Source organism: Panicum hallii, chromosome 9 (genome assembly GCF_002211085.1).
Source record: "Panicum hallii strain FIL2 chromosome 9, PHallii_v3.1, whole genome shotgun sequence".
NCBI lineage: Eukaryota > Viridiplantae > Streptophyta > Magnoliopsida > Poales > Poaceae > Panicum > Panicum hallii.
In genome coordinates this window covers 25170619-25242707 of record NC_038050.1, presented here as the reverse complement: position 1 = coordinate 25242707, position 72089 = coordinate 25170619, and the positions used below count along the sequence as shown (strand labels likewise).

The following is a 72089-nucleotide window of genomic DNA, read 5'->3' as shown; positions in this document are numbered from 1 at the left end:
ATAAACAATGCAATACGGCATGAAATGCACAAAACCTACATTTCCTTATATTTCTTTTTAAGGTTAAGTAAATTGCTATTAGTTCACAGTAGATGCTCTAAAATCAAAATGATGGAATAAAACCTTATGGATCCTAAAAGAAAACTAGCAAAATTTATTTAGTTTTCTAATTTGAAAAATTAGGGTGTTACACGGACCGTTTCGTTACTACACGAACTTCAGTGCAAAACGGGCCGAACTGGCGCAATTAACGCCCAAATTCGTGCAACAAAGTCATGTCGGAATTTTTCACAACAAACGCACCCAATCCACTACACTGGACCCCAATCTCAAGTTTTGGAGCGTTTCCGACCGTTTCGCTATTGCACGAAAGTAAGTGCAAAATGGGCTAAACTGGTGCAATTAATCCACATGTTTGTGAACGAAGTAACGACGGATATTTTTGCAAAGAACGCACCGGTTCATACCATTGGACCCCAAACTCATATTTTGGGGTGTTTTGGACCATTTTGTTACGGTACGAACTTCAATGCAAAAGGGTTGAACTGGTGCCATTAGTGCACAAATTCGTGCAACGAAGTCACGTCTGAATTTTTCGCAACAAACGGACCCGATCCACCACATTGAACCCCAAACTCATCTTTTGAGGCCTTTCGGACCGTTTCGTTATTACACAAAAGTTGGTGCAAAATGGGCTGAACTGGTGCACTTAATGCACAAGTTCGTGCAACGAAGTCGCGTCGGAATTTTTCGCAACATATGGAACCTGTCCACCTCATTGGACCCCAAACTCATGTTTGGGGTGTTTCGGACCGTTTCATTACTGCACGAATTTCAGTGCAAAATGAGCTGAACTTGTGCAATTAATGCACAAGTTCGTGCCATGAAGCCGCATCTGAATTTTTCGCAACGAACGCACCAGATCCACCCTATTGGACCCCAAACTAATATTTTTGGGCGTATCGGTCTGTTTCGTTACTGCACAAACTTTGGTGCACAATGGGGCGAACTGGTGCAATTAATGCACAAGTTCGTGCCACAAAGTCATGGTTCAATTTTTCACAACGAACGCACCCGATCCACCCCATTGGACCCCAAACTCATGTTTTGGAGCATTTAGGACCATTTCATTACTGCATGAAATTTAGTGCAAAAGGGCCGAACTACTGCAATTACTGCACAATTTCGTGCCATGAAGTCGCGTTGGAAATTTTCACAACGAACTCACCCGATCCACCCCACTGGACCCGAAACTCATGTTTTGTGGTGTTTCTGACCGTCAAGTTACAGCACGAGCGTTGGTGCAAAACAGGCCAAACTGGTGCAATTGATGCACAAGTTCGTGCCACGAAGTCGCGTTGGAATTTTTCGCAATGAACACACCTGATCCACCCATTTGGACCCCAAACTCATGTTTTGGGGGTTCCGGACCATTTTGTTACTGCATGAACTTCAATGCAAAACGGGCCGAATTGGTGCAATTAATGCACAAATTCGTGCAACGAAGTCTCGTCTGAATTTTTTGCAACGAACGAACCCAATCCACCACATTGGATCCTAAACTCCTTTTTTGGGCGTATCGGACTGTTTCCTTACTGCACAAAATTCATTGCAAAACGGGCCGAACTGGTGCAATTAATGCACAAGTTCGTGCCACAAATTCGCGGTTGAATTTTTTGCATTGAACGCCCCCGATCCACCCCATCGGACCCCAAAACTCATGTTTTGGGGCGTCTAAGACCATTCGTTACTGCACGAACTTCAGTGCACAATGGGTTGAACTGGTGCCATTAATGCACAAGTTCGTGCAACAAAATCACGTCGGAATTTTTCATAATGAACGCACCCGATCCACCCCATTGGACCCCAAACAAATGTATGGCGCGTTTCGGACCGTTTCATTACTGCACAAAAGTCATTGCAAAATGGGCTCAACTGGTGCAATTAATTCACAAGTTTGTGCAACGAAGTCGGGTCGGAATTTTTCCTGACGAACGCACCTGATCCACCCTATTGGACCCCAAACTCATGTTTCGGAGTGTTTCGGACCATTTCGTTACTACACGAACATTGTTGCAAAACGGGCCGAACTGCTTCCATTAATGCACATGTTCGGGCCATGAAGTCGTGTTATAATGTTTCAAAAGGAACGAACTCGATCCACCCCATTGGGCTCCAAACTGAAGTTTTGTGGTTTTTCTAACCGTTTCATTACTACACGAACTTCGATGCAAAACAGGCCGAACTGGTGCAATTAATTCACAAGTTCGTGCCATAAAGTTGTGGTTCAATTCTTCGCAACAAACGCTCCCGATCCACCCCATCGGACCCCTAACTCATGTTTTGGGGCATCTCGGACCGTTCGTTGTTTCATGAACTTCAGTGCAAAATTTGATGAACTGGTGCCATTAAGGCACAACTTTTGCAACAAAATCACATCGGAATTTTTGGCAACGAACGCACCCGATCCACCCCATTGGACCCCGAACTCATGTTTTGCGGCGTTTCGGACCATTTTGTTACTGCACGAAGTTCAGTGCAAAATGGGCCAAATTGGTGCAATTAATGCACAAATTCGTGCAATGAAGTCGCGTATAAATTTTTCGCAACGAACGCACCCAATCCACCCCATTGCACCCTAAACTCATGTTTTTGGGCGTATTGGACTGTTTCGTTACTGCACGAACTTCGTTGCAAAATGGGCCGAACTAGTGCAATTAATGCACAAGTTCGTGCCACAAATTCGCAGTTGAATTTTTCGCATTGAACGCGGCCGATCCACCCCATTGGACCCCAAACTCATATTTTGGGGTGGCTCGGACTGTTCATTACTGCACGAACTCAGTGCAAAATGGGTTGAACAGGTGCCATTAATGCAGAATTTCGTGCAACGAAATAACATCAGAATTTTTGGCAACAAATACACCCGATCCACCCCATTGGACCCCAAACTCATGTTTTGTGGCTTTTCTAACTGTTTCATTACTACACGAACTTCAGTGCAAAATGGGCTGAACTGGTGCACTAATTGCACAAGTTTGTGCAACGAAGTCACAACGGATATTTTCACAACGAACGCACCCGATTCACCCCATCGGACCCCAAACTCATGTTTTGGGGCATCTCGGACCGTTCGTTACTACACGAACTTCAGTGCAAAATAGGTTGCACTGGTGCCATTAATGCACAAGTTCGTCCAACGAAATCACGTTGGAATTTTCGCAACGAAAGCACCCGATCCACCCCATCGGACCCCAAACTCGTGTATGGGGCATTTCGGACCATTTTGCTACTGCGCGAAAGTCGGTGCAAAATGGGCTGAAGTGGTGCAATTAATGCACAAGTTTGTGCAACGAAGTCGCATTGGAATTTTTAATGACGAACACACCTGATCCACCCTATTGTACCCTAAACTCATGTTCTGGGCTTTTCGGACCGTTTCGGTATAGCACGAAAGTCGGTGAAAAAAGGTCGAACTACTGCAATTAATGCTCCTGTTTGTGCAACAAAGTCGCGTCAAAATTTTTCACAACGAACGCATTCGATCCACCCAATTGGACCCCAAACTCATGTTTTGGAGCGTTTTGGACCGTTTCATTCTGCATGAACTTTGGTGCAAAACGGGCCGAACTGCTGCAATTAATGCATATGTTCGTGCCACGAAGTCATGTTAGAATATTTCACAACGAACGAACCCGATCCATCCCATTGTTCTCCAAACTCATGTTTTGCGGCTTTTCTAACCGTTTCATTAGTACACGAACTTCGGTGCGAAACAGGCCAAACTTGTGCAATTAATGCACAAGTTCATGCCACGAAGTCACGTTGGAATTTTTTGCAATGAACACACCTGATCCACCCAATTGGACCCCAAACTCATGTTTTGGAGCGTCTCTGACTGTTTCGCTGCTGCACGAACTTCAGTGCAAAACGGGTTGAACTGGTGCCATTTATGCAGATCTTCGTGCAACAAAGTCACATTGGAATTTTTCGGGACAAACGCACCTTATCGTCCCCATTGGACCCCAAACTCAAGTTTTGGGGCGTTTCTAGAGGTTTCATACCTTCTCAAAAGTCAAGGCAAAATGGGCCTAAGTGGTGGAACTAATGCACAAGTTTGTGCAACGAAGTCATGACGGATATTTTGGAAATGAACGCTCCTGATCCATCCTATTGGACCCCAAAACTAATGTTTTGGAGCATTTCAGACCGTTTCGATATGGCACGAACTTCGATGCAAAATGGGTTGAACTAGTGCCACTAATGCACAAGTTCGTGCAACCAAGTCCCGTCTGAATTTTTCGCCACAAACGCACCCGATCCACCCCATTGGACCCCAAACTCATGTTCTGGGGCGTTTTGAACCGTTTTATTACTGCACAAAAGTTGGTGTAAAACAGGCTGAACTGGTGCAGTTAATGCACAAGCTCGTGCGACAAAGTCGCGTCGGAATTTTTCGCAACAAACGGATCCAATCCACCCCATTGGACCCCAAACTCATGTTTTGGGGCGTTTTGTGTGACACTCAGGTACTTAGCATTGTCACACCTTAAATTTTAGTACGAAATTGTGTGCAAAATGTGGTAAAAATGTGTTTAAAAATTTAAATGCTAAGGAAAAAGGGTTGTTTAAATAGTTATAAATTAATAAAGGTCCTTTAGTGTTAAAAGGGTGAGAATGGGAGGTAGAATTTAAATGTATAAGGGTTATTTTGTAAAAATCAAGAACTTGTGTTTAAATCAAAAATGTAGGTGAAACTACACATAGGATATATATATAGTGTAGTTTTAAAATAGGATTTATGTAAAGTTTGGACATCTTGCTAAGTTTTATATTAATCACAAATCCTTAGCTCTACAGCAAATGGACCTTATAGCAAAGTTATAGATTTTGGTAAAGCCTACATTTTTGCTTTTGGGCCCATCTCCAATTGAGCACTGGTTTGAAAGTTACCAGAGCATTACAGTGGGGTCCCTGCACTTTTGAGATTTTGCAAATCTGTCCTCATCTTCTTCCTCGGGTCCCTGACCTCCTCTGTCTCTGCCGCGCGCACGTGAACCACCGCCGCCGGCCGCTTCCCGAGCCGCTGCAGGCCTACGCCGCCCTCCCCTCGCCCACGTGTCGCCTTGCTGCCTCTCCCACCGCCCGCGCCGCCTCGGCTGGCCTCCCTCCATCCTGCCACGTCAGGCCGCCGGTCCCGAGCGGCCGCCACGCACACCCGAAGGGCATGCCGGCGCCGCCCGCCGACCTGAGCCCGGCCCTGTGTCTGCTCTCCCTCTCCCTCTCTTCTACGGAGCAGAGCTTTCCTATAAAGCTTGACCCGAACCCCATCTTCCTCGCTTGATTTCCTCTTCTGCCCCCTCGCGACCACCGAGCCAACCGTCGAGCTCCTCGCCGGATTCCTCCACGGCTGCTCCACCCCGCCCAAATTCCAGCCCTCCAGCACTCCCTCACCTCCTCCGCTAGCTCCCCGACATGCTCTGGTCTAGCTTCCGGCCTTCCCTAGCCGGAATTGCCCCGACCCCATGGCGCTCCTCGCCGGAGACGCCCAAGGACCGCCTCACCATCGACAACCCTCTTCCACCACATCCTCGGCCAATTTGAGTACGAGAATCGCACCCTTACCTCTCCCCGGTGCTTTTGCGCGCCTTGTTTGCCCGTGTTCGCCGGCCCCTCGCCGGTAACGCCAGCACGCTGTCACGGCCGCCGCCCCTCCTCGCCGCCAGCCGTGTTCCGCCCCTGCTCATCGAGCACATTCCCCATCAACCAGCACCCTATGTCCCGTAGATCGTGTTGAGCCCATCCATCCTCGCCGGTAACCTCGCCGCCGGTGGGAACGTGCCGGAGCAGATCGGCCGGTCGCCATCGGGAGCTGGCATGCGCATATATGCGAATATTTTTCCTGTTCTAAGGACCCATGTGCAAGAAACTAAGGACCCCCCTGTAAACGTTTTGTTATTTCATGTGAGCAAGGCTGCCGGCTTGTAAAATTGATAGAAAATTTTAGGAAAATCCAAAAATTACCAAACCAGTTTTGTTAGAAACAAGAATTCAAACTCTACAAGTTTTATTAATGAAGTTTGGTTTGAAACTAAATACTTTTGAATCTATTTTAAACTTAATGTAAAAGGGTATATTATGCATAACTTCTGCATACTAGCTTATTTTCTTGTGATTTTTGGTATGTAGCTTATTTAGGTCATGTGTGAGCTAGTGTAAAACTTTCATGCTCAGTGCTGTTTTGTAGTTTAAGTTCTTTTGAACTTGTGCAAATCAAATTTAAAAGGGTTTGAATTTAGTTAAGCATGTTCCTAAGGCTTATTTGTTTAGATCTTTTTATCATAATCTAAATGTTGATAATTAGTTCATAATTAAATTGTCAAGACTTTATAGTTCTATTTACCTAAGATTTGAATTTAAACTTGAAGTTTAAATTCAATTTCAAATGTTTTAGTTTCTGTTTTCAGTAATTTCGGTACTATAACCATAACTTAAGTGTAAATGGTAACTTGAGATTAAACCCTCTTGTTTTATGAGTTCATGTGTGTTAATTTATTGGATTGCAACTTTATCGTGAAATAAAATCTTTAAACCCAAGCACCATCTCACTTAAATCATTGCATATCATGTAGATTCAGCAACACTCGATGACAGAAACTACAAACTAGTTCTGAAGACTCAAAAAACGTCGCCGAGACTCTAACTGAAGCTCCGAACCAAAGTTCGGAAGTCTCTGACACTCTTGCCCCCAACCCCACTCAAGAAGGCAAGCCCCGATGCATACCCCAGTATTTCAATTTATTACAATTTTACCTATATATTATATATCTTGCATTACGTCTAGAAATTGAAATGAAACCCTAGTTGCATGAATCCTAGGAATCCAATGGATTGTACCCGAGTCCTTATTGCATAGACGCTCTGCTAATAGGACCGGTAAAAGTCAGGTGATTTCCTGTCACTCACGCGATATAAGAGTTGAATGTTTACTATTCTGCAATCACTATAAAGATGATGGACGGGGTCATGTGCAATATCATGACTCGGAAGGTTACCCCGTCTGTGTTGATAAAAGTTGATAAGGTCGCAATGTGTGGTAGTGGTGGCTAAGCGTTTGAAAGTACTAGCCACATGCCGCGAAATATGGTAAAGCGGTAAGCCTAGTACCTGAATGGCCCGGCAAATGGACATGTCTCCACCACTCGATTATATTAATTTCCGTTGAATACACGCACCGACGTGTGGGAGTACGTTCTGCATAGCAGACGGGAGTACGATCATGTAGTCACGCTACAGACGTATGTCCTGCACAATTGGTGTGCGTACGGTCCTGCAATCGCTTGTGGTGGCCCTGATCCATAACCCGGAATATGAGGGAAACGGTTGCTTCGGAACGATCTTTGGATGTTCCAAGCGTGTGAGTTAGGTTTACCTTGCAAGGGTGAAATTTGATTCAGAATCGTCCGTCTCTCGCGGAAATTGAGACTGCTTATTCCTTCTGCCACATAGAGTAAGAAGTGTAACTCTTGATGGAATAATCTTGTTGAATGTTAATCTCTACCTTGCTTGTCTAGTGTAGGTGCTTACCTAGAATGGTTAATCAAGTAGAGTTTGAAAGCTAAAATTTGAAAGTAGATCATACTCTTTGTTGCTTTTCAGCTGAAATTAAACCCAGAACCTTCTCAATGCCTTCATGAGTCTAGTTACCTGACTAAGTATACCACGAAGCGGGTAAGTCTTGCTGAGTATTAGTATACTCAGTCTTGCTAGTCTATCTTTCAGGTATGACCTTCGAGAACCCCACGGATAGTTCTGCACGGCCAACTTCTGTTCTGTATGGCTGGTCCGTGGAATGGGATCCGTCCCCGGCTGGCAGTGACCCTCCCGAGTGACACCAAGCTTTGGGCTGAGCATGGTGTCAACCTTCGCGACGTGTGTAGTCTCGTGTTTATTCTCCTTCCGCTGTAAACCTGGACAAGCTATTTAGCTTGTCATTTTAAATACTGTTTGTATAAATTTACATTAAGTTTGAAAAGGGTTTGTAATAATATTTACGTTTCTGTAAATTAAAAGTTGATAAGCTATGCTGTGATTGTAAACTCGCCTTCGTGCGAGGTAAACCTGCCTCGATCCTGTTGAACCGTGGTTGTATCGGGCGGAGACCTGACAGACCAATGAGTTATTCTGTTTGAAGTGCGTTGAGTTATTAACGGTTGTATAGCGATGACTAGCGCACTTGAGCCAGAATAATTCAGATGGTTCTGCCACATTTTGGACCGTTTCGTCACTGCACGAACTTTAGTGCAAAACGGGCTAAACTCGTGCAATTAATGCAGAAATTCGTGCAACGAAGTCGGGTCTGAATTTTTTTGCAACGAACGCACCAGATCCACCCCCATTGGACCCGAAACTTATGTTTTGGGGCGTATCAGATTGTTTCGTTACTTCACGAACTTCAGTGTAAAACGGGTCCTGGTGCAATTAATGCACAAGTTTGTGCCAAAAAGTTGTGGTTGAATTGTTTGCAACGAACGCACCCGATCCACCCCATCAGACCCCAAACTCATATTTTGGGGCATCTCGGACCGTTAGTTACTGCACAAACTTCAGTGCAAAATGGGTTGAACTGGTGCCATTAATGCACAAGTTCGTGCAACAAAATCACATCGGAATTTTTCACAATGAACACACCCAATCCACCCCATTGGACCCTAAAGTCATGTATGGCGCCTTTCGGACCGTTTCGTTACTACATGAAAGTCGGTGCAAGACGGGCTAAATTAGGCAATTAATGCACAAGTTTTTGCAATGAAGTCGCATCGGAATTTTTCATGATGAATGCACCCGATCCACCCTATTGGACCCCAAACTCATATTTTGGGGTGTTTTAGACCGTTTTGTTATTACACGAAAGTTGGTGCAAAATAGGCCGAACTTCTGCAATTAGTGCACCCATTTGTGCAACGATGTCGCATTGGAATTTTTCGCAACAAACGCACCCGATCCACCCCATTGGACTCCAAACTCTTATTCCGGGGCGTTTCAGACCATTTTTTTACTACACGAAAGTTGATGCAAAATAGGCTGAACTGACGGCTAACAATCGTGCACAAGTTTGAGCAATGAAGTCGTGTCGGCATTGTTCGCAACGAACCCACCCGTTGCACCCCATTGGACCCTAAACTCATGTTTTGGAGCAATTCATACCGTTTCATTGCTGCATGAACTTTAGTGCAAAACGGACCGAACTAGTACAATTAATGCACAAGTTCATGCCACGAACTCGTGTTAGAATTTTTCACAACGAACAAACTAGATCCACCACATTGGACCGCAAAATCATGTTTTGTGGTGTTTGTGACCGTTTCGTTACTACACGAACTTCGGAACAAAACAGGCCGAACTGGTGCAATTAATGCACAAGTTCGTGCCATAAAGTCACGTCGGAATTTTTCGCAATGAACGCACCTGATCCACCCAATTGGAACCCCAACTCATATTTGGGAGTGTCTCCAACTATTTTGTTGCTGCACGAACTTCAGTGCAAAACCAGTTGAACTGGTGCCATTTGTGCACAAGTTCGTACAACAAAGTTGCGTCAGAATTTTTCGCAACAAACGCACCCGATCCACCCCATTGGGCCGCAAAATCAAGCTTTAGGGTGTTTCCGGCCATTTCGTTACTGCACGAGAGTCGGTGCAAAATGGGTTGAACTGGTGCACTAATGTACAAGTTTGTGCAACGAAGTCACGATGGATATTTTCAAAACGAACGCACCCTATCCATCCCATTGGACCCCAAACTCATATTCTGGGGCGTTTCAGACCGTTTCGTTACTCCACAAAAGTTGGTGCAAAATGGGCTGAACTGGTGCAGTTAGTGCACAAGTTCGTGCAACGTAGTCACGTCGGAATTTTTTGCAACAAACGGAACCTATCCACCCCATTGGACCCCAAACTCATGTTTTGGGGAATTTTGGATAGTTTCGCTACCCCACGAATTTTAATGCAAAACGGGCTGAACTGGTGATATTAATGCACAAATTCGTGCAATGAAGTCGCGTCGGAATTTTTTGCAACAAACGGAACCTATCCACCCCATTGGACCCCAAACTCATGTTTTGGGGAATTTTGGATAGTTTCGCTACCCCACGAATTTTAATGCAAAACGGGCTGAACTGGTGATATTAATGCACAAATTCGTGCAATGAAGTCGCGTCTGAATTTTTTTCGCAACGAACGCACCCGATCCACCCCATTGGACCCAAACTCATGTTTTGGGGCATATCAGACCGTTTCGTTACTGCACGAACTTTAGTGCAAAATGGGTCGAACTGGTGCAATTAATGCACAAGTTCATGCCACGAAGTCTCGGTTCAATTTTTCGTAACGAATGCACCCGATCCACCCTATCGGAACCCAAACTCGTATTTTGGGGCGTCTTGGACCGTTCGTTATTGCACGAACTTCAGTGCAAAACGGGTAGAATTGGTGCCTTTAATGCACAAGTTCGTTCGACAAAATCATATCGGAATTTTTCACAACGAACACACCCGATCCACCCCATTGGACCCCAGACTCATGTATGGTGCCTTTCGGATCGTTTCGATACTGCACAAAAGTCGGTGCAAAACAGGCTTAATTGGTGCAATTAATGCACAAGTTTTTGCAGCGAAGTCGCGTCAGAATTTTTCGTGATGAACGCACCCGATCCACCCTATTGGACCCCAAACTTATGTTTTGAGGTGCTTTGGACCGTTTCGTTACTGCACGAAAGTCGGTGCAAAACAAACCGAACTGCTGCAATTAATGCAGCCGTTCGTGCAACGAAGTCACGTCGGAATTTTTCGCAATGAAAGCACCCGATGCACCCCCATTTGACTCCAAACTCTTGTTTTGGGGTGCCTCAAACCATTTTGTTACTACACGAAAGTTGGTGCAAAACAGGCCGAACTGGTGCAATTAATGCACAAGTTTGTGCAACAAAGTCGTGTCTGAATTTTTTCGCAACGAACGGATGTGATCCACCCCATTGCACCCCAAACTTATGTTTGGGGCGTATCGGACCGTTTCGTTACTACACGAAAGTTGGTGCAAAATGGGCTGAACTGGTGCAGTTAATGCACAAGTTTGTGCAACGAAGTTGCGTCGGAATTTTTCGTAACAAACGGAACTTATCCACCCCATTGGACCCTAAACTCATGTTTTAGGGCATTTCGGACCGTTTCGTTACTTCATGAACTTCAATGCAAAACGGGCCGAACTAGTGCAATTAATGCACAAATTCATGCAATGAAGTCGTGTCTGGAACTTTTTCGCAAGGAAGGCACCCGATCCACACCATTGCACCCCAAACTCATGTTTTGGGGTGTATCGGACCGTTTCATTATTACACGAACTTCGGAGCAAAATGGGCCGAACAGGTGCAATCAATGCACATGTCTGTGCGACAAAGTCGTGTCAGAATTTTTTGCAACGAACGCACCCGATCCACCCCATCGGACCTCAAACTTATGTTTTGGGGCGTCTCAGACTGTTCCTTACTGCACGTACTTCACTGCAAAATGGGTTGAAGTATTGCCGTTAATGCACAAGTTCGTGCAATGAAATCACGTCAAAATTTTTCGCAACGAACACACCCGATCCACCCCATTGGACCCCAAACTCCTGTTTTGGGTCGTCTCGAACCGTTCATTACTGCACGAACATTAGTGTAAATGGGTTGAACTGGTACCATTAATGCACAAGTTCATACCACAATGTCGCATCGGAATTTTTCGCAATGAACGCACCTGATGCACCCAATTGGACCCCAACTCATGTTTTGAGGCGTCTCCGATTGTTTCGTTGCTGCATGAACTTTAGTGCAAAACGGGTTGAACTACTACCATTTATGCACAAGTTCGTGCAACAAAGTCGCGTTGAATTTTTTTGCGACAAACGCACCCGATCGTCCCCATTGGACCCCAAACTCAACTTTTGAGTCGTTTCCGACCGTTTTGTTACTGCACGAAAGTCGGTGCAAAATGGGCTAAACTGGTGCAACTAATGCACAAGTTTGTGCAATGATGTCATGACGGATATGTTCGCAATGGACGCACCTGATCCATCCCATTGTTCCCCAGACTCATGTTTTGGGGCATTTCAGACCGTTTCGTTACGGCACGAACTTCGGTGCAACACATGTTGAACTGATGCACATAATGCACAAGTTCGTGCAACGAAGTCACGTCAAAATTTTTCGCAACGAATGCACCCGATGCTCCCCATTGTACCCCAAACTCATATTTTGGGACGTTCCGAACCGTTTTGTTACTACACAAGAGTTGGTGCAAAATGGGTTGAACTGGTGCAATTAATTCACAAGTTCGTGCAACGAAGTTGCGTTGGAATTTTTCACAACAAACGAAACCTATCCACCCCATTGGACCCTAAACTCATGTTTTGGGGCGTTTTAAACTATTTCGTTACTGCACGAACTTCGATGCAAAACGGGCCGAACAGCTGCAATTAATGCACAAGTTTGTGCCACAAATTTGCGTTAGAAATTTTTGCAACGAACACAGCTGATCCACCCCATCAAACCCCAAACTCATGTTTTGGGATGTCTTGAACCGTTCGTTATTGCACAAACTTCAGGGCAAAAGGGGTTGAACTGGTGCCATTAATGCACAAATTCATGCAACGAAGTCACGTCGGAATTTGTCACAATGAACGCATCCAATCCACCCTAGTGGACCCCAAACTCATGTATGGCTCGTTTCGGACCGTTTCATTACTGCACGAAAGTCGGTGCAAAACGGGCTGAACTGGTGCAATTAATGCACAAGTTTGTGCAACGAAGTCGCGTCGGAATTTTTCGTGACGAACGCACCCGATTCATCCCATTGGACCCCAAACTAATGTTTTGAGGCATTTCGGACCGTTTCATTACTGCACGAAAGTCGGTGCAAAATGGGCCGAACTGGTGCAATTGATGCACCCGTTCGTGCAACAAAGTCGCGTCGTAATTTTTCGCAACGAACGCACCCGATCCACCCTATTGGACCCCAAACTCATATTTTGGAGCGTTTCGGACTGTTTCATAACTGCACAAACTTTGGTGCACAAGTTCGTGCCACAAAGTTGTGTCAGAATTTTTCACAATAAATGCACCTGATCCACCAGTCATAGGATCATCCACCTGACTTTTAAATGGCTATGGCAATCAGCCTGTCAAAACAAACATAAGGTGTTCTTCTGGCTTCTCCTCAAGGACAGATTAAGCACCAGAGATATGCTGAGGAGAAAGAATATGCAACTTCCCTCTTATCATTGTGTTTGCTGCAACTTAGGGACAAATGAAACTCTCCCACATCTTTTCCTAACCTGTTCCTTTGCACAAGCATGCTGGTTAAAGATCCATATTGTTCTCCTGGAAGCAGATCCATTCCTAGCACTTAATGAGGTGAAAGCTCAACTTAATGTACCTTTTTTTATGGATATTGTCATAATGTTCTGCTGGAGTATTTGGATGCAAAGAAATGATTTCATTTTCAGAGGGTTTCAACCCTATCCAGTAGCATGCATGCGAAACTTCTAGAAAGACTTTGCCTTAGTTATCCTAAGAGCTAAGAACAGGAATAAATTAGCTATGTCCGAATGGCTAGAAGCCCTTGTGTAATTTTGTTGATTATTTTCACTTCTTTTTTTGTTTCTTGAACAGCCTTTGTGTAACTTTGCTTTGTTTCTTCTTTTTAATATATAATTAGTAGGGGATCACCCCTCCTGTTTCATCAAAAAAATTCTACACATCAATGCAACCAAAAACTCAATAAGCAAAGATTAAGAAGAACAAAAAAGGCTCAAATTTGTTGTTGGGGTTTTTAGATCTAACCTATTTTTTGGAGATTTTTGGACGGTAGGTAAAGCAAGAACGGGTAAATACTCTCACCGATTAACCATGCTCTGATTACCATATGATAGAACACGCTAAGGTTTATTCTTGATATTTCAATGAGAGTGGGGGATAACTCGATTTGAGGGAGGATCGACGTTGTGCTGCCCAACTGAACACCACGAGGGGCTACACCTTAGTGACAGTTACACCGTCTCCGATTTGTGTTGTTCTCATTGCGCCAAGGACAACCTTGAACCTGCAAGCAAATTGAAAAACAAGTAAGAACAAGTGGATAAGCAAACATCACATAGACCTTGTCCAAAGGATAAATCCGATACACACAAGATTGGGGTTCTAAATCAAGCAAACCAGGTGGTGTAATTGACTCACGCGTTTACAAGATAGTAGCATTAGCTAAACCTGCATCTAAACAAAACAAGTCTCAAATGGTGGCTACTATTTCTATTTATAGGTAGACAGCTACCAAGACGTATTGGATGAGCCATAGGACGTTGGACGCTCCCCTCATGGGCTCTACTGAAAATAAGGCCCAAAGGCCCAACAGCTCAAGTTCTGTGCAGCCTAGAGGTCCCAACATTATTTGGCTGATTGTGCTTAGCTCGGCATGAATCTGATGACGAGGTTGGATCCATGTGAAAGTAGACTTTAAAATCTTTCCAACGAATACTCATGGGCCTCAAGCAACCTCCAAGTGAAGAGTTATCACCATCTCAATCTTGCGCTTTCTGCATGTTCGAAAGGCTTGTCCGAACAGGCTGATCTTTCTCCAGGTCCTAATTATCTGGTCGCATCCTCACACTTGACTGGTTATTCACCCATGTTTATAAATATAAATAAAGCATCATCATAATCATAATTTAGTAGAATCCAATTCTGAGAACTATATGTTTCGACGGCTAGAAACAAATTTACCTAAGAATTAGAGGCATGTAAGCTTGATCTCTAGTTAGGCGATTATGTTATCTTGCTGTCCCATAGGTGTGGTTGTATCAGGAGCAAGGATGTCCACATCCGCTATTAATCCCAAACCGGAAAGGGCATGCATCTTAAGGAAGGCCTCAAGCACCACGCTGGATTCCTCCTCCTCGGGACTCATGAAGATCAACGTGGATGCTGCAATAAGAACTTAAGCCTTGCTTCGCCGCACAGCTGTGTCGCGTGTAATGGGAGGGGCGCGTTCGTGGGTGTCTCCACGGTGGTGACTTTTGGGCATCATTGATCCGGAGAGGGTGGAAGTCCTAGCGTGCTAAATTACTAGAACTGGCGAATGATCTCTCTCAAGTCTCAACGCAGGATCAGGTAGGCAGTCACTGCATCAGTGCAGTTAGAAGCATCGAGGGTGGAGGAATGGGGCCAGTTCAAATGGCCATATCGATCATCATGGAGATCAAGGAGGCGACGGCGGTCTTCCAAAGGATAGAATTCGTTCACGAAAAGCGAGACTCCCATCACGGCGCACATAGCTTGGCCATCCAGGAGCGCGTTGTTATATGATTTTGTAGGCCGACATACTGTCTGTGGTTTCTCGATCCGCCAAATAGCCTCTGTAACACCTACTCAGTTATAAGTTAATAGAATTTGGTGCTTCCTAAAAAAAGAGTAAATTTTTTAGTCTGACTTTAATGTGATGGTTAAAGACTAAGCTAACTGTATTGTTTCCAAATTCTAAATTAAATCCTCACCAGACCATGTCTACCTTCACACACACACAAGCCGAGCGCGCAGGACAGTATCAGACAAACATATGGGATGCAAAAACCATTGCTCACTCTGTTTTATTAATACTTACCATTATAGCTTACAAAAAATCGCCCCTAGCTTATGAAATTGCTAATAGGTCACCAGTTGTGAACTGGACTTGGAGCCATTGACCCACATCTCTGGTCTCCTCTCCGATTATTCACAACAAAGGGAAAGAAAAAGTATGGACTAAAGAGCTGCCGCGTCACATTTCCTACGACTTGATGTCGATTCTGTGCTCCGACGCCGACGACGAGGTGTCGACGGTCATTGTGTGGACGGCGGGGCCTTTGAGCGACGGGTGGGTCACCGTGAACTTGTACTCGCCGAGGGGCAGGTCGAGCTCCACCGCCCCGTCGTCGTCGGTAGTGGCGGACGCGCGGTGCGTCTTCCACTCAGCGATGAGCTTGTCGACGAGGTCGCCGACGGGGAGGTTCTTGAAGTTGTTGTCCGTGAGGCACATGACGTAGCAGCCTTTGGCGTGCCATGCTGCCCACATCACGATGCCGTCCACGTTCGGGTGCGAGAACCCTTCCCTGAGCACCTGCTCCAAAAACTTCACCTGGTTGGGGCTCTTGACGACGTCCACCTCGGTGAGCCACATGGGCATCTTCAGCCTGGCGAGCGTGTCCAGCGCGCTCCTCATGTAGGGGAGGTTGGGCGTGGTGAAGTGGCTCTCCAGGCCGACGCCAAGCTTGAGGCCGCTGTTGCCGGGGTAGCTGCGGATCTGGGTCATCTTGGCCACGTACTTGCTGGGCACAGGGTTGGGGTCGCCGGGCTGCTCCAGCGTGTTGAACTCGTTCATGAAGAGGATGGCGCTGTGGTCGATCTGCCCGACCTGCTGGTAGATCTGAGCCGACGCGGTGGGGCCGAGCTTGTTCTCGAAGAAGCTGAAGTGGAGGTTCTCGTTGACCACGTCCCAGTGGATGACCTTGCCGGCGTAGCGCGACACGACGGACTTGAGCCGCTTCTGCATCGCGGCCTTGAGCTGCGGGAGGCTCATGGGCGTCACCCACTTCATCTGCGAGTTCTGGTCGTCCCAGAACACGTTGTGCCCGCGCACCTTGATGCCGTACTTCTGCACCAGCTTGAGCATGGCGTCGGGGACGCGGTAGTCCTCCTGGTTCGGGGTCCACTCGGTGCCGTACCACTTCATCTCGTTCTCGAAGGTGGCGACGGTGAAGCGCGTCGAGAACCACTTCTCGTACGCCGGGAGGTCCAGGATCTCCTTGGTGATGGCGTTGCCGAAGGGGAACCCGAGCCGGAGGAGATCGATGCTGACGTTGGCGTGCGCCATCGGCTCGTCGTCGGCGCCTTTGGCAACCAACCGGATGGTGCTCCTCCGCGTCTTGTTGGCGGAGAGGCGGGCGTGGGCGTCCCACTCGTCGAAGGTGAAGGGCTGCAGCGAGACGCTGTCCACCCAGATGTCCACAGAGGCGGCGTCGCTCTCAAAGTAGATCTCTCCGTGTCCGGAAGAGTAGGCGGTCATGCCTCCCTTTAGCATGCTCCAGCAGCCGGACTGCGCGATGACGGAGCCGGCGATGACGCGCTCGCCGTTGGGGGCCTTGATCACAGCCTTCACATGGGCTGTGCCATTGGACATCTGCAACCACGCTGCATATGCGCACGCATGCACGAGGCACGTACACGGCCGATCAGGAAGATGATGAGCACTACTGCAAACAATCTATGCTGCACGGCTATCACGTAGGAGTACCTGATAGAGTGTAGTGCATGTCGCCCGTCATCTGAACTCTCTGGTAGACGCTGTGGGAAGGCAGCAACTTGCCGCTGCTGGATAGGTAGCTTCCCGCGCCATGCACCACCGCAAACTTGTTGCCGGAGGGCGAGCTGCTCACGCCGGCCTTGATGTTCCGGAACGTCGACCAGCCCATCAGTCCGCTGTTGAACTCGCTGTTCTGGATGACCCCGCCGTTGTACAAGGGCTTCATAGGATCGCGAAGGCACTGGAGATTTTTTTTTTGTCACAGATAAGAACAAGTTCTATTTGCTTTTTGATTCGAGCAAAATTTATGGACTGTCACTTAATTTTGCGTCGTCGTCTCATGCTTTCTTTTTCTTTCCTTGAGGACTTAGCAGTCATAAAAAATTAAACATAGTGAACGTGAACTTCATGGAGAGTGGAAGAAAAATAACTAGAGTGATAGATTGGAGGACAAAATGGTTTTGCTGGATATGACTACATATTAAATAGCTTTGCTTGATAAGCCAATATATGTTTTAATCTAAAATACGCGTCTTGGAAAAATTAGTGCCCAATTCTAAGAACGTAGCTTTGCTTTTAACTTTTGTCCGGTGAAACAGGATCTGAGGTGTTCTAACTTTTTAAATAAAAATAAGAGGTTATGAACCTGCTCAAATAAAACTTGACAATCTCTGTCTTACGATGAACATTTTCTCATTTGTAAATTCTTCCCAAGAGATTCTCATTGCTCAATTATACACAGATTTACTTGAAAAATATCATCTCGGTATTTCTCAAACGCATCCAACTCTTAACGGAAAAAGTTATCATCAAGTAGATGCCATTGAAAGTTTATTTTGTAAACTATTTAATGGGTAGAAGCCATGCTAATGTGGGTAAGAGGGAAATGTAATACATGGATATAGGAAACAAACAACACAACTTGCCTCGATGCTTGCCGTGTGATCATATTCTACAGAAAGGACCATGCACCCTATGACATCAAAAAAAGGAAGACAAACATCAGCAGGTTGCCCCGAAATTACACAAATAAAAACAAGAGGGAAGCACCAAGTCTTCTTGCATTATAGGAAACATTTTGCACGAAGACGAAGGACAGCGCATGCACTCCAGAAACTAACCTTGAAACAGAGCTACCAAAACGAATGAGAGCACAAGCTTCTCCATGGGAACCCTCATTTTGTGTTAATCTCAGCTACTAGTGATGATATGACTTGTGGGAGGAGAAGCGAATATATATAGCCATGAGAGCGGTGTTAGTGAGTGGTAAAGAGGTGGTCTGATCTGTCTGTTACATTGAATCGGTAGTACTTAGCGACAGAAGTGGTAAAACACAGAGAGACAGTCTTGCTAAATGAGTGGACGAAGCTTAGTCAGGATATTTATAGGCTTGTAGTGCATGAAAACTTGTATTAGTAAAAGGACTACGTCCATGTATGTAACAGAAAGACGTATGTGTACACCAGACATCTGCCATCGACGTACGTCTACACTAGAGGTCTGTCGTCATGTAGCTGATTTCCAATGTCTGAATTCTACTGTTACAAATTGCATGATTTCGAGCTACCATCCAAAGCATACTAAAACCGTAGGGCTAAATTTATAAATGAACTCCTCACCTAGAAATCGCTTTATACCTTTGTAATGCCCAATATCAGATTCAAGTAAAATATGTTGTATGTATCCTTGGTATTGTTGATGAAATTTGGTTGAAAATTTGAGCCTTTCCTAATTTTTGGAAGTACAAAATAAAACTAATGTATTTCAAAGCTTCTCTGCATCTTCTACAAATTTCTTGGAGCAAACCACAGATGATAGATTAAGATTAATTTAAGCATAGGTTCATGGCCATTCCTTGTCTTTTTGGTTCTAGAAAGGACTTTATAAACAAATAATGGTAAGTGCAAAATTTGAATGAATAGACTAAACTAGAACAAAAGAAAAAAAAAGTGGACGCCATGGATTGGGTGCCATTGACGGCGCAGATGATGGCATTCCCACCATCTTGGTGGCAGCAGCGGGCAGCGAGGGGGCGTAGAAGGTGCAGCAGTCAGCGAGGGGGCATGATGACGGTAAGCCTGGAGGTGGCGTCGTTGGCGGTTGGGTAATCCCAGTCCCTTCTCCGCGTCTAGCACGGGCTGTCGAATTCCCCGACAACGTCCCTTTCATAGCGGCAAGAAACTCCCACAATAATCTTGCTTAATTTAAGTTTTTTTCATTGGAGAATTCATATATGTCATCTTGCATCTCCTTCTGAGCAACTGATGGATCCGATCGGATGGCTCCAAGTTGTAATCCTTGATATAGGTGGTTAGATCCTGTAGTGAATGAATGATGGTAATTTCCTCAATGCCACCATAAAATTGAAGCGATTGAGAACTGCCACACATGGTTTTAAGAACAAAACCGAAGGCTGCCTATATTCGATGTTCGTCAGGATCAAGGCTGAATAATAAGAACAATATCACATAAAAGACTTTTATAAGAGATTTACACTTTATCTTTAAAAAATGAAGGCTCCAAACTTTACAACCAAATACTATGGGTTGCATACGCCTAGAAGTCAGCAATATCTTTAAGTGCCTTCACGATAACTTTTTCTTCTGAGCAACATTTACATAGCATATATAGTGTAGGGAAAATTAAGAGTGAGTATAGTTATGGTTTGTACACCGCAACTGTGAAAATAATATAATATGAATGGCCAAAAGTAAGGAAAGGTTAACTGGTTTACTGCAACAAACACTTTTAGTTGGTCAAATTTTTATTAGCATTTATTAAGATATATGTATATCATTAACAAAAACATATAACTAAAACAAAAACATAGCCATAAGCATGAACCACAATTTAATCCATATCCAAGTCATTAACATGGTCTATGCCATTCTTAACCGTAAACATGGCTGATATATCAGTTTTAGACACTCGGCGGAGATTGCATATCTTTGCCCACAATTTAATCCATACTCAAGTCATTAACCATGTGAGGGTCTAGGCCATCTTAAACGTGAGCACGGCTGATATATCAGTTTTAGACAATCGACCGAGATTGCTTATCTTTACCCATAAGTCGTGCCTCCCATGTACCCCGAGGTAGCTAGCCTTTTAAACACGCCGAGGTGAGTGGCTATGGGTTCACTACGAGACCTTCCCTAACATGCAATAATCCACAAAGCTTTCAGGTCAAAGCAGGCATAACCCTCACTTGTGGGCCCAGTAACTTTGCAAAGCTTACTTCCTAAGAGAACCGAGCTATACACCATCAACTCCTCCCCTCTTGCTTTTCAGTATGACCATCATAAGCTAGAGTTTCTAATTAATTAGTCAAGATTAGAGCCATATAGTCCTTGCGGTTGCAATATTTTTCTAAGTGGCTCTCCATCTCCATGTTCCAATTAACACAAGTGATCCTGCAATTAACAAAGCATATGAATGAAAAGAGAACAATAGTTCATTATCTTGAATTTAGTTAAGCGATAACCCAAGATAAAGCAAGTAAGAATAACTATCCAACAAAAGATAAAAAGCAACTTAAATGGAATTATCATCAAAGCTAGGTACAACCATCATAGGACCCATTATGATAAGTATGCAATAAGAAAAGGTGATCGACAATGATTATTAGGACAAAGCATGATCAACAAACACTTGCCTTTCTTCCGTTGAATAGCTGCTCATAATCTTTAACTCTTATTCTTATTCTTCAAGCTCTTAACTTCCAAAGATCTTGGATTTCACTCCTTCTAACATCAAACAAGTATCGGGCCCAAGCATACAAGCGGAAAAAATAGATGAGTACAGCTAAAAACAGTAAACCAAATCAAAAGATAGTTTGGAAAGAGTGTATTAAAGGATTTATCTCATTACTTTGATTATGTGAGCATAACAAACGTCGAAAAGGGAGCTATGGTTGAAAAGATACAACTAACATAAGATTTGAATTATAGAAGAAAAGAAAGAACTATATGAATTATTTATTTTAATTAGAAAAAAATATAAAGGATAGATAAGAGAATATCCTAGATTATAATTAACTCAAATTATGTTTAGAATATACTAGATTGTAAAATTTGTAATTGTCTATGTTTAGGTTAGATAGATTAAACAGTTACACTGGAAAAAAACTAGTGAGAACATCTAAATACATATCTTTTTCGTTGGCATTGAACTAAACAAATAGGAATTAACAACACATTTATGTTGGTATTAATTAAATTAATATTAGTTATCAAAAACCGATGTATAGACCTAATTAACTTTATATTAGAAAAAAATACTATATAATATTAATCTTTTTTTAAAATTTAATTTAGAAAACAAGAACCTCAGCATAACGACACTATAAAACTATAGCTTACTCTAAAACAACCGGCCGGTCTGACTGATTAAACCAGGAACCGAAGCCTCCAGCGGTTTGGTTCAGATAAAAGACCGCATGTGCAATCCAACCGCTGAAAACCAGTTAGACCACCCGGTTTTACAAAAAAATCGGATAAAACCAGACTCCTGAACCACGGCTCGACTGCTGGATGAAGGCCAATGTGCTTCTGTAGCAAGTAGGAGGCGCTAAAAATGGGTAAAATCACCTGGGAGTGGAATCGAACTCAAGACCTGCCACTAGCAGTGCTGCTGCGCTACAATCAGAGAACATTGTTACTTGTGATAGATTGAAAATGTTTAGGGTGTCAATAGTATTGAATCGCTCAGTTCAACAAGTCGAACCAGTTGAACAGTGAACCGATGATGCTACCGGTTCAACCTCTAGTCCGATCCTAATAACTATGGTCTAAAAGAAGAATAAAACAAAAGGAACGCATCAAAACATAGCTAAAATTATGAATCTACAAGATAACTAGGGTTTCTGGGATCTATACCTAAAAGCTACTGATTCTAGGAGCTAGCAGGTAACTTTTGCAAGATACATAAACTAGAGCTGATAAAAAGTGAATTAGAACCTTCCAATAATTGGATTTACCCTTAAAACAAGAGAATATCTCCTATAAAATCTAGAAATTTCTCTAGAAGATCTAATCGCCGAACAAACGCATTCTAAAAGCTATTCACTCATAAACCCAAGATGATATTCAACACAAGTGCAAAAACACATTATTATTACCCTAAGAATATCAACTTTATAAAATAATTATTTTCCTACTCTAAATATTGAGAAAACAAATATAAATAGTTAAAATTTGATAAAAATGTTGCATTATTAACGTTACAAACTCATATCCCAAAATTAAATATTTTGGGGAGTAACATGGACCTGGTTCCTAAGGTGAGTGAATGGATCCATGGCAGATTAGGGTGAGATGGTAGCCCTTTAAATGAGGATCCTTCTACTCCTGGTCTTCATGTCCGTCATGGTCGTTCCCATCCTCCCCAATATCCGTCAAACATGATATTCATTATATAGTTATTCTTCTAAATCTTTCATCCATTGGTGACCATCATGTTGTGCTTGTACTTTACAAAATATGGTATATTGATGCAGGTGGTTCCTCCTCTGATTTGGTCAAGGACAATGATTGTTCTTCATCAGGCTTCTACACCACCAAATATCACGATGAAGGTGGAATGGTTGTACAAGAATGAAACTTGCTTTTCATATGCTAACAACTGATTGGATGATAGATGATCTGTGCTATTTAATCATTATAGGCAATGAATCTGTTCGACTAATATGTATGTGATCCGAAAGAGCGCGATGGCTGCAACTGTTAAGCATGCTGAGAGATAGGGCTTGGCCTTACCTGACTACAGCTATTGTAAAGCTAAAGCAGAAGAGCAGAATGTGGATGTGGCTTCACTGACTATCAACCTCGTGCGGCAACTTGCCTTCCACTCAGTTCGTGGCATGATTTCTACTCATATTAGTTTTCTTCCAAGTCAATTGCAACAAGATGATATTGCAGCAGCCGGGTGGGAACTCTCCGAAAAACTCGGTGAGGTGACAATGGCGATTCCCTAGGTTTCCACTCTTCTCTTGATTTTGTTCATCATGATGGATCCTTCCCATCTCGATCTTCAGCCATGGCGCCTTTTCTCTTCCAAGGTACGCTCTCTCCTTGGTTCCTCGGTCTCTCCTTCATCTGGCCCGTCCTCTCGTTCCTTTTGGCTTCTGGCATCCTTCTCTCGATCAAAATTCAAGTTGACTGTGTCCAATGTTTCCGTGATCATTCACTCTGTTCTTGGGGATGTAGCGTCAGATTTCTCTATTGTGGAACTGGTGGATTGGGTTTTCAAGTTTTAAGTTTCATCCAAAGAGGTTGGTTTCATGGTTCACTCTCTTGGATATTTCTGTTGTGAGCTCTTCGATGTCATCTTCAATTTGGCCAATGATTGTAGTCTTGAACTGGCTAAACTGGTTCTTCCCTTTGAGCACCATAACCACTTTCAATGGATCAATGTCTCTTTGAAGAAGAATAAACCTTTTAATTTGCCGAGGCTTTGCACAACTCTCCCCGATGACTGATGCAAATTCTGATCCAATCATTCAACATTCTTCTACGATCGCTCCTAAGCCAAGGTCATTTGTTTTAGGGAGAATCAATAGCTTTGATCTTCTAAGAAACATAGCTCAATCATCCTCTGTTCCACCAAGTCAATGGTCTAACCTTTCAAATTCGAATTCAGGGAACCATTTTTAATGCCACTCTCCCAGAAGAGTTACTTCTTCTGTTAAAGAACCTCTTTGTACCAGATGCCTCTCCCCTGCACATCCTCGCAGTTCTTGCACTCATGCGATCAAGTTCTACACATGTCACTGCTTTTGTCAAGCCCAACCTTTTGTTGACAGTCCTTAAATGAGAAATCCGACCGTCATCTATACTCAGGAATAAAGAAGAATATCCTTACTTACTCACTAACCTAGTTCCACATATGTATTGTCTACTAAGCCACTTTAGGAATACAAGTCCAAAATACACTCAGAGGACGCAGAAGAAGTACACAGAAGATCCCGTCCTGCATCACACACACAAGGAAGGGCCCACCTGGCAGGGCAAACCAACGTACGAAGACGAGAAACACCAAGACTCTAGAAGAGGACCCACCTATCAACCATCCACCAGAAGGTGGTGGCCAGGGGGCCACTAGGGGGTCGACTGACCCCTTCGGTCGGCCGAACCTGGCCAGGCTCCCGGCCAGGTGCACTTTGTCGGCAAGATCTCCACCGCCCTCCTGAAGTCGGTTGCTATGGTTTCCATGTATACCTCGGCTAGGAACCACCCTTAGACTAGTATAAAAGGAGGAGGAGTACCCCCTCTCTCACTGTAACGCCCTGAAAATCCACCAAATTAAAACACGCGCTAGGGTGCTTCATTCAGAGACCACCCGACGACGAAACCCTAACCCTAACCAGGTCCTCCACCGCTCGGTAGCTTGTCGACGCGCGCGACCGCTTTCCTCGATTAGCGCCGGCACGATTCGGCGCACGAATGCCGCGCACGCGTGGCCGACCAGCCGCGGCCGCCGCCGCGATTGGCGCCGACGCGTCTTTCTTTTCCCTCGCTGTTTCCCCTCGCACCGCGCGCTTCCCCGCGTGGCCGACCGGCCGCGGTCACCGCCGCGACCGGCGCCGGCCCTTCTCCCTCCCTCTTTTTCTTTTCTCTCCTTTCCCCTTTTCCTTTTTCCTTTTCTCCCCTTTTCTTTTCTTCCTTTTCTCCCTTCCTCCCTTTTCTTTCTCCTCCCTTCCTTCCTGTTTCCCCTTTCCCCCCCCTGCTCCCGAGCACGGCACAGCCGTGCGCCAGCCCCGTGCGCCGCGCCCGCGCTACCCCCGGCCGTGCCGCGTGCACGCGCACGCACCCGCCCGCGCGCCCCGCGTGCCCCGCGTGCTCACGCGCCGCGCGCCGCGGCGCCCGTCGCCCGTGCCTCGCCCCTGGCCCGCGCCGCGCGTGCCGTGCGCGCACACGCCCGCACCCGGCGCCGCTATGCCGCGCCGCCCGCTGAGCCGCCGCCGCTGCCGCGCCGGGCCGTCCGCCGCTGCCGCACCCGCCCCGACGCGCCGCACGCCGCCACAGCCCCGTGCTCGCCCGCACGCCACGCCACGACGAAAGAAAGCGGCCGGGACGCCATTAATGGCGCCCGCACCGCCCGCCGGCCGCCTCAATTCCCCCACCTCACCGCCCCTCCCCTCGGCCTATAAATAGGCCGCCCGCGTGGCTCACCACCACCACGACCACCTCCACCACCCGGCCCTCGCCTCCCCCAGCCCGGCGCCGCCCCCACGGACACCTCTGCCCGCCGCCGCAAGCCCCCGTGGGCAGCCCCCCTCGCTGCAGCCCGAGCCAAGGTGAGGCCGGGGATGGGTTCCCCGCGCCCCCCTCCCTCTTTTCCCCCACCCCCCCGGACCGCCGCCGTGCCCTGCCGGCCGGGATTGGGCCGCCGGCGCCCCCCCAATCCCTCCTCTGTTTCTGTCACGGGGGAGGAGAGGAGGAAGAAACCATTTTGCCCAAAACCCCCTGCTGTTTTTCTGTTTTCCAAAGAAAACCCCCCCCTCTCTAAGAGTACCCTTATCCGTTCCCGTTTTACAAATGAAACCTCGCCTGTTTTGTATTTCAATTCAAACCCTCCAATGCATACATCTAGATATACTTGACAACCTTTTAGCATGCCTAGAATATTTTTAAGATTTGCAAATAGATCCCTACTCTTTTCTGATATTTACGAACAAGCCCTCGAACCCCCGTTTGAGCCCGGAAACCACCTTTAGCGCGTCATTTTATGTGCGAAACGACCTCCGATTGACCCGAAACTTTACCACATCCTTTCTAGTATAGTTTTAGCCATGCCATTAAGATACCACCTAGAGATACCACCCCTAACTCCGTAACTAAATTATTTCCGATTCAAGCCCAACGATAAAAGCTTTTAGTTCTTTCGCTTGATTGGGTGTCTGTTTGTTTGCGTCGTAGGACACGGAGTGAACGACGAGGTTCCCGACCGCGACCAAGCAACTGAGGACCAGTTCGGCGACCCCGAACCCGAAGGACAGTGCTTCGATCAGGACTTCTCGCAAGGGTTTGACGATGGCAAGTTCAATTCCGCCCTTTGATGCATATTTTCGTCCTAGTTTTTATAAACACAACCCAGTGGCCTGTTTTATAAAATTGCATGGATTTGCGTGCTTGAAACCTGGTAGGATAGCCACCCTGGTTTGAAATACCCATGCTTTGACCGCTTGATTTATAAAGGAAATGTGTGTGTGTGGGAAGGGATAAAATGTAGTTTTGGAAAGCGAGTTAGACGGGATGGATGGCATTTCTGTGTGAATTGCCGTTGGTGTGCTCGTACCTGTGTGGTTGAGCGTGGAAGGGAGATGTCCGTCCTGTCACCCCTAAGGACCGAGTTGTTGTGACATCTCACCTAGCTTCCTGTCGTGCAAACCACTTGACCGTTGTATGGGCAACGGCGTGGCCTAACCCCACTAGTTAGTCTGATAGCCATCAGGAGAGCTGGGAGCAACGGGTGATCAAGGAGACGGGATAAGCTCTGTGTGACTTATGCCCCGGTTAAACCTCGGTGTTAGGTCGAATGACCCCTTGATAGATCCCGTGGTGGCTAGTCAGGTCTAGCTACGGTGGGTAAGGGTTTCGATGGGATCTGCACCGGCACTAAGGTGTTCGTGCTGTGGTACCCCACCTGTGGGTAAAGTTGCACACCTCTGCAGAGTTAAAATCTATTCGAATAGCCGTGCCCACGGTACTGGGCAGGTTACGGTGTGGTCACATAACTAGTGTTTCTCCCTGGGAAATGGTTGAACTGGTGTGAGTTGTTTGAAAAGTATCCGGCAATGGTGCTGTGCGCTACGACGGACGGGGAGTCCGGTAGCGGCTTGAAACTTGGATCTGTGAGGATCGACATTGTGCGTTCTTAGACACTTGAAAACTTGTTTTGAAAAATGCTTTTAAAACGAACCCTTGCATATAATTGTGTTTCCGCAAAAGAACCGTAACTTTATCCTTGGATTATCCCGTGCATCTAATTCTGTTATAACCCCCCCGTGGGTGTGATTGGACTTGCTGAGTACGTTTGTACTCACCCCGTTATTACTTTACAGTGGAGGATCCCGACTACAACCCCGAGAACGACGAGTAGGGTCCCGTCCTGCACCCAGTCTTGCCTGTGGGTGAGGTCACCGTTGGAGCTCCGCATGGCGCAAGACTCTGATGATCCTTTGTTCGTAGCTAGTGTAGTTGTGTGGGTTCTGGTTGTAATCCTCGCGATAGTGGCGCTTCACTGCCCATTACCGCGTAGAGTTGTACGGTGATATACCATCTGATGTAATAAAAGTGTTATCAGCCTCCTGGGACTGATAAAGTGACACTTTTAAGTCTTCCCTGATGGGGGGACGCTTCAGGTGGTATCAGAGCCGTAGGCTGGCCGTAGGACGTGACCCTAGGAGCGAAACCCCTTTTTAAACCCTAGGACTTGTTCTGACTTCGATATTTTTCTGCACGAACACTCACCACTGGTTTTTACCCTGTTCCAGATGGCTGACAACGGATGGGTCAACGGAGTCTGTTACGCAGAGCCTGGCCTTCCTAAGTTATTGTTGCTCAGCCTGGAACGTGTTGGGGTTATGGAGACGCCGGAGTACGCCTACCGAGAATACATCTCCGGTGGCACCCTTTCGGTGCGACACGATGATTTTTGTGGAGAGAAGCACCCGCTACCCGGATGTGGACCCTTGGTTCATCTCCACCACTGGCTTTCGCTTCCCCGACACGTACCGAAAAGCCGCTCGTAAAGCCCTGCGACGGCTGCGTGTACTCTACAAGCACCACCTTCAGCGGACCCCTATGGGATTTTTCCCACCCGCGGAAAGAGGTGGACGCGCTTGGATTGCCCGAATGAGGAGATTTGGACGAGAAGAAGAAGACTTAGAAGATGCGGTCTCCCACCTATCCATCTACCTTACTGGCTTGGATGCACTCTGCCGCGAACAGTCGGCACAACTGAAGAAGCTAATCCAGGGGATTGAAAAGATAACCCAGGAGCTGGAGGAACAACAGACAAGAGCCGCGAACGCCGAGTATTCCTTAGCCGCCCTCCAAGCCCAGATGCAAGAGTACGAGAGCCGCAACGGAATAGGTGGATGGATAGAGGAAGAAGAAGAAGAAGAGCCTATGGAGACTCATTGGGATAAGGGTACGCAGACCGAAAACGAGATGGATCGGTTCCTTCCAATAAAGAAGCGCTCTATCAGGACCGAGGAAGAATCCCCATGATAGGATTAGCACCCCTAGCAAAAACCCTACCCGAATGACCACGTATCCATAAAAACTGTACCACTCTTGTTGTAATAATAAATATCATCTACTCCCGTTGCACCTGTACCAGATCGTTTACCCTGTTTCTGTTTCAGATGGCTGAGGAAGGATGGACCCAGGGCGATTGCCAAGCTGCACCTGGATTCCCCAGTCTCTTAATCAACACCCTGGAAGACCTTGGCGTTACGGAGCGCCCAAGGTACTACAGCCGAGAGTACGAGCACCATGGTACCCTCCGCTGCAGGGTGATCCTGGTCATCGCCAGGAGCAACCGCTACCCCGACATCCAGCCGTGGCGCGCGACCGCCACAGGGTTTAGACACCTAGACACCTACCCCTTGGCCATCAGGAAAGCACTCCGTTACTTGTGCCGGATTTTTGAAGAACACCTCGCCCCCACGCCAGCGAAGTTCTTCCCGCCGGCCATCAGGACCCCAGTCTGGAAAGCACGCATGAGAAACCTGGAGCGACGTCGCCACGAAGAAGGCCCCCTGTACCAAGTGGCTACTTACCTAGCCGCCCTGGACCAACTCTTTGACGAGCAAGCCAACCTTCTGAGGGAGCAGACTCACCGAGCTGAGCAAGCAGAGCTCGCAGTGAGGATACAGCAGATCCGAGCCGCCCATGCCGAGGCGAGAGCCGCGGCCGCGGTCAGTAGCGAAGCGGTCGCCCAAGAGAGCCTCAGGCAGGCCCGAGATCGGCGTATGCAAGATTGGACCCAAAGCGGAACACCAGTCCCGGCGATAGGGGAGGACCATGTTTTACTCGGGACACCCGTCATAGGATGGGGGACACTCTTCAGAAACACACAAGCCCCACCCGAGAACCCTGAAAGTTCCGCTGCTGCCGCTGAAGAAAATGCTGCGGCGCAACCCTCGACCGATGGAAATCCAGAGGATGGCGACCAAGGATCCCTCACGCTTTCCGTCCCAGAAGAAGGCACTCCCCGCGAGTAGAATGGCCGACGCCACCCTAGTAATGTGTCCCCAGCCACTTTTGTTGTGGTACCTGATCCCAGACGAAGTAGTACGATACCCAGCCTTACCTTAAGTTGTAACCCCCCTTTTGCAGTAATAAAATGGTTTGTGCTTGTTGTTTGTGATGTCGTGTGCTGGTTTGTTGTGTGCTGATTATTTATATGAGTACCGGCAGGAGGTAGATTCTGCCTTATATATATATACGAATTAAACAACTTAAACATCACATAAACGTAACCCCGATTTACCCGATCAACAGGTGACCCCCCGGAACGTCGCGAGGGCCTCCCGTGGCCGGAACCCCGTAGCCGCTAGTGTCGGAGCACATCCCGTTGAACAAGATCTTCCCCAAGGAGAACAAGAAGTAAGCCAGAACCGAGGGGGAAGTCAAGAAGGAGAACAACTACCACCACCCCCACCCCTCGGAGACCTGGCGCAGATCATCCATAACCAGACCCTCATACTGGAGACTCTGGCTAATGCCCTCATTAACCGGCAGCCACGAGGGCAGAGTATGAACGACAAGCTGACGGCCTTCCTAAGGACCAAGCCACCTACCTTCGCCGGGTCATGCAACCCTTTGGACGCAGATGACTGGCTACGAGTGATTCAGAGGAAGCTCGAGCCGTTCGAATGCCAGGACCGGGATAAAGTCCTTCTGGCGGCCCATCAGCTCACCGGAACGGCATTATCCTGGTGGGAAAACTATTGTGCTGCAGCCGAAGACGCCTCTACCATCACCTGGGGAGAATTTGTAAGGGAGTTCCGCCGCTACCACATTCCCTCAGCCACCATGAAGCGCAAGGCGGATGAATTCCGCGCACTACAACAGGGGAGTATGACGGTGGAAGAATACACCCACCGGTTCATAGAATTGGCCCGATATGCGCCGGAAGAGGTGAATGACGACGACAAAAAGCAAGACATGTTCAAGAAAGGGTTAAGCCCAGAGCTCCGGACTTTGCTTACTCCCCAGATCTATCCAGACTTCAACACCCTGATGAACAAGGCCATCCTCACAGAAAGAGCCAAGGCCGAAGAGAGAAAGGACAATAAACGCAAATTCTTGGAAAGTAAGGCTCGCCAGCAGGACCGCTTCCAAAAGTCGAGGAACTCCAACTACACTGCACCAAGATCCCAGGCCCCAATGCAGTATAGGACTCAGTCCCAAGTGACCGGGTCACGAGCCTCTGAAGCACAGCCCAAGGGTCAAAACACCATGAGGACCCCGCAGAGCAACACAAGTCTGGCCGCCTCCGACAACAACAATGTTAGGGCTTGTTTCAACTGCCGGGAGACAGGGCACTTCATCGCCAACTGCCCTTACGCCAAGAATAAGCCGGCAACATCGGCCTTCTCCAACACAGTGAGTGGGCCCAGACCAGCCCTGACCGGTGCCAACCGAGTGCCCGTCCGCAACAACGACGGCAGCCAGCAGGTGAAGCAGCAATCATTTGGACGAGCCCGCGTCAACCACATCGACGCGCAGGAGGCTCAAGAAGCCCAGGGCGTAGTGCTCGGTGAGTATTTAGTCAACTCAGCTCTGGCGACAGTATTATTTGATTCTGGAGCATCACACTCGTTTATATCCTCGAGCTATGTGGAGAAGCACAAAATACCTACAGTACTACTAAAAACACCCCTATTAACCCGGACGCCTGGAGGCGACATCAATTGTCAATTAGGTTGTCCCCGGGTAAGGATCAGTTTAAGTGGGGTAGACTTTCTAGCAGATTTAGTAGTACTTAAGCCTGGGGGAATAGATGTGATCCTTGGGATGGATTGGTTAAGCCGACATAATGGTCTCATAGGCTGTACCGACAAAGTGGTACACTTAACAAACCACGAGGGAGTACAAGTGGTCTGCCGTACCCGAGATAGTAAGTTTGATCCAATGGTGTTTAGCGTGGAAATCAAGCCCTTAGAAGGAGTCCCGGTAGTAAACGAATACCCAGATGTGTTCCCCGAAGAGCTTCCCGGTATGCCGCCAGATAGGGATATAGAGTTCGTCATAGACCTTATCCCCGGAACATCTCCGATAGCCAAGAGACCCTATAGGATGGCAGCCTCTGAATTGACGGAATTAAAGAAGCAACTAGAGGAACTGCAGAGGATTGGCTTCATCAGACCAAGCTCATCGCCATGGGGAGCCCCAGTGCTGTTTGTCAAGAAGAAAGATGGGAGTATGAGGTTGTGCGTGGACTACCGAGCACTGAATGAGGTTACCATTAAGAACAAGTACCCTCTCCCCAGGATTGATGACCTTTTCGATCAGCTAAAAGGAGCCAAGTACTTTTCCAAGATCGATCTAAGATCAGGATATTTTCAGCTCAAGATTAAGGAAGGTGACATCCCTAAGACAGCTTTTGTCACCCGCTACGGGCAGTTTGAGTTCACCGTAATGTCCTTCGGACTAACCAATGCCCCTGCTTACTTTATGAACCTCATGAACAAGGTGTTTATGGACGAGCTGGATAAGTTTGTCGTAGTCTTTATCGACGACATACTTATTTACTCCAAGAGTGTTCAGGAACATGAACAACATCTGCGGGTAGTGTTGGAAAAATTAAGGGTACACAAACTATATGCAAAATTCAGCAAATGCGAATTCTGGCTGGAGAGAGTAGCTTTCCTTGGTCACATTCTGACCGCGGAGGGAGTAGCAGTGGACCCAGAGAAGGTTGAAGCCGTATCCAATTGGCAGCGACCAACTAACGTCAGTGAAATCAGGAGCTTCCTTGGGCTAGCCGGGTACTATCGGAGATTTATTGAGGGATTCTCCAAGTTAGCCCGACCTATGACGGAACTTCTTAAGAAAGAGAAAAAGTTTGCTTGGACAGAATCCTGTGAGAGGAGTTTTCAAGAACTGAAGCGAAGACTGACAACCGCCCCAGTGCTGACCCTACCGGACATTCATCGGGACTTTGTCATCTATTGTGACGCATCCCGACAAGGATTAGGGTGCGTACTGATGCAAGACGGGAAAGTCGTTGCATATGCCTCCCGCCAACTCAAGACTCATGAGCAGAACTATCCGACCCATGATTTGGAACTAGCAGCCGTAGTGCATGCCCTTAAAATTTGGAGACACTACCTGATCGGAAATAAGTGTGAGGTTTACACCGACCACAAGAGTCTAAAGTACATCTTTACTCAGCCAGATTTAAATTTAAGGCAGAGAAGATGGTTGGAGTTGGTCAAGGACTATAATCTGGAAATTCAGTATCACCCCGGAAAGGCGAACGTGGTAGCCGATGCCTTAAGTCGGAAATCCTATGGGCCCACGAATGACCATCTGCAAGAGGAAATGGCACGATTAAATGTGCACATTATACCTCGAGGTTCCAGCCAAGTGCTAGACGTCCAATCAACATTAGAGGATAAGATTAGAGAAGCCCAAAGCTCGGATCAAGAGTTAGTAAAAATTCGCAAACAAACTGGAGAAAACAAAGCACCGGGCTTCAGAGTGGACGATAAGGGAACATTATGGTACGAGGATAGAATTTGTGTACCCCAGAATGGAGATTTCCGGCAATTGATCATGGACGAAGCCCATAACTCGGCCTACTCTATCCACCCGGGATCCACCAAAATGTATATGGACATAAAGCAAAAATATTGGTGGAATGGAATGAAGGCGGATATTGCACGATTTGTGGCTCATTGTGATACTTGCCAAAGGATCAAGGCCGAACATCAGAAACCTGCGGGATTACTGCAACCCTTGCCTATTCCGGTGTGGAAGTGGGATGAGATAGGAATGGACTTTGTAGTGGGACTACCCCGGACACAGAAGGGACACGATTCCATATGGGTAATTGTGGATCGACTCACTAAATCGGCACATTTCATACCCGTAAGGACCACTTATGGCGGAGAAAAGCTGGCAAAACTTTACGTGGAAAATATAGTAAAGTTACATGGAGTGCCTAGCAGAATTGTCTCAGATAGAGGGACCCAATTTACATCTAGGTTTTGGAAAAGCCTGCACAAAGCCATGGGCACGAAGTTAGATTTTAGCTCCGCGTACCACCCACAGACGGATGGTCAAACCGAAAGGGTGAATCAGATCATGGAAGATATGCTGAGAGCATGTGTACTAACCTATGGGAATGATTGGGAACAGAGTCTGCCCTATGCGGAATTCTCGTACAATAATGGCTATCAAGCCAGCCTGGGTATGTCGCCGTTCGAAGCCCTCTATGGAAGAAAGTGCAAGACTCCCTTGATGTGGTCGGAAGTTGGAGAGCGTGCACTAGTGGGACCCGCACTTATAAAAGAGGCAGAAGAAAAGGTAGCGGAGATCCGCGAGAAATTGAAAGCAGCTCAGTCCCGACAGAAGAGTTACGCAGACAGAAAGAGGCGAGAGATAAGTTTCCACCCAGGAGATTTTGTTTATCTCAAAATCTCACCCATTCGAGGAACGCGAAGGTTTCAAGTACAAGGAAAATTGGCCCCTCGATACATTGGGCCGTATCGAGTTCTAAAGAAAGTCGGAGCCGTGGCATATCAACTGGAGTTACCAGAAGAAATGTCGGATATACACCCAGTATTTCATATCTCGCAATTAAGAAGGTGTCTAAGGGTACCCGAGGGAGAACATGTGCCGGTGGAAACAATAGACCTGCAGCCGGATTTGCGATATCAGGAAGTGCCGGTCAAGATTCTAGACACTGTCACTAGGAGGACCAGAAATTCCGAAGTACGGATATGCAGAGTTCAGTGGAGCAGACACGGAGTAGAAGAAGCAACCTGGGAACGCGAGGAGGCTCTGAAGAAGGAATTTCCCCATTTGTTTAGAAGCCAGCCGAATCTCGAGGACGAGATTCATTTAAGTGGGGTAGGTTTGTAACGCCCTGAAAATCCACCAAATTAAAACACGCGCTAGGGTGCTTCATTCAGAGACCACCCGACGACGAAACCCTAACCCTAACCAGGTCCTCCACCGCTCGGTAGCTTGTCGACGCGCGCGACCGCTTTCCTCGATTAGCGCCGGCACGATTCGGCGCACGAATGCCGTGCACGCGTGGCCGACCAGCCGCGGCCGCCGCCGCGATTGGCGCCGACGCGTCTTTCTTTTCCCTCGCTGTTTCCCCTCGCACCGCGCGCTTCCCCGCGTGGCCGACCGGCCGCGGTCACCGCCGCGACCGGCGCCGGCCCTTCTCCCTCCCTCTTTTTCTTTTCTCTCCTTTCCCCTTTTCCTTTTTCCTTTTCTCCCCTTTTCTTTTCTTCCTTTTCTCCCTTCCTCCCTTTTCTTTCTCCTCCCTTCCTTCCTGTTTCCCCTTTCCCCCCCCCTGCTCCCGAGCACGGCACAGCCGTGCGCCAGCCCCGTGCGCCGCGCCCGCGCTACCCCCGGCCGTGCCGCGTGCACGCGCACGCACCCGCCCGCGCGCCCCGCGTGCCCCGCGTGCTCACGCGCCGCGCGCCGCGGCGCCCGTCGCCCGTGCCTCGCCCCTGGCCCGCGCCGCGCGTGCCGTGCGCGCACACGCCCGCACCCGGCGCCGCTATGCCGCGCCGCCCGCTGAGCCGCCGCCGCTGCCGCGCCGGGCCGTCCGCCGCTGCCGCACCCGCCCCGACGCGCCGCACGCCGCCACAGCCCCGTGCTCGCCCGCACGCCACGCCACGACGAAAGAAAGCGGCCGGGACGCCATTAATGGCGCCCGCACCGCCCGCCGGCCGCCTCAATTCCCCCACCTCACCGCCCCTCCCCTCGGCCTATAAATAGGCCGCCCGCGTGGCTCATCACCACCACGACCACCTCCACCACCCGGCCCCTCGCCTCCCCCAGCCCGGCGCCGCCCCCACGGACACCTCTGCCCGCCGCCGCAAGCCCCCGTGGGCAGCCCCCCTCGCTGCAGCCCGAGCCAAGGTGAGGCCGGGGATGGGTTCCCCGCGCCCCCCTCCCTCTTTTCCCCCACCCCCCCTGGACCGCCGCCGTGCCCTGCCGGCCGGGATTGGGCCGCCGGCGCCCCCCCAATCCCTCCTCTGTTTCTGTCACGGGGGAGGAGAGGAGGAAGAAACCATTTTGCCCAAAACCCCCTGCTGTTTTTCTGTTTTCCAAAGAAAACCCCCCCCCCTCTCTAAGAGTACCCTTATCCGTTCCCGTTTTACAAATGAAACCTCGCCTGTTTTGTATTTCAATTCAAACCCTCCAATGCATACATCTAGATATACTTGACAACCTTTTAGCATGCCTAGAATATTTTTAAGATTCGCAAATAGATCCCTACTCTTTTCTGATATTTACGAACAAGCCCTCGAACCCCCGTTTGAGCCCGGAAACCACCTTTAGCGCGTCATTTTATGTGCGAAACGACCTCCGATTGACCCGAAACTTTACCACATCCTTTCTAGTATAGTTTTAGCCATGCCATTAAGATACCACCTAGAGATACCACCCCTAACTCCGTAACTAAATTATTTCTGATTCAAGCCCAACGATAAAAGCTTTTAGTTCTTTCGCTTGATTGGGTGTCTGTTTGTTTGCGTCGTAGGACACGGAGTGAACGACGAGGTTCCCGACCGCGACCAAGCAACTGAGGACCAGTTCGGCGACCCCGAACCCGAAGGACAGTGCTTCGATCAGGACTTCTCGCAAGGGTTTGACGATGGCAAGTTCAATTCCGCCCTTTGATGCATATTTTCGTCCTAGTTTTTATAAACACAACCCAGTGGCCTGTTTTATAAAATTGCATGGATTTGCGTGCTTGAAACCTGGTAGGATAGCCACCCTGGTTTGAAATACCCATGCTTTGACCGCTTGATTTATAAAGGAAATGTGTGTGTGTGGGAAGGGATAAAATGTAGTTTTGGAAAGCGAGTTAGACGGGATGGATGGCATTTCTGTGTGAATTGCCGTTGGTGTGCTCGTACCTGTGTGGTTGAGCGTGGAAGGGAGATGTCCGTCCTGTCACCCCTAAGGACCGAGTTGTTGTGACATCTCACCTAGCTTCCTGTCGTGCAAACCACTTGACCGTTGTATGGGCAACGGCGTGGCCTAACCCCACTAGTTAGTCTGATAGCCATCAGGAGAGCTGGGAGCAACGGGTGATCAAGGAGACGGGATAAGCTCTGTGTGACTTATGCCCCGGTTAAACCTCGGTGTTAGGTCGAATGACCCCTTGATAGATCCCGTGGTGGCTAGTCAGGTCTAGCTACGGTGGGTAAGGGTTTCGATGGGATCTGCACCGGCACTAAGGTGTTCGTGCTGTGGTACCCCACCTGTGGGTAAAGTTGCACACCTCTGCAGAGTTAAAATCTATTCGAATAGCCGTGCCCACGGTACTGGGCAGGTTACGGTGTGGTCACATAACTAGTGTTTCTCCCTGGGAAATGGTTGAACTGGTGTGAGTTGTTTGAAAAGTATCCGGCAATGGTGCTGTGCGCTACGACGGACGGGGAGTCCGGTAGCGGCTTGAAACTTGGATCTGTGAGGATCGACATTGTGCGTTCTTAGACACTTGAAAACTTGTTTTGAAAAATGCTTTTAAAACGAACCCTTGCATATAATTGTGTTTCCGCAAAAGAACCGTAACTTTATCCTTGGATTATCCCGTGCATCTAATTCTGTTATAACCCCCCCGTGGGTGTGATTGGACTTGCTGAGTACGTTTGTACTCACCCCGTTATTACTTTACAGTGGAGGATCCCGACTACAACCCCGAGAACGACGAGTAGGGTCCCGTCCTGCACCCAGTCTTGCCTGTGGGTGAGGTCACCGTTGGAGCTCCGCATGGCGCAAGACTCTGATGATCCTTTGTTCGTAGCTAGTGTAGTTGTGTGGGTTCTGGTTGTAATCCTCGCGATAGTGGCGCTTCACTGCCCATTACCGCGTAGAGTTGTACGGTGATGTACCATCTGATGTAATAAAAGTGTTATCAGCCTCCTGGGACTGATAAAGTGACACTTTTAAGTCTTCCCTGATGGGGGGACGCTTCACTCACACACATCACACTTGAAGCATCTCTCCCTCTCTCTAGTTATGACTTGTAATCCTTAGGTTAGTGGAGCTAGGCTACAATCTCTGTTAGCGAGTGCAAGTCATCCTCGGGTCATGGAGCAACCCTCAGCCTCCGATATGGCTTTGTATCCAACTTGTTGGTATTCTATCAATAATACAGAGTTTATCCATTGTTCTCTTGCTATCTTGATAGTATGTCATACCATGCCTTATGCTTTATCAGGTTATATAGCCATGTTTAGCTTAGCTTTAAGTCTCAACATCGGTTTGGTGTGCTTTCGAGCTTGCTCTTGTTCTATGCCTGTTGATCATCATGGTTGTGGTTCCAGAGGGGCTAGAATAGTGATCATGTTCACGGGCATGGTGCCCAGGGCACGTAGGATCCATCGAATATGACTACATCCCACCGTTTGTCGGGTAGACAGCATGTGGTAATAGCCCTATCCGTCCCTTGTAATCCCCCACGTTCTGATGTGGTGTAGGAGTCTAAAGTGCTATTCCAGGTTGCTACCAGACCAGTACTGGGTAGTCTACCCGTAATGTTGAACGCTTAAAACTAATCTTAACCATGTGTTGTATAACCCTTGCTAACTTGAATAGATACTGCTAGGATACACTTTGTATGTCTATGCTCCAACTGACCTGTGGTTTATTTGTTATTCTTTATTCTTAAGATTGGTTGGGGTGTGTGTGTCATATTACCCTATTATCATTTATAATAACTTACCCCTGTATGAAATGTGTTCTATAGCTTAAGCATATTGTCCTGCATATGTACCTAGTAAACTCTTTTACACCTCTGCCATCCTTTGAGAAAATATAAATAACGATACCCTGATACTCCCCGAGTGAAATGTTGCAATGGTATATCCGTGCGCTTGTGGATTTATCTATGAACGTTAAGAAATACAACACCTTCGTGCTGGTTTCCTTCAAAAACAAGCCCCAATAGATTCTTTTTTCCCACTTGAAATGCAACATGATCTTTGGGAGAATTTACAGGCATGGTTCAAACAATCTCTTTCTCAAGTCTGCTTTCCAAGCTGCTTTGCTTCTTTCTCGAATCTCAGTATAGTTGTTTTTAGAAAGCCTTGCACCTAGAATGATATTCCTTGGACTCTTCCGGCTTCTTGCCATCCTTCATAGGCTTTTGGGCCTGTGGAATCTCCACAACCTTCTACCGTCTCTAGACATGTTCCACTAGCCTTTCCCTTGCGACGCATACTCTACTTGACGTCCCTTGGACTTCCACCGCAACAAACTCTCCCCCTTGCAACAGGGAAGCTCCTAGAGAAAACCCTGCTCCTTCACTGCCTCCACAGTCCACCTCCAATCACCTACGAATCCTGGTGCATTTGAGCTCCCTGTCAATGGTGTACCAACGAGCAGACCCTCATCCCTTCCTCCCTCCTAGCTTCCACGCCCAATGGGTGCCAAACCGACTGCAAATGGTCGTGTCATTGTTCCCCAAAGGCCCACGGGAAATGAGGACATGGAGATCGTGAGTTTCAACCCAATGCCAGAGTTTGAGGTTCAGTTCCCCATCATTGCTGATGTCCTAGGGACTTCTTTGAGGAGCATCTCAAGGTTACCATTTGGGATACCGAACCTTGGCACCTATGGCAAGCATATGTGCAGTTTGAGTATGTCTTTGATAGCGATAGACTTGTTGTGAATAGTCCCCATCTCTTTTTCTGGTGATAGAATTTCTATTCGAAGTTTAAATGTGGCTAATGCTTTTGGGCTTCGCTCTTAACAATCGGGAACGGGATGACATTCAGCATGCTATTGGATACTTTGCATGTATTCTCTCTTGAGAGAGGGACCCTAAAAATAAATGCAGAATACTTGCTAAGACAAGAGTTATTAATCTGTAGTCAGTGCCACAGTTCATTGTCTTTACAGATGGATAAGATTTTCATGGAAATTCTCTGACAATTCAATGTCAAATCCTCCAACACAACCTCTTGGGAGGACAACCTGGTGACGAAGAAACTAAGTCTGATGATGATGTGGATAATCAGCCCCCTTTTGATTTCTTTGGCTTTGGGAAAGGAAGGTCAAGGCCCACCAAACCTCCAGCAACAACAGCAACCTCCTTTACAACCTCAACTATTGGAAAAATTTTGGCCTACTTGGAACAATGGCCCCCTATGTTCCACAATATCCCACATTCAACAAGCCCATAAAAATGAGGAACTTAACCTTAATTTGGAACCTGAGCTCTAGGATGAGGCCCATCATCACATCCCAGACGATTTATCCATGTGCCCCATCTTGATGCATAGGAAGCTGCAGAGCATGAAAATCCCAACAACTTCGCAGATCCTGCAGTACAACCAAGCTCTTAACATACCAACAGCCAAACTTCATTAGCTTGAACAGCTCCGGTAGCACCAGAGTCACTCAATCTCCTTCTCCCACCCAGCTACATCTAGCTCTGTCAACATGCAAGGCAGCCATAATCTTTCAGATGATGATCCAGAACTGGTTCTGTGACTCCCTACCTGACAACCACCTACTCCATACTTGAGCCAGTCAACTTCTTAGTAGATGATATTCCAATGGATGATGTTCTGCAATGATGATGTGGAAATTCCAATTGTTGAGCAGAACTTACAACTAGGGTTAGTCAGAACCTTCACACTTCTTCTTCTATCGATTCTAGTTTTCTAGCACTTTCCTTGAAGAAGCCGTGTCCTGATAACTTTTGCTTGAGGGCCAAATTTTTTGACTTCCTGGCTCCCAGCTCCTCCAAAGTCCAAATCCCCTATGCATGGTCAAATTTCTTTAGTCATCTCCTGTTATCTCCAACTCATTTTGATTGGGCTAAGATTTTTCTCTCATCCAAAGCTTGGCTTTTCCTAAATAATTCAGTTCCTAATAATTCTTCCTCCCTCTCTTTCTCTCTGCCCTCTAAATGTCCTAATTATATCATGTCATGCATTGAGAACTTTCAGGAAAAAATACAGGACCAGGGAGAGGATACACCTGCCACCCCAACTCATTCCACCTCAACCACTTCCTCAGCAGAACCAAGGGTGAGAAAGAAGAAACCCCTGATGGACTTCCATCCGATGAAAATAGAGTCACATAGAAGAAGCCTTAGAATCAACTAGCAGAACAAATACTTCAAGAAAAGTAGCTGCAATGAGAAAAATTGCTTTGCCTATAGAGATGAGACCCCTACTCTCTCGCCCACTATTGTCAAGAACATAGGCATCACCTTTGACAACTTGAGCTCAGAAGAGGTTAATGACAACACAATCATGACAAGCTCCAAAGAAAAAGAAAAGTTGTGAAAAAGCAAGATAATGCCTGTTCTACTCAGCCAAAGGAGAAGAAGCCTTCTACGCCCAAGAAATTCAAGAGCGCAAATGCTGATGATGCTAGGAACTGAACCTCTTATCTTGTGGATCCTACCTATCCACCACTTGTTCTTTTATATTTTGAGCTTTGTGATGCTTGTCTTAATCAGCTTTAGTAGCTCCCAGTCCTTTAAAACTCCAAAGGAAATTTCTTTTGTTCTCCTTTATGTTATATAGTTGTCACTTGTCTTATCAATGCTTCTTCTCTTTCATGGGATCTTTATCTTATCAATGTTTTGCATTTTAACATCATATATTATATATGTATGTGATGCATTTTCTCCCACTTTATCTCATGGCTGGAAAGTTCTTTCTTGGAATGTCAGGGGAACAAATGATGGAAAAAGTTGAATTCTTTACAGGATAGAATTTCAGAAGCCTTTTGTGATATTATTTGCTTGCAAGAAATAAAAATACCTTTCTTTGATCAAAACAATTTATCTTTCCCCCTTCTATGGAAGCATCTAGTGGCTCAATTATCTTATGGAATGGTACAAAGCTGGATGGCACCCTTCTTTTTGAGAATGCCTATGCACAGTTAGTGAAATTTACTTCCCTCTTTTCTAGGAAAATCTGGGTCCTGACAAATATTTTTGCACCTTGCTCTGATTAAGGAAGGATCCAATTTATATTGGTTTAATAATATCTCAATGCCTAATCATATTGATTGGCTCATAGTAGGTGATTTCAACTTGATGAGGAAATTGAAAGATAGAAATAAACTAGATGCCAACATTCAAAATATCCTGATGTTCAATGTGTTACTAACCTTGGAGATTTAAGAGAATAATCACAATATGTGGAGAAGGCCATATATATAGAAAGCCATATAGGAATATAAAGAGTCTCATGGAATATAGAGAGACTCATAGGAACACAGAGAGCCTTAACCCCCCTCCCTTCAAACTCAAGGTGGAAGTTGAGGATCTGAATCATTGAGTTTGAGTAGGTGAAGCCGATGCTGCTCTCGAGTTTGTGCTTTAGTAAAGAAATCTGCTAACTGCAGCTCAAAGGGCACATACTGTAGAGCAATAGTTTTCTGATGACAATGAGACCGAGTAAAGAAGGCATCAACTCCAATATACTTTTTAAGTTCATGCTTCACAGGATCATTGGCAATTTGCATGGCTCCTGTATAATCACAGAGAAGAGGTGTGGGGGCATCACATGGAATACCAAACTCAGCCAACAACCAACGAAGCCATATAGTCTCTAAAATAGTAGTAGTCAATGCTCGAAGTTCTGCCTCTATACTAGACCAAGATACAACTGCTTGCTTCTTATACTTCCATGCAAAAGGAGATGAGCCAAGAAGAATGCAGTATCCTGTGATGGAACAACGATCCGTTGGGTCACTCACCCAAGTGGAGTCCGAGTAAGCACGAAGCTGAAGCGGACTATCATGAGCATAGAACAGACAATGAGATGAGGTCCCCCTTAAGTATATCAATAGACAAAGTAAATGTCCAAAATGAAAGGAGGTAGGAGCACTCACAAACTAACTCAATATATGGACAACATGAGCAATATCGGGTCTGGTGACAATAAGATAAACAAGATTGCCCACAATACGCCGATATTGAGAGGGATCCTCAAGAGGTGTACCACTAGTGGGATGGAGCTCCACGTGTAGATCCATAGGCGTGGCAGCTGTCCGATTATCACTGATGCCTGAACGACCAATAAGATCCTCTATATATTTAGACTGAGAGACAAAGTATCCCTTTGGAGAGTGCCAAACATCAATCCCTAAGAAGTAACTCAGAGGATCCAAAGCTGACATCTGAAATTGCTCACCATGTTGCTTCTTCAAAATAGAAATGTGTTCCATATCATCACCCGTAACCAACATATCATCCACGTATAGAAGAAGCAAAGTACGACCACGTGGAGAGAGATGAATAAATAAGGCAGGATCATGATCACTAGGTGCAAAACCAACAGCCTATATCACAGAGACAAAACGCTCAAACTAGGCATGAGGAGCCTGTTTAAGACCATATAAAGCACGTCAAAGATGATAGACATATCCTGAAGGAGCTTCAACACCTGGGGGTGATTGCATATAAACTTCCTCATGCAAATCACCATGAAGAAAAGCATTCTTAACATCCATTTGAGAGAGAGTCCATGAAGAAGTCGCAGCCACTGCAGTCAAAGTCTGAACATTAGTCATATGAGCAACAGGAGCAAATGTCTCATCATAATCTCGTCCCTGAGTCTGCCAAAAACCTCTTGCAACAAGATGAGCTTTATATCTCTCGATGGAACGATCAGACTTGGTCTTAATTTTGAATTTCCACTTAGATGTGATAGGCACAGCATGTGACGGTAATGCAACAAGATCCCAAGTTCCTGTATGATCAAGGGCAGCAAGCTCCTCAATCATAGCAAGATGCCACTCTGGAATACTTGCAGCTTCCTGATAAGTGACTGGCTCACCAGCAACAGCATTCACACGGGGAAAACCATACTTGTCTTCAGGATGAATAGTACTGTGATCTTGTAGATTATATCTTGGAGCAGCCTATGTCTCATCAGAAATAATATGTGACTCAGCAATATTATTATTAGAACCATCAACAGCGGGCACATCAGGACTGGCCGAGGTGGTTGAACTAGAAGGAAGTTTGGTGGGGGTTTTCGGATGACACTGAAAACACGTGTGATAGGTGGTTTTGAAAAAGGATGAGGAGGAGGTGGTGGAGGCGGTGCATGTGCAGGTGGTGGAGGTGTAGGTGGCGCATATGAGGGTGATGGAGGAGGTGTAGGCAGCACATGTGCAGGTGGTGGAAGTGAAGGTGGCGTAATGGAAATAGAAGGAAGACACATAAAAGATGTGGACTCTGTGGGTGAAGATGAAGGTTGTGTAGAGGGGTTATAAAAGAAAAGGACAATCCTCAACAAAGGTCACATCATGAGAGATACGTATGCGACGAGAAGAAGGATCATAACAGCGATAACCTTTATGCTTAGGACTATAACCCAGAAAAACTCACTCAGTAGATTGCGCAGTCAACTTAGTACGCTCACGAGGAGCAAGCAAAACATAGCATTTACATCCAAAAACCGGAGATGATCACAGCTAGGAGGGGTACCAAAAAGTACCTCACCAGGATATTTGTCAAATAGCTTGGATGAGGGTTAACTATTTATGAGATATACAGCAGTAGAGATAGCTTGACCCTATAAATGAGAAGGAACAAAAGATGAAATCAGAAGTGTGCAAGGTTTCTCCATAATATGATGATGTTTGCGTTCAGCAACACCATTTTAAGCATGAGCGCCAGGACAAGAAAGCTGAGCAAGAGTACCCTCAGAAGACAAAAACTGGCGAAAAATATCGGATATATACTCACCCCCAGAGTCGGAATGAAAAACTCTAATAGGAGTAGGAAATTGTGTGTGAACCATGTGAACAAAAGACTGGTGAATGGAACAAAGTTGAGAACGATATTTCATAAAATAAATCCAAGTATAGCGAGAATGATCATCAATAAAAATGACATAATATTTGTGACCGCCCTTTGTAGCAAAAGGTGCAAGACCCCATACATCTGAATGAACAAGATCAAAAGGTCTAGCAGAATGAGAAACACTAGATGAATATGGGAGTTGTATTTTTTTCCAAGCTTGCAACCCTTACAATGAAAAATAGACTTGAGAGATGTATGACCTAAATATCCTTTATTTATTAATTGAGACAACCGAGATTCACAAAGATGACCAAGACGATGATGCCACTTGGCGAAGGACGAGGTGGATGACGAAGCAGCGGATGACACATGAGCAGATGACTGAGGAAGATGCAGGGCGTCGAGAACATAGAGAGAAGAGGAACCTCTATGGCGATGGCCAGTCCCAATCACCACCCCGGTTCGGCGATCTTGAATAAAGCAAGATGAGTCATCAAATCCAACAAAACAATTATGATCTGCTATTTGACCAACTGAAAGAAGACTCATGGACAACTGAGGTACAAAAGAGACATCAGGTATAGAAAAATTAAAAGTACAAAGAGAATCCTGATGAGTGATATAGCAAGATGTACCATCTGTTTTCTGAATAGAAGCACCATCAGCAACTGGCTTGCTAGCAACAAGCTGGGACTGGTCAGAGGTCACATGAAAAGAAGCCCGAACCCAAGAAGACTTGAGGAGCACTGATGGGTGAAGCAGCAGCAACAGACACTGAGCCTCTAGAAGTAGAACCAGTACCACGACCTCTGGCCGCATGAGCAGCACGACGTGCATGAAAATCAGCCAATTTCTCTGGATGCTGAGAGAAACAGTTCTCTGAACTATGATTGGTCCTGCCACAATGCTTACATTTTTCTGAAGATGTACCTTTAGGTGGTGCACTGAACCTCTGAGAAGCTGCCAATACATTGTGAGACACTCACAATGGAGAAGCAGACATAGATCGAAGGCGAGTTTCCTCAGCAAGAAGATCACACAGAGCACGAGTCATGGTCAAATCAGATGAATCATGAAGCAGCCGTTTACGAATAGAATCAAATTCTTCCCTGACTCCCATGACAAAACGATATATAAAAAACTTCTCAATAAATTTGTGTGCTGGACAGTTAGCTGCTGTACAATCACCTACCATAGAAGTTAGAGAGCCCACAAGACAATCAAAAGCGGAGTAATACTCATCGATGGTCATGTTATTCTGCTCAAGTGCATGTGTTTGCTGCATGAGAGAATGCAAAAGGGCAACACTATCCTGAACATAGCGTTGCTTCAAATGGGACCAAATAGCCTTGGCTGTTTTAAACTTGCTAAGACTCATAATCATAGATTTCTTAACACTATTAACCATAGCAGCCATGTCTTTCCCATCATTTATTTCCCAAGTTTGGATGGCAGCAGCATTACTAGGATCAGTCACATGAATAGGAGGATCATCAGTTAAGTGAAAATATAGACCATAACCCCTCAATGCAGTCTCAACACAAAAGCCCCACTCTGGGTAATTCTGGCCATCTAAAGTGATATTGATGACAATTGCATTGATCTGTGCCATGTTGGAGACTACTAGAAAATGACCAACAGTAGAGAATAGCAGAAGAACTGAGAGCAGATATCACCGTGACTAGGAACGAGGCAGAGATATCACCAGCCAGCAGAACAGCAGTAGCAGCCGCAGGTGGAGAAGTCTGCAGTAGATGGTACAGCCCACCGGATCCAGCTGCAGACCACCAGATGATGCAGCCCACCAGCAGGCAGCAGTAGTTGGTGCAGACAAGCCGCTCAAGCCAACAGCAGCAATCGGGCGACAACAGGAGCCGTGACTGGCCGGGCAGCAGGTGCAGCCTGACGAGGACGAGCGGCAACGGGCCGCGAGGCGTGTGGACGAGCCGCGACGTGCAGCAGAGGCGCCGTGACAAACGGCGGACGGCCGCGCGACAGGTGGCGGCTGATGCAGGGGACCTGCGGATAAGACGGGCGGCGACTGGCGGATAGGGCTGCGACGGGTGGCGGTGACGAGCCACGACGGGCGGCCGACGGAAGACCCGCGCAACGACAGGAGGGCCGCGAGGAGCGGCGAATCGAAGGGAGACGGGTGGCGCCAGCCGCGAAGCGCGGCCGAGAGGGCGCACGACCCTGACGATGGGCGGCCCCAACAAGGAGCCGCAAGGGCAATCCAAGGTGCGAAAAAAATGGATCAGGTTGGATTAGTTAGTTTAATCCTAACCCCAATCCTTGCTCTGATCCCATGTTACTAACCTTGAAGATTTGAGAGAATAATCACAATCTGTAGAGAAGGCCATATATATAGAAAGCTATATAGAAATATAAAGAGTCTCATGCAATATAGAGACTTATAGGAATACAAAGAGCCTTAACACAATGATGCAAGCAGTAGTCTTGGTCTACTACTCAAACAAAAATAATTTACCTGATCAAACAAATAGGACCCTCCCTGCTTGAAAGACTAGATTGGCTCTTTACATCCGTCTCCTAGACCAACTCTTACCAAGAACACTTGCTCATTCACTCACAATGGAAACAACGAATCATGTTCCCTGTGTCATTAATATCAACACAGATGTACCTCAAGCTAAAATTTTCAGTTTTGAAAATTATTGGATTGAGCATCCGCATTTCCGCCACCCCTTCCCTTCTTCCCTCCTGCTGCCGACGAGCTCCCCGCCATCGATGAACCTTCCAATAGGGGTCCCTAGAATCCCCAATCCTACCCCCTTCTCGTGCAGGAGCCCGACACGCCGCCATGCTTCTTGCAGCTGCCGTCACACTCTCGCCGCTGAATCAGGTGGCGGGCCCGGAACACCAGTGCCCCGCGCACGGCACAGCCACGTCGCGGTCCTGGGGTACGAGGACCCGCGCGCGTGCGTGCGCACCGAGCCGCTGGCCACAAGGCCGAGCCTTGTCCTTGCCTCGCCACCCTTGACCGCCGGTCATCCTCCCACCTTGCCACGCCGCACCGTCATGTCGCGGCCTTGGATTGCCAGGTGCTCATTCCCAGCCAACGGCTAAAGGCCGTGCCTTTGCCCTTTCCCGAGCCAAGCCGCACCGCCTTGCCGTGCCTGCCACGCCACGCCCTCACCATGTGCGGTCACCACCCCAGCGCGGCCGCGACGTCGCATTCGCATCGCGGCTAGGCCAGTGCGACCTTTCATCGAACGCCCTCGGGTCACACACACGAGCACACACACCTCCACTGACTCCGCACGCACACCTGAGGCCACATGCACGCACGCACGTCGCGCCGGATCAGGCTTGCCACACCCGATCCGATCAAGAGACCGACGAGAGCGGCTAGTGTAAGAGAGAGGGAGAGGAGAGTGGTATCGGGCCGAGTCACACTTTGGCCCGTGGAGCCCCTGCCCTGCGGGCCCTTCCTATCATAGAGTGGAGAGGGGTAAAGAAGAGGAAGCGGATCAGGCTGTCCCTCAGCCCGATAGCCGAGCCGGCTTGATGAACCGAGCCAGCCCGCCAAGTCCCTGAGCTGGCCTACCAAACCGAGTCGGCCTGCGAAGCTGCAGGCCGAGCCAGCCCTTCAGCTAAGCCGAGCTGAGTTGGGCCAAGCCGAGCCTAATGGGCCGGACCGAGCCAGCCCAGTTTCTTTCAGCCTAGTGGCCCGAGTCGTCTAACCTTTTTCTTTTTCCTTTTACCGACTTGATGCGTGGGCTCCACGTGTCAGTGACATGGTGTGACTTACTTGCAGGACCCACTGACCACCCGTCCCCATTGACTGTTGACTGGTCAGTGGTGACAAGTCAACGTTGCCGTCAGCGGGGCCCACTACACCCTGGTGCTGACACGTGGTGCTGACCGTGTGTTTTGTTTTTCCAAAATCTTTTACTAATTTCAGATGATGATTTAATCTTAGAAAATTCATAATTAATTAACCGGACCTCCGAAAATTATGAAACCAGTTTCATCATTCTTCTTAAATCATGATCTACCCGTTAGAGTATGTTTTGTTGTGACTTGGATCTTATTTGAGTACTTTTGTGCACTTTTCATTTTGGCCTCTATATTTATACATTTTTACGATTAGGTCCCTACGAGAAGGAGTTGACCGATGTCCCGGTCAACCAGAAGACCCAAGAGGACTTCCCGGACGACTATAAGACCCCAGAACACTATGAAGAACCATGAGGTTCACGCCCAGCTACAAATTTGAATACCTATTAGGCATTGCTCGCTGGATATGCTATGCTTTACCTTATGTCATGATAAGATGAACCTGCATAACCTATTTTATATACCTGAACTCCTTGTAATCCTATACACATGATAATTATATGAGATGCCTTGTTCTGACTTGCATGTGTATGTGTGGGATGGATGGATAGTCTTGGCGTGAGTGGAGATACACTTTCCAGGAGTTGGTGCATAGGGCTTTTAGCCGGGAGCGGGCAAACTTAACTCGATCATTGATCGAGGGCTTGGGGTGTGTATCTTGGCACACTCTACGGAGTGTGGCAGAACCAACCTGAATTATACCGGCTCAAGTACGCAAGTCCGCTTCCGAGGGCTCCAACGTACTTCAAACGGTATAATCCCTTGGCCTGTCGGGTAACGTCCCGATAAACCACCGATACACAGGATCAAATAAGGTTACCTCACACGAAGGTGAGTCCAGAGATACAATCACCATCACATTTTACATCACAGAGAATTACATTACAAGGGTTTCCAAAAGAGGTATGAAGTTTGAAATTTAGAGAAAAGATTACAAACTATTAAAGCTATGGTTTTTGGCAGCGGAAAACATACGCGTCGATTGCAACACGTCGTTAAGACGGATGTCATGCTAAGCCCAGGCACGACATCACTCGGTATCACCAATGTTGGTCGGGGACAGACCCCATTCCACGGACCAACCTTCTGGGAGAGCACAGGGCCAAGGCAAGGAGAGAGTGGGGTCTTCAAAGGCTTTACCTGAAAAACATAAAACTAGCAAGGCTGAGTATACTAATACTCAGCAAGGCTTACCCGGGGTTGGGTATACTTTAGCCCGTAACTAGACTCATGAAGGCATTATAAAGGCTCTGGGTTTATTTTCAGCTGAAAAGCAACAAAGAGTATGAACTACTTTCAAGTTTTAGCTTTCCTCTTCTAGTTGAGTATTTATTCTAGATTAGCTCCTTCACTAAGCAATCAAGGTAGTGATTATCATCCATCAAGTTTATCCATCATTAGTTCCATTTCTTACTCAATGTGGTAAAAGGGATAAGCAGTCTCAAGCTTCGTGAGAGGCGGACGATTCGAATCGAATTTAACCTTGCAAGGTAAACCTAACACACACGCTTGGAAGATCCAACGATCGTTCCGAAGCAACCGTTTGCCTTTCATTCCGGGTCGTGGATCAGGTCCACCACAAGCGACTGTAGGACCGTACGCACACCCAATGTGTGCAGGACATACGTCTGTAGCGCGACTACAAAACCCGTATTCCTGTCTGCCTTGCAGAACGTACTCCCACACGTCGGTGCGTGTGAACATAACATAAAATCGAGTGGTGGGAGGTATGTCCACTTGCCGGGCCGATTGGTTACTAGGCTTACCGCTTACCATATTTCGCGGCATGTGGCTAGTACTTTCAAAAATTTAGCCACCACTACCACACATTTCGACCTTAAAACTTTTACCAAAACAGACAGGGTAAACTTCCAGGTCATGATACAACACATGACCCTGTCCGTCATCCTTATAGTGATTGCAGAAATATAAACATGCAACTCCTATATCGCGCGAGTGACAAGAAATCACTCGACTTCTACCGGTCCTATTAGCGAAGCATCTAACCGATAAGGACTCGGGAGCATTACATTGGATTCCTAGGATTCATGCATCTAGGGTTTCATTACAACTCCTAGACTTAATGCAAGATATAATATAGATAGGCATAAATTGCAGTGTAAATAAAGTAATGGGATATGTCCGGGGCTTGCCTTTACTGGTGGGTCTGAAGTTAGAAATGTCAATATCTTCCGAACTTTGGTTCGGGGCTTCCGATAATCCCTTGGTGACGTTCATTTGATTTTCAGGAACATCCTCCGTAGACTCCGGGGAGATCTCGTGGGTACCGTTGCCGAAGTAGTCGTATCTACATGCAATGCGACATTACATTCAAGGTGTGTACATAAAACTACCTTACTTCACAATTCAATTGCAAACCAGCATTCATACAACATACTATTCACATATCAACCAAAAAGATCTGAACTAAACCTAGATAGAGCTTTAGAGGACAACTAACTAGAATCGGCTACTCGTTGAAGATTACGACAGAGTCGATTGGAAACAACAGAGGTTTAGTCGATGGAAAGATGCATTGGTTTTCTAATTGATCGATGAAAGCATCGATCACCTTAGCAGAGGGGTGATTCCTAAAGCAGTTGTCTTAACGGAGATGTGCTTAAGTGTTATCCTAGGTAACTAAGTGTGGTTGTATCGACTCGATTACGCCAGCACAACTATTGAGTGACGTACAGCCGATTGGAGTGTGGTTGAGGGTACATGGCCGATAGATATATAGCTGATCTCTCAGTCGATAAATCGGCTGATAGAAGTGTGTGGATATGGATGGAGAAAACTAAGAATTGATCGGCCGTGTTTGACCGATATGGAAAAGCAACCAAAATCGGCTTGGGTCAGTCGATGGCAAGAACCCTAAGATCGTGTGTGCATCTTCGATACATCGACTATATGCAGCCGATGTAGGACAGAACAGAAGAATTATATCAGCAGTAGCCAATATTAGAAGGGTAACAACCGGATCAGCTAATCAGTCGATGGTAGAAGTATCGATTGACAGCTGTTACACAGGAATATCCTGGACTCAAGGAAACGGATGCTAAGTGGTTGGGTTGATAACCTGACACTGAAACATAACTGTCGAGACATGTAAGCTAAGCAATAAATACACACGGACTAACAAGGATCTATATACGACAAGGAGCTTAAGGAAACAGCAATCAAGACGAGGACAAGGTCTTGATGGTAGGGATATGAGCACTCAGGTGACAGGATTAACTATCTGTCACACTTCTCCACTTAAAACATACATCCTATAATTACTTTTCAGCTATATCACATGCATACAACACAAGGTACAAGTAAATCATTCATTCCCTAATATTTAACCTAGACCACAAATCAATTTTCAATTCAAGAGCACAACATAAACTTGTAGATTTTGATCTAGGGTTTCAAACAAAACTGATTTTATATTTTTATGAACTTCTTACGAATTTCTATGTAATGTAGAAGTTCATTGGTTTGAAATAAAGAAAGTTCTGGAAATCTTATAGAAAACACCCTAGAACTTTCTAAAACATAGCAATCAAGTCCCTGATTCGGGAAAACAGATAACAGGAGTTAACGACGATATTCCGGCAAAGGAATTGCCGGCATTAGAAAGGTTCAAAGAATCAGGGCAAACCTTGGGGTAGCCTTGGTTATGAAGAAGAATACACGGAAAGTAAATTCCCGCGGTAAAAAGGATTGGCGACGATAAGATGAACTCGATGATGACAAGATTCTGTGGTTGACGAAGAAGTTTGACGGGAATTGCAGTGGGTAGAGAATGGCCGAAGAAGTAGTCTCCGTGGTGACTTGTGATCTTGCTCGGCGATTGACGAGGGAAAGGTGCTGCTGAATGTCGTGAACTCCTGGGACGAGATGATGGAGCCGAAAGGGTTCGCTATGCCAAATCCTCCGCGAACCTCAAGATCCTCCTGCTCACGGTTGAACTTTCTCTGCTCATGCTCATGCACCGCAGAAACACATCTGATATGCCCGTGCAGTCACTTGCAGGGCCGCCGTACCTGGCTGCAGATCCGGTGCGTCACTCTCGCTCGCACAAGGTGTAACTCTGCCGCCTTTCCCCGCCAGCTGCGACGCCATCCGAATCGGTCTACCACCGCCGCAGGCAGAACGCTTCCGCTCTACACTTGCGGACGCGCTAGCCCAAATCAGCCCGGATCTCCGCCTTCACTTAGCCGTGCCACACTCGCCCTCTCTGCCTCCCTGAGAACCGAAGCCCGCTCGCACCGGGGCCATCTCCATATCCTCCGCGAGTAGTCTGTAGCGCTGCTCGATCTCAATCGCTGCTTTCCCTTTAACGGCCTCCGACGTCTTCTATGCGCGGCTCTACTGCCCCCTGGGCGGGTCCGCCCCGAATCGTCGCACCGCCGCACCTCCCGCACTACGTGCGACCTTCCTGCACGCCGTTGTAACATCCGCCCGACGGCGTCCTGCACCCTTGATGCCTCGCTCAACAGCAGGACCCTCGCGTTCTCCAGCACCACGCGTATCGACATTTCGTCGAACACCTGAGCTGCGTCCTCGAGACGGCCATCGCGTTCCTGCATCTCGCACAATAGTTCTCCACCACAACTCCTCCTGCGCATGCCGTTGCTCGGCACGTCACACTTTAGTATCGCCTGCTCGCGCTCATGGGCCCGCTCTGCTCTGGCCGCCCAACACTTGCACACATCGCCAGCTTTCGCGCGTCACCGCGCGCATGCTCGCGTCACTCGCTCGGCGTCGCTCAGGTTTGCTCCTACACCGCCCGCGAACCGCTCCAGCGCCGCTTGGCTCGTGTGCCACTCACGCATCAGCATCACGCCTCCCGCGCGAGCAGCGTCCACACCCACGCCTGCGCGCTCCTGCTCGCGCGCACCTCCGGCCGTGCACATGCTGCTCCTCCTCCGGCCGAGCCACTCACGCGCGTGCCGCCAACCGCGTCTCCAGCGCCCTCCGCGTTCGCGAGCCATCTTGCCTGCGTTAGCTTGCCCGGCCGCCTGTGCTTGGTCTGGGCTGCACGCCTGTCTGCACGCGCAGCAATTGCCGCCCACGCCTGAAGCATTCCCTGTGCCAATGCGCCGTCCGCGCTCTCCGCTTGCGTTGCTGCCGCCCGCGCCAAGACCAGCTCCCGCGCCTCAGCGCTACGCCGCCAGCCGCCTGCATGTCCCGCAGCCAGCGCCCGCCAGCGCCCTGCACGGCCGCGCCGTGCTCGAGCTGGCCCCACTCCGCCCGGGCTGCAGCTGCGCGCCGGCTCACCTACACGCCCCCGCTCCTGCGCTGGCTGAGCCGCGCGAGCTCCTGCTGCGGCCGCCCCGTGCGCTCCCCCGCTCCTGCGTCGCGCACGCCAGCCCGCGCCCGCACCGCCTGCTGCGCCGCGCGCCGCTCGGGCCGCTCAGCGCCCGAGCCCCGCCAGCGCCTCTCGCGCATGGGCCGCAGCCGCCCCACGCGCTCGCGAACCGCGCCGCCTGAGCCGCTCGGGCCCCTGCGCGCGCTCGCCCGGGCGCGCCGCCTGGGCCTGCCTGGCCGCTGCTCGCCCCCCCCCCCGGCGGCCCGCACGCGCCTGTGCCGCGGCCGCACGCCCTGCGCCGGCCGCTCGCTCGGGGCCTGCCACGCCCGAGCCGCACCGCCGGACGTCGTGCTGCCCCTGTGCCGAACTGGTGGAGGAGATAAGGGTGTAGCCGGGAAGGAGATAAGGAAGAGAGAAAGGAAACAGAAGGATTCAATCGAGCTGCCGCCGGTGGGAAGCAAAAAGAAAGGAGGTGTCAGGATAAGAGACAGAGGAGAAAGGGGATTTGTTTTCCCCAAGGACCTATGCGTAAATACTGAAAACTGCAAGGGCCTGACTGTAAAACAAAATTTCCCGTTGATTTAAAACCCGAATGAAGAAATGCCCAAAACGAAAGTTGGAGAGTTTTTCAAACTCTACAACATTGCTTTAGGGCTCAAGTTCAAAAACTCAAAACTTATATTTTTACACGTGAATCTTTGAACAAAAGTCGGATTTGAATTGCTTTTGTCCCAAAAGCGTAATTTTATAAAATTCAGGACCTAAACGCAAGCATTTATGACATGTCATGATGACAGGATAGACTCGTCATTATGATTGGATAGACATGTCATGATGACTTGCACTTTTACACTTTAGTCCTGAGTAAATTTAAAAGTTACTTTTGTAAATCAAACCTTTGCATAAAAGGACTTGTACTTTTATAAAATTACATAAATACCCTTATTTTCACCATTTTACCCAAAATTTTTACATACTTCAACACACACACATTTCAAATTAAACTTTGGAATTAATATTTATATTTTTACAAGACATAGAGTAAGAAAAACATATTTCACTTATTTTGAAATTACCCTAATCCAAATACATTTTGCAAAAACAACCCTAGGTTTTTCTGTAATTACAAAAATACCCCTTTTTTACCTGCACTCTAAATCTTCAAAAGCTTCATATAGACATACACAAGCTTTACACTTAACAAACACATATTTCACACTAACAAAATATATGCCTAGCATTACAAATACACGAACTGTCACACGGAGTACCTGTGGTGGGTACAACTTTTTGGATACTTGGTTGAGGAGTTGGTGGCACCCATAATGGGTGCAGTTGCGGACCATTGTGGTGGAGACGCATGTGACGAAGATGCTCGCTTCGGCAATTGAGGACCGGTTGAGGGTAACTATGATTAGTGGGACTATGTTAAGCATGCACACCACTTACCCATTATGAGGGTGGGCCCGATCCGAGGCTAGCAAGCCAGTAGGAGGATCGAGTATCGGTGCAGGGTTAGGAGGTGGTGACCTCACGTTCCCCAAGACGGAAGGGAGGCTTCACAGTCCCGGGGTGACCTCTTGCGGGAGGATGAGCCCAAGACCTGAGAAAGCCGGATGGTGCCGTGGCTCCTAGTCTTGTTCAGTAGACCGGTGTCTCAACGTTCAATTGAGTCGCTCCTAGCTGGCTTTGATTCGAGTGGGTCCAGGTGTACAACCCCTGCAGGGTGAAAACTATACGTATAGCCGAGTACTCGATCATGTACAACCCTACTCTTCTGTTACTCTTATTAGTTAATGTTACTCATGCTTTCTACCTCCCTCTAGTATTGATTTCCTGCCTGGGGCAGCTGAGGTGCGAGAAGTGAGAGTTCTCGCGGCGATTTGGTGGTAATTCGAAGGCATGTGTGAACCGGGAGTTCGGAATGCTGGAATGGCCTGAGTTTGGAGTTTGGATGATGATTATCTTATGGTGCCGCTTATGCATAGGAAACCCTAACTTTCCTCCTTGATTTGTTTATATCTTTAGTATAGACCACTTCAAGCTTGCATGCGGATGGTGACGTGAACCTATCCCACTTCTTGGGGATAGTTGGTAAATGCAGGATTTGATCCGAAGCGTAACCCCGGCTAAGAAGGATAACTGAAGGATGGCCCGTGCTTCGCTCAAGGTTGCCTGTGGAGGGGTGTTCCCCAAGATGAAGGAGGACCCCGAAGCTTAGCTACCGCTTCCGTTTTATGTTTGATTCACCTTAGCCCAAGGGGCTTATACTGTAAAATTCATGATATAATCCTTCAGATTATGTAATAATTAAATATAATCCATGTCTGAATCTATGCAAAGTATGACTAAGATATCTGTCTGAGATGAGTTCTGTATGTGATATCTGCTGATCCAGGGACTATCATGATGATACAGAGAGTCAGATTCTCTTTTCAAAAATCCGGTTTGTCATAGTTGGTGTCAAAGCCATATTTGACCGTAGTACGAGCCATAGAAATGGTCGATAGACTTAGGGTAATCTAAACGATTCTGTCTACTTACTATACTACCTTGAGCTATATCCCCCTTATACTTCGACTTTTCATCCCACTCTCATCCATTCTCTCGCCTACACTAACGCTACTCTTATGTGTTTTTGCACAGTATGGACGCTGTCGGAGGATTTCTCCAACCGGGTGGCGGAGTGCACCTACCTAATCCTAGTTTAGGATGAGTTTGGGGAAGTCAAGGAATGCTAGATCAAGAGGCATATGAACACGGAAAGCACACAATGGTGTCATAAGTTCTTCTCCACCCCCCTCACGCTCATGCCGCTAGAACGCTGCGCCGGCCGTTCTGTCCATCGCCGCCATTCAGCCTCGCCGTCGTCCCGCCGCTCCGCCACCTCTTGGCCCTCACCGAGCTCACCACCAGCACTACATCTACTCGAAGAAGCTTCCTAGCCACTTCCCCGTTGTTCTCTGGTACTCCGGCTACCGGAACGCCGTCGCCGTCCTCGGAGCCCCGCCGCACCTGCTCGATTCACCATCGACCCGCCGCCTTAGCCTCTTCCTTCCTCGATTCCGGCCACCCCCGTGACCGCCTTGAGCTCTTGAACCTTTTCCCCCACTTTCCCCTTGCCACCGGTGAGCCCCCTCGTCGTAATTTGATCGTCGTCAATCGGCTTCTCTGTAAAACCTGGCCAAGGACCCAATTGCAAGCTTTTTAATCTTTCTAAGGTCTTTTCTATAAGATATCAGTACCCTCCTCAATTCAAAGCTGTCAAATTTGAAAATTACTAGGAATTTGTAGAAAAATTCAAAAATCATCAAACTAGTTTTGTTGTACTCCAGGAGTTTAGCTCTACAACTTTTATTACTAGAGTTTAGTTTGAAACTAAATGATTTTAGAGTTATTTTAAAGTTTAGCAAAAGGGTATTTTGTGTATAACTTTTGCATACTAACTTTATTTCATGTGATTTTTGGTACGCAACCTGTTTAAGGTGTCAGTGAACTTGTGTGCAAATTTCACCTTCAGTACTACACTCTAACTTGAACTCATTTAAATTTTGTGCAAATCAAGTTTGAAATGAAATCAATTTATTCAAGCATGATGTTAATGCTTTCCTACTTAGATCATTTTACCATGTATATTTCTGATATTTAGTGACTCATAGTAAATTTTCAAGAAATTAAAAGCACTGTTTTGCTTAGGTTTTGATTTAAACTTGAAATTTGAATTAAATTCAAATACCTTAGTTTCGGTCTTCAAGAATTTATGAAAAATTTACAGTAAGCTCGTCTGATAGAGGTAAACACACTTGTAAGAATTCAAGGCCAGAACCTCTGTAGATTTCAAACTAAAAATAAAATTTTTATCATAGGTTTAATTTATAAAAAGTAGATTTGAATTCTTGAAATTCAAATCCTTCTTTTGCGATGTTTTGATTGTGAATTGTTGGATTGCAACTTTATCGTGAAAGCAATATAATAACCATTGCTTCAAATTATTGCATATCATGTAGAGTCAACGACACTCGACGACGGAATCTACACACTAATCCCGGAACCCGAGCAAGGTTTATCTGAAGACCAGGTGAACGTCGCCGAGGACTTAACTGAAGCCCCGAACCAAAGTTCGAAAGTTATTGACATCCCTAACCCCAGCCCCACCCAAGAAGGCAAGCCCCGGTGCATAACCCAGTATTTTAAATTATGCACTTATATTGTTATATATCTAGCTTGTGCATTAAGTATTAGTAGTTGTTATGAAACCTTAATTGCATGAACCTAGGAACGTATGTAATGTTTCCGAGTCCTTATCATGTAGATGCTTTGCTAATAGGACCGGCAGAAGTCGAGTGATTTCCTATCACTCGCGCGATATAAGAATTGATTGTTTATCATTCTGCAATCACTATAAGGATCACGGACGGGATTATGTGCAGTGCCATAATTTGGAATGGTACCCATCTATGTTGGATTAAGTTTGATAAGGTCGCAGTGTATGGTAGTTGTGGTCAAGTGTTTGAAAGTACTAGCCACATACCGTAAATATGGTACGCGGTAAGCCTAGTACCTGATTGGCCTGGCTAGTGGACTTACCCCACCACTCGAATTTTGGTTTTTATTGCACACACGCACCAACGTGCGGGAGTACGTTCTGCATAGCAGACAGGAGTACGGTCATACAGTCGCACTGTAGACGTACGTCCTGCACATTGGATGTGCGTACGGTCCTGAAGTCGCTTGTGGTGGCCCTGATCCATGCCCCGGAATATGAGGGGAATGGTTGCCCGGAAAGGAAAGTTTCCGAGCGTGTGAGTTAGGATCCCTTGCAAGGTTATGAAATTCGATTCAGGAGTCATCCGTTTCTCGCAGAGATTGAGACTACTGGATACTTCTACCACATAGAGTAAGAACAGTAACAGTTAATGGAATAATTTGGATGGATGCCTAATATCTACCTTGCTTGACTAGTATAGGTGCTTACCTAGAATGGTTAAAAGAAACTAGAATCTGAAAGCTAAAATATGAAAGTAAGGACATACTCTTTGTTACTTTTCAGCAAAAGAAAACCTCGAACCTTTCAACCTCTCATGGTTTAGTTATGGGCTAAGTATACCCAATTGACAGGTAAGCCTTGCTGAGTATTAGTATACTCAGCCTTGCTAGTAATGTTATTTTCAGGTATGCCATTCGAGGACTCAGTGCCTAGTTCTCCTTGGTCCTGTTCGGTTCCGTTTGGCTGGTCCGTGGAATGGGATCCGTCCCCAGCCGGCAATGACCCATCGAAATGACGCCATGCTTTGGGCTAAGTATGGTGCCTTCATGGCGACGAGTAGTCATGTTGTTATATCTGTTCCGCTGCCCCCTCTGAACAATGTCTGTTAAACTTGAAGTTTCCGAACAATGTTTGTATAAATTCGTATTAGCTAGGATAAAATAAAACCCCTATGTAATAATGTTTAATCATCCTATGATGTAAAAGTTGTGAGCTGTTGTAATGCTGGACTCGCCTTCGTGCGAGGTAAACCTACATCGATCCTGTGTAGTCGTGGTTGAATCGGGTAGTGACCCGACAGACCAATGAGTTATTCCATTTGAAGTGCATTGAGACTCTGTCGCCTGTTTAGCGATGGACTGCGTACTTGAACCGGAATAATCCGGGCGGTTCTGCCACGACTGGTATCAGAGCTGTAGGTTTACGCTTACAGATTGCAACAGCTCTTAAAAATGCTTTCAGAATAAAAACTTGTTACCAAAAGAGTTTACAAATTACGTTGGAATCGTTAAAGTTTGTGCTTAGATCGTAAAGCCCTAAGGGTTTATATGGGAGTTATCAGGTGGCTACTAATATATATAGTACTACTCTAACTTTCAGCACTACATTTCTGTAACAACGTATTCGACATTAAGGTAAGAGGGTAAGGATCCTCAGCCAACTGAGAGAGCTTGGCCTTCCCTTCGGTGATGCGAACCGAATGCTGTTTCTCAAGCAGTGGCCTACTTGAGATGCTGCCAATATATCAACAATTAGTTGATTATATTGGGAGTATATGGTTAGGCACAGGGTATGGTGATCGCTGTTCATACCCCCGTTTCATACGGTACCCCGGGAATACGTTGCAGATGTAACGTATGTTAACGTCATCCGTACGGTGGGAATTGTACGGATACTGTTTCTATAGTGAACAGTAATATTTGGGGACGCTTTCATGACGTGCTGGCATGAAAGGTTCACAATATACAACTATGATTTCCTGCAGGTACATTAATCATGATTAATAGGTTAAGACAGATAGAGCTTATCGACTAGTTATAATAGGGAGAGATGTATGTATTGTGCCACCGAAATTAACCATGTAAGTCCAAAAATATTTGGCAATTGTTTTTAGTTGTGAGGTCGAATATTATATGCATGCATAATCCATCATCAAGCAAAATGAGTGCATTGAATGTGTTGTTCTTTTAAGGACGTATAGAGTGTTGTCTATCTCCAGTATGGTTTCAATAGGATTCTTGTGGTAGCCTTAGTTGAGTTCTCGGCAGGATAATCGCTTTCTGGCCATTCCATGTGTGGCAGAACCACCTGAATTATTCCGGCTCAAGTGCGCTAGTCATCGCTACTCAGCCGATACTAACTCAACGCACTTCAAACAGAACAACCCACTAGTCTGTCGGGTCTCCGCCCGATATAACCACGGTTCAACGGGATCAAAGCAGGTTTACCTCGCACGAAGGCAAGTTTACAATCACAGCACAGCTCATTAGCTTTTAATTTACAGAAATGTAAATATATTATAAACTTTTTTTCAAACTTAATGTAAATTTATACAAACAGTGTTTAACATGACAAGCTATTCAGCTTGTCCAAGTTCACAGCGGAAGGAACATAAACACGCGACTACGCACATCGCGAAGGTTGACACCATACTCAGCCCAAAGCTTGGTGTCACTCAGGAGGGTCACTACCAGCCGGGGACGGATCCCACTCCACGGACCAGCCAAAAGGAACAGAAGTTGGCCATGCAGGGTTATTCATTGGGTTCTTGAAGGTCACACCTGAAAGATTCACTAGCAAGACTGAGTATACTAATACTCAGCAAGGCTTACCCGGAATTGGGTATACTTAGCCCGTAATTAGACTCATGAAGGCCTGAAATAGTTATGGGTTTCATTTCAGCTGAAAAGCAACAAAGAGTATGATCTACTTTCAAGTTTTAGCTTTCAAATTCTAATTTGATTATCCATTCTAGGTAAGCACCTACACTAGACAAGCAAGGTAGAGATTAACATTCATCAAGATTATTCCATCAATAGTTACACTTCTTACTCTATGTGGCAGAAGGAATAAGAAGTCTCAATCTCCACAAGAAACGGACGATTCTGAATCAAATTTCCAAACCTTGCAAGGCAAACCTAACTCACACGCTTGGAACATCCAACGATAGTTCCAAAGCAACCGTTTGCCTTTCATTCCGACTCGTGGAACAGGGCCACCACAAGCGATTGTAGGACCGTACGCACACCAAATGTGCAGGACATATGTCTGTAGCGCGACTACATGACCGTACTCCTGTCCGCTGTGCGGAACGTACTTCCGCACGTCGGTGCGTGAGAAAAACCAAATTACGAGTGGTGGGAGGTATGTCCACTCCTCGGGCCGATTGGTTACTAGGATTACGGCTTACCATATTTCGCTGTATGTGGCTAGTACTTTCAAATGTTTAGCCACCACTAAAATACACTGCGACCTTATCAACTTTTATCAACACAGACGGGGTAAACTTCCAGGTCATGATACTGCACCTAACCCCGTCCATGATCCTTATAGTGATTGCAAGAGAGTAGACATTCAATTCCTATATCGAGCGAGTGACAGGAAATCACTCAACTTTTACCAGTCCTATTTAGCAGAGCATCTATGCGTTAAGGACTCAGGTACAATACATTGGATTCTTAGGATTTATGCAACTAGGGTTTCATTTCAACTCCTAGACGTAATGCAAGATATATAATATATAAGTGAAGTGGTAATAAATTGAAATACTAGGGTATGCATCGGGGCTTGCTTTCTTGAGTAGGGTTAGGGGCAGGAGTGTCAGAGACTTCCGAACTTTGGTTCGGGGCTTCAGTTAGATTCTCGGTGACGGTGGTTGGGTCTTCAGAAAACCCTTGGTCTTGTCCCAAGACTAGCTCATAGTCTCCATCGTCGAGCGTCGTCGATTCTACATGGTATGCAATAATTTAAATGAGATGGTGTTTGAGTTTAAGACTTTATCTTATGATAAAGTTGCAATCCAACAAATTAACACATATGAACTCATGGAACAGGGGGTTAATCTCAAGTTACTATTTACACTTAAGTTATGGTTATAGCACTGGAATTACTGAAAATAGAAACTAAAACATTTGAATTTGAATTCAAACTTCAAGTTTAAATTCAAATCTAAGGTAAATAGAATTATAAAGTCTTGAAAATTTAATTATGAACTAATTATCAACATATTAGATTATGATAAAAAGATCTAAATAAATAAGCCTTAGGAAAATGTTTAACTAAATTCAAACCCTTTGAATTTTGATTTACACAAGTTTAAAAGAACTTAAACTACAAAACAGTACTGAGCATGAAATTTTTACACTAGCTCACACATGACCTAAAGAAGCTACATACCAAAAATCACAAAAAACTAAGCTAGTATGTAGAAGTTATGCATACTATACCCTTTTACCTTAAGTTTAAAATAGATTCAAAATTATTTAGTTTCAAACCAAACTTCATTAATAAAAGTTGTAGAGTCTGAAATCTAGTTTCCAACAAAACTAGTTTGGCAATTTTTGGATTTTTCTACAATTTGGTACGAATTTTACAAGCTGGCAGCCTTGCTCACATGAAACAACAAAACAGTTCACAGGGAAGCCCTCGGGTTCTTGCACTTAGGTCCTTAGAACTACAACCTAAATTACATATGGGTCCTTGCCGGGGGAAGACGATGGCTGTGGCGTCTGGCCGGCGTGTTCTCGCCGGCGGCGAGGGTTTGGCCGGAGATGAACTGGTCCTCTGTGACCTACATGTTCTACCGGGTTCACGGGTGGGTGATGTGCACCAAGGTAAGCGACGGAGCATGGCCGGCGGCGAGGTGTGGCGGCGGCCGTGTCGGGGTGCTCGTGGTCCTAGCGAGGGGCCGGTGAACATGAAGGGACAAGGCGCGTATGAGCACCGGGAGAGGGTGGGGATGCCATTCCCGTGCTCAATTTGGTCGGAGACAGGGCGGAGGGTGGTGCTCGACGGTGGAGTGGACGTCAGGTTCTTACCGGCGGCGATGGCGACCGGCGTTCTGCGGGCTAGGGTGACGGAGGGTGGTGATGAAGGGGCGGGATCGCTTCAGGTGGATGATGTGGTGCTGTTGGTGCCTTGGGTCGGGGTAGTGAGGTCCTGTACCGGCGGATCGACGGGAGGCCGAGCGGCGGCGGAGGAAAAGGCTCGCCGGCGTTGTGGTCCGGCAGTTCTGGTGGAGGAAACTGAAATTGGCTTGCTCGGTGAGCTTCGGTGGATTGTGGGAATGCTGTTCGTGCTTCGGATCGGGGATGGGGAGTAGTGGTGGAGGCTAACGACGGTGAGCCGGAGTCGCGGAGGAGGTCCGGTGAGAGGTGGTGGCCGGAGCAAAAGAAATTGAGCGAAAATGTGTGTGTGCAACGCAAGAACAAGTGTGCTAGGGGCTCCAGGATGTGCTCGGGATCTAGAACAAGACGTGGTCAAGTGGAAGCAGGAGCTGGCATATCGGCGGCGCGCGTGGCTATCGCGGCGGAGCTCGGGTAGAGGTGGTGCACGTGGGGGATGCAGGGGCGAGACAGCACAAGGTCAGGAGGGCGGCGGCAAGGCAGGGAAGTGACGCGTGGGATTGCCGGAAGCAGGAGGTGGCGCTGGAGTCGCTGCGACGGCGAGCGGCGGTGAAGCATGGCTCGTGCAGATGGCGGGCGACGTGGTGAGGTAGGGAAAGGCCAGCGCGAGGCCGGGAAGCGGCAGGGCAGGTGCTGGGGCGTCACGTGGCCTGCCTCAAGGCGGCTCTGGAGCAGGGAGGAGCATGGCACACGGCCGGCCAGAGCTGCGGCGGCGCGCGGCAGAGAAACAGAGGAGAGGGGGAGAGAGGTAGACGAAGGAGGACCCAGCTGAAAATTGCAGAAAGTACAAGGACCCTACGGTAAAGCTCAAATAACTTTCAAACCACGGCTCAAATGAAGATTGGCCCAAAAGCAAAAATGTATGGTTTTTCAAAATGTACAGCTTTGCTTTAAGGTTCATCCACAGAAGAGCTAAGGATTTGGAGTTAATATAAAACATAGAAAAGTTTCTAAACTTTATACAAATCCTATTTAAAAACTACACTACAAATACATCCTATGTGTAGTTTTACCTATATTTGCGATTTAAACACAAGTTTTTGACTTTTGCAAAACAACCCACATACATTTAAATTCTACCCTCCATGCTTACCCATTTAACACTAAAGGACCTCTATTAAAATATAATTATATAAACAACCCTTTTCCCTTAGCATTTAAATTTTTAAACACACACTACTAGATTTTCCCTCTATAACCACGTAACATTTAGGCAACATCACTTATTTGGTTGCAATAGTAGGGTACTATGGCTCCAAAATAGTGATTTGGTTGTTATATGCATACCTGTTACTACATATAAATTGTGTTGCGATATTTATGTTCCGTGTTGCAATAGGGTGACCCTAATGCACCTATTTTTAGAATTGTTGTTGCAATTGGTTGGGCATACTGCTACATTAATTATGTGTTGCAGTAGTAATTCGTGTGTTGCAATAGAAAGGTGCTATGGCAACCATATTAGCGTTGGTTGCTATTTAACGGTAATTTCGCAACCCTTGATTTGTGTTGCAAATTGCTTGGTGCATTGTGGCAATAGATAGGTGTCTATTGCATCATCTGTTGCCGCGAGATGCAATAACATGGTCATATTGCCACAATTATGCGTGGTTGTCCTGTTAGGCATGGTCATTGCAACTGTTACAAACGTATTACTACCAAGTGATCATTGGTTGCGACGCGTGACAGCCCACAGACAGGCCCAATCGAAGGTCCAGTCGGGAGTCCAAATCGCCATGCAAGATCCGCTCGATCAGCTTCCTTCCTCTACGATGAAACAGAAAAACGCCGCCGTCGGTCGTCTCCCACCAGATTAACACCGTCACTGCCGCCACCCAGGACTCCATCTCCATCCATGCCTAGGGTTTAATTGGAGTCATCGTCCCGCTAGGAGTCCAATTGAGTTAACTGGGGCTAGGTTGCCCTGCCCGATCAGTGGTGAGTATTCTGACTCCAATCTTGATTTCATTAGCTGATATATGGTCTGAAACATACTTGCGTGATTGACAGAAGAAATAGTTCTCATACTAGGGTGATTTTTGGTCTGAAACATGATTTAGGTGTGTTTTTTCAGGTCTCCACTATATGTCTCCCCTGCATATATCTCTCCCCTGCATATATCAGTGCTAGATCATGATCTCTCATTGCCATCGTGGATGCAGATAAATGGCAGCACAGGAAGATAGGAGTTGGATGCGCTTGCCTCGACATTCAGAGGTGTGGAAGGCGAATTTCCGAAGTTTTATTGAAAACTTTGGCACATCATCATCGCTACGTGTCAATGCATGATAAGATTTCATAACATGTTTGAGATTCAGCTTCATTTGGTTAGTAGAGGGTTTGCTGATTGTTTCATCAATAATGATATCGAAGGCCAATCTTGTTCATCAGCTGAAGGTCATGTGAATCATTGTGTCAATCCTGATCGCAGTATTGGTATAAGTGAACCTGAAGATGCAGAACCTACAGCTGACACATCACCTGATTTTGGAGAAGACGATGATGAAGACACAAGTGATAACCCTGCTGCTACTAATACTCTGATTAGAAACATTATCAGTGGTGCTATACATGGACAAATCATAGAAGCTGCTGACAAGCCAAATAAGGAAGCAGAGATATTTTTGAAACTATTAGAGGAGGCAAAGAAGGAATTGTATCCAGGATGCAAAGATGCAAGTAAGGTCTCTTTTATTGTGCAACTTTTTCAGGTAAAATGCTTGTACGGAATTAGTAACTCAGCATTGGAGGCCATACTTAATCTGTTCTCAAAGGTTCTCCCTGAAGGCCATTGTATCCCTGACTCCTTGGATAAAGTGCAAAGGGTGCTACGAGACCTAGGCTTGGACTATATAAAGATACACGCATGTAAGAATGATTGTGTGTTATTTTTTAAGGAAAACAAAATGCTGGAGACATGTCCCACATGTGGGGAGTCTAGGTGGAGAGTTGTAGATAAAACCTCTGATAATGAGGTTGTGGATGGTGCTATTGTTAAGAAGCGATTTCCAGTGAAGATCCTACGCTACTTTCCTCTTATTCCTCGGCTGCAAAGAATGTACATGTCGAAGCAGTTATCTGAGGAGATGCAATGGCATAAGAAAGAATTGGTCAAAGATAGAAAAATGCGTCACCCTGCTGACTCATTGGCATGGAAGCACGTGGATAAAGAATATGGATGGTTTGCACAAGATGGTCGTAATATTAGGCTTGGTCTTGCTTCTGATGGCTTCAATCCCTTTGGGATGCAAAATGTTACATACACCATATGGCCTGTTATCCTTATACCTTACAATTTGCCTCCGTGGTTGTGTCAGAAACAATCTAACTGGTTGCTATCAATGTTGATACCTGGTCCAAAATCTCCTGGAATGGATATTGATGTATATTTGAGGCCCCTTATATTAGAGCTGAAGGAGCTTTGGGAAAAGGGTGTTCCAACATGGGATGCACAGACTAAACAAAATTTTAAATTACATGCTGTTCTACTCTGGACAATTAATGACTTCCCAGCTTATGCTATGCTTTCTGGTTGGAGCACGAAAGGAAAGTTTGCATGTCCATACTGCCACAAAGATACTGATTATTTGTGGTTGAAACATGGGATGAAGCACTGCTACATGGGACATCGTCGTTTCTTGCCCTCGGACCATCCATGGTTCAAGAACAAGGTCAGCTTCAACAACAAGGTTGAAACCAGGGAGGCTCCAGTACCACTGACAGGTGCACAGATACTTGAAGAGTTTGAAAGCTTTGAACAAGTTAGATTTGGAAAGAAGGCATCGAGAAAAAGGAAACGTGACGAAGACCAAAGATGGCACAACTGGAGGAAGATGAGTATTTTTTTTGAACTCCCTTACTGGTCTTCTTTGCTCATCAGGCATAATTTGGATGTTATGCACATTGAGAAAAATATATGCGAGAGCATATTAGGCACTCTGCTTGAATTGGAAGGTAAATGTAAGGATGGGGAGAAGGCCCGACTTGATATGGAGCATATGGGGATACGACCAGATCAGCATCCTGTGATTAGGAATGATAAGTATACCTTGCCAGCAGCATTGTACAAGTTAGATAAGAAGGATAAGGAAAATTTATGCGCATTTCTATATGGAGTGAAGATGCCTGATGGGGTTTCCTCCAATATAAGAAGATGTGTTGACCTAAACTCATGTAAGGTGTCTGGCTTGAAAACTCATGATTACCATCTAATTCTACAGAAACTGTTACCCTTAGTGGTTCGTAGGATTTTGCCAGAACAAGTTGTCATCGCATTGGTTCAGCTTAGTAATTTCTTCAATGCACTATGTTCCAAGGAGCTGGTGCAAGCAGACTTGGACAAACTTAGCAGTTCAATTAGGGAGACTGTTTGCCGACTTGAGATGATATTCCTTCCTTCAGTTTTTGATATCATGATGCATTTGCCTGTTCACCTAGCTGAAGAGGCTAAAATTAGTGGGCCTGTATGTTATAGATGGATGTATCCAGTGGAGCGGTACCTACGTACTGCAAAAGGATATGTGAGGAATAAGGCCTACCCTGAAGGTTCAATAGCTGAGGGATACATACTCGAGGAGTGCCTTACATTTTGCTCAAGATTCTTGGATGTGGACACAAAACTGAATCGTGTTAATCGACATGAAAGCATTGCTGTGAATGAGCCACCATCTGGTCTGAGCATATTTTCAGACATGGATTACAGCAGGAGAGGACAGACTATCCAGATCATTGAAGGAGACGAGATGCGGAAGATGAGGCACTACATAATTTCAAACTGTGATGAAGCTAGTCAATGGGTCGAGTAAGTTACAGAACTGAAAATCATTGTTTTCAAATTTTATATTTTGAACTAACAGTGATATACATTTCTATGCAGTGCGCATATGGCAATTTTCTAAAGCAAAACCCAAACCCTAATGAGGGCGGCGGCTACTGAGATATAGGGAATAGGGGCGTGGCTTCCCCCTGGATCAAAATTAGGGAATGAATAACTTAGCAAGCTAAAATCGAAGTTTGAGTAATCAAAATTTTCAATTTAAATAAATTACAACTACAAGCAATATGTTAAAGTCTTGAACACTAAAGAGGCGGCGCCCTTTTTTCATCCGAAATCTGCAGCGCCAAATTACCGCGCCACAAAATCACTGGACCCACATGTCAGCCTAAACGCCCATTGATAATAAGACCCAAAGAACCGAGAGCGACGATTGGCTTCCTCGTAATCCCTGGATCTCCTTCCTCGTAATCCCTTCGCAAGACGGCGGCATTGGGCGCAGTTAGGGTTCCACCCGAGAGCGACGATTGGCTTCCTCGTAATACCTGGATCTCCTTCCTCGTAATCCCTTCGCAAGGCGGCGGCATTGGGCGCAGTTAGGGTTCCACCCGAGAGCGACGATTCTCCACGGAAGGCGAAGGATGCCGACGATCAGCGATGCAGCAAGGGGGACTCATTCCTCGTCGACATCGCTGCACACACCTGAGTCGGCGATGCTACCTGCAATGTTCACACCAACATCTGGGAGGGGGACACCACCTGTCATGTCCAGCAGCCATAGGGCGGCGGCTTCGCTCTTTGGGTCACCTTCGTTCCAAAGAGCAACCAACCATTCGGCCGCCGAAGATGCAGTTGACGACTGCCACGATCCAGAAAATTGGCTGCCTTCGTCTCACAACGAGTCTGACAAAAGGTAACTGATCAACTGCCCCTGCCATCCTTTCTACAATGATTCCTTTGTTGTTTTATGTTTATTCAATGTGGAATATGAACTATTATTTGCTTTTATATGCAGAGCGGATGATGAATGGATCATATATGTAATTTGCAAGGGGAGTGACGAGTGAGAAGAATTTGTGAAGACATATAAAATTGACAAGAGTCAAATCACGCTTGGTAACCTAACAACAATGAAATCAAGATTGGGGTATGGGTCCAGGGACTACATGTACTACAAGCAGAGAAGTGCAAATGATCCTGCGGCAGCAACACTGAATGATATCGATTACGATGTTGATGCATTCAGAATGATAGAAAGTAACGAGGCAGAGAGGGAGGTCAGGTTACTTTTATCGAAGAATCCAGTACCAGTCTGATGTGTGTCCATAACACCAATTAAATCCAAAAGAGTTAGCCCAGATCACTATGAAGAAGAAGAAGAGGAACAATCTGAATTAGATGCATACAAAGATTGGCTAGCTTATATGCATTCAAGGAAACAAGCCATGGGTGAGTTATGATGAAGCCCATTATGTTTAAGTTATTCCTTCTGGTGATATATTTAAACTTGTGCTTCATATATATTCATTAGCTTGGTTAAATGATGCATAAATATTTGAGTTCCCCTCCCAGTTAAATGAAGTCAATAAACAGCAAGTGATTTAGTTGGAGTTTCACTTAAAGAATGTTTTCACAAAACTTGATGACATCAGTAATATCCCAGTTAATTTTCTACCTTTGTAGTAGGAAATAGCAGATTAACAATATTTGTAGAATCAATGCACTCTTGACTGATATAATTGTTCGTTTTCAGAGTTTCAAGATATGTACAGGGAGGACACAATCAAGACATACGAAGAATGGTTGGGGGTTGAAGGAAAACTTGATGACATCAGTAATATCCCTCTCCTAATTGTCAAACAAATTACTATTCTCCGTCAAACTTCAAATTATGCTAGCTCATCATGTGACAATATTATCTGCAGAAGCATTTTTGGATTCTACCAGTCACATACATTCCAGTCAAGACAGCAACCCAACAGCTCCAGTGCAGCCACCATCTCATGCTCGCCGTTGGAGAAACGGAAATAGTAAGTAGTGTTTATTAGGGATTAATTTTGTTTCAGTTTTCTGTGACCGAATATGCATATTATGTGGCTTAATATCTATTATTAAATTCTGATCCAATGAAATATGCTCAGAAAATGGAAAGAAAAGAGGACGTGGTACCCTAAAAGGCTTGAAGGCAACCGCCAAGAGATTCAGGGCGGGCAATCAGAAGATGAAACTTGACTTCTCCAGACTTGGAGGACCGGCAGGTGACAACTACCGCACGTTCACTGATGAAATAGTAATGTTTACAAGGAAAAGGGCACCACTTATTGGAGTGAGAACGTGGAAAGATATCCATGAAGATGTAAAAGAGTCAATAGCAACTGATGTATTGGTAATGATAATGTTTGCTTCTGTACAAATTTAAATTATATACTAACATAACAACTAACCTACATGTTCTTATAAACTATATAACAGGCTAGGTGGGACATTGAGGATAATGATACTTCAAGGAGCATCATATGGGGCATTGCTAAGGAGCGGTACAAAGGATGGCGTTCAACTTTCAGTGCTACAGCCAAGGCATACAACAGCTACCACGAGAGAATGCTACATAAGCCTGAAGAATTAGATATTGTTGAATGGCACTATCTGTTGAAGTATTTTAGGACTGCAAAATTCCAGGTTTGTTCCACATTTGTTACCATTATTCTTGACATTTCATATTTCAGACAAATGGGTCCGAATCATTAAAATTGTTCAAATCTATGTATTCTGTAGGCAAGGAGCATACAGAATTCTCAGATTCGAGGCCATAAAAAGACGACACATTTGTCAGGCTCAAAGCCTTTTGCTCAGTGCAGCTATGAGAAGGTAATAACTGCAAGTTCGCATATACAACCTTTTCATGAATTACTAATTTGTTATGTTCTTGGCATATCAGAGAGACCTAGAAACTGGTGAGGAGCCCAATGATATGGAACTTTGGTTCATAACTCATAGTAAGGATGGGCAGTGGAAAGACCAAGAATCTAGGGATGTCTATGTGAGTTCTAAATGAATTAGTACATAACTTAATATAGTCCATCCAAGTAAAAAATACAGGCAATTTCTTCTTCAACTAATTCCAGCATCTGTGCCTTATAAATGTTAGGACAAAGCAAGCAGCCTTATCTCTGAGGCAGAATCAAATGCAGATGGAAACTTCATTACCCAAACGGAAAAGAATGAGATTTTCCAGAAGGCATACAAGGCAGTCACAGCATGCAAGTCAACCAGGTTGCATGGTAATGGGTATCTGGCAAAAAGGCCAACTAGAAGGCAACTGCTGAATGCGGATCGCCAAGATCATATTCGTATTGCAGAGCAACAGCATCAGGAACACCTCGAGCTCATGGGATCATTTCAGCAGCTACAAGAACAAATTGCAACATGGGAAGCTGACAGGGAAGCTGAAAGGATAGAACATGCACAACAGATCGATGAAATGAAAAAGGCAAGGGAGGATGATTTACAAGCGCTTAGGAAAGAGTTCCTATCGATGATGCAGGCAGCACCTGGACAGACAGCATTTCAGCAGGTAGTAGTCAAGCTAGTTAAAACCTGATGTGCTCCCTTCACATTAGGTTGTTTGTGGTCCCTTTACATCCTCTTTGTCAAGCTAGTTATTGAATGACTTTATCTAGTTAGGTTCTGTATCTAATTGTCTGTACCATTTAATGATTGTCCAACCTACAACATCAATGCAGGCAAACAACAATGTCACTGAAGAAGTTCAGCCAACCCCACAGGATGTGGTCCCTTCACATCAGGTTGTTTGTGAATTGAGAACTTTTTACTGCTATCATTATATACTTAACAGAATGGCACCTAATTATTTCCTTCTAACATTTTTTATTCCCAGGAAAAGACTCAATCTCATGTCACTGATATACCAAGGGCAAACAGCATTCGTACTACAAGAAGTACCGCATCTGCAAGCAACAAAGAAGCAAATACAACAATAGTTCCTGTATTCCTTACTACAAAACAGCTAAAGGATGAAGCTGCTAAAAGACGTCAAGCCGCCAAAAAGACAGGAGGTGAAATTTTTGTTCTCCACTACCTGCTGTGAATGAATTCTATTGTCACTGTCAAAGTATTTGCTGTGAATGTTTCTTTTTACTGTCAAAGTATTTACCATAATTCTGTTAAATTTATGATGCACAACAAAATTTATGACTGCCTGATGTTGTTGCCTCCTTTTCATATTTCAGCTCACTTCTTGATAACAAATGTAATTCTTTCTTTTCAGCAAACTAAGGCAGTTCGAATAATGGAGCAAACAAGTGATGATGGGACCATTTTGAAGTCACCCTTTCCTGATCAAGTGATGAGATCGTCTTGAAGTCACCCTTTTCTGATCAAGT

At 46.3% G+C, this 72089-nt stretch overlaps 1 protein-coding gene and 1 long non-coding RNA gene across 3 annotated transcripts; both read right to left on the bottom strand.

Annotated features, from left to right (window-relative positions):
* Positions 1-15853: 15853 nt before the first annotated feature.
* LOC112877799 (anti-sigma-I factor RsgI6-like) lies at positions 15854-18544 on the bottom strand. The gene is made up of 4 exons (XM_025942172.1): positions 18487-18544; positions 18292-18338; positions 17357-17606; positions 15854-17253 (listed from the first exon to the last, which is right to left on the bottom strand). The coding sequence occupies exons 1-4, from the start codon at positions 18542-18544 to the stop codon at positions 15854-15856; spliced, it is 1755 nt and encodes a 584-aa protein (XP_025797957.1).
* A 2475-nt stretch (positions 18545-21019) lies between these two features.
* On the bottom strand, positions 21020-46212 carry LOC112874727. Of its 2 annotated transcripts, XR_003225027.1 has the most exons (4): positions 44998-46212; positions 41716-44832; positions 21727-22002; positions 21020-21111 (listed from the first exon to the last, which is right to left on the bottom strand). It is a non-coding gene; the product is annotated as an uncharacterized LOC112874727 (long non-coding RNA). The 2 variants fall into 2 exon arrangements; XR_003225026.1 differs by lacking the exons at positions 21020-21111; positions 21727-22002 and having other exon boundaries at positions 37459-42343; positions 42442-44832.
* Positions 46213-72089: the final 25877 nt, after the last annotated feature.

What these genes read in the sequence shown, in the direction of transcription:
- LOC112877799 (XM_025942172.1), bottom strand. Translation starts at nt 18,544, where the DNA reads ATGAGGGTTCCCATGGAGAAGCTTGTGCTCTCATTCGTTTTGGTAGCT. An exon ending in TTTGGTAGCTCTGTTTCAAG is followed by an intron (nt 18,339 to 18,486) that starts GTTAGTTTCTGG and finishes TTGATGTCATAG; the next exon opens with GGTGCATGGTCCTTTCTGTA. An exon ending in ATCACACGGCAAGCATCGAG is followed by an intron (nt 17,607 to 18,291) that starts GCAAGTTGTGTT and finishes AAAAATCTCCAG; the next exon opens with TGCCTTCGCGATCCTATGAA.